Genomic DNA, 57140 nt, shown 5'->3' with positions numbered 1-57140 from the left:
CTGCCTTCAGGCCCACAATTCCTATTCTCTCTCTTTAAAAAAATTTTTTTATCCTCCCCTAAAGACATTTCTTTCATTGCTTTCAGAGAGAAAGAGAGAGAGATCGAGACATAAATGTGAGAAAGATCAACTGTACGCACCCTGACTGGGGACTGAACATGCAACTGGGTTACCCTGACTGGGGATCAAACCCACAGCTTTTCGGTCCATGGGTTGATGCTCTGACCAACTGAGCCACACCAGCCAGGGCCCTATTCTTAAGATACTATGCTTCAGCTTTCAAGGAACTTAATGTAAACACTCATTTCAAGCACCACTGCCAAAGACACAGTGGTGGTATGAGGCAATCTGGTATATAGTGTAAAACACCCTCCACAGAACAGAACAACAGGATGACGCAAGTTTACCACCATAACGGGTCTGATCCACTGAAGCAGAGTGCTTTCTGGGCTTTGGGGTTCGGTTTTCCGCCGCTCAGCTGGGCAACCCTATCTGCCACTTGGCAAATTTTGGCTTTTCACAAACATGGGCACAACCTTCCCGTAGTCTCTATGGACCTTGCACTGTGAAGACGAACTAGGTCCCTAGTCAGAACAAGACCAAACACACATTACACAAACACAGAAGTCATTTTCATATTAACTGAGAATTATTATTAGCCCTCAAATATATCAGCGATATAGTTTTAATTTGGAAGACAAAACTGCTCATACGGAAGGAGAGAATTTCAAATGCAACTTTTAATTTGCTATACTACGTATTCTGAGAATTTCCACATTCAAGTGTCTCTAGAAAAGGAAGTGCCTTTTATTTCTAAGGAAGAGATACTGTTGATGTTTCTTCTCCTTTTGGTCACCCCCCCAAAGTGAAACAGGTGACAATAAATCAAAAGAAAAAAAATCTAAATATTATGAAATTAGTTTTTATTTTTACCTTAAAATAAATGCTTAACATTTTTCCAAAAACCAAAGCTAAGGATGAAAACTTAGAAGGGTGGAAGATTATTTTTTCCTTCCCTAGGGAAACCAGTAGGTCAGAAGTTCTATGTGGCTTAGCTCTTTCCCTCGGACTAGTCTAGACAAACCCCCCTCTAATGTTAGTTGTACCTACCAGGGTTACAGCTGGCAGGGAAAAAAATCCCCAAATAACCCACCCAAGACCAACCTGAACAATGGATTTGAAAAGCTGGGGAAAACTGTGTAACATGTGACCAAGTGTCCAAATCTCTCTAAGGAGGTTCAGTGAAGGCATGCCCTCGGAAGCCAGCCCAGCCGAGGCCTCTGCCTGGTCAGCCAGTGCAAAGCACACCAGGCATATTCATACCAGAGTCACTGGGCTGCGACTCAGCCACGCGTCAGTTCACCATAGAGATGTCTTGAAATTAAATTTCAGCTTCAGCAGATACTTCAGATTTACCTGAGCAGTGTCGTAGACAATGTACCTGGAGGGGAAGTGCGTCAAGGAGCAAATGGTTTCATGATGGAGAGTGCGCATGCGCCCCCAAACTTGGCAGAATGCTTGGCTGGTCACACCCTGTACACGGGGCCTGTCCCACAGAGGAGGGCATCAGGGTCTCACTCGGTGAAGGGAGAGACCAGTGAGGGGAACCACTCACCATGAGACCCATGAAAGGACACTCTCACCAGCCTGCCCAGGGTAAGCGGCTGCACAAGCGACCCGACCGACAGTCCCGGAACACGCCTCCGGCTCACAGGGCCCACTTGTGAAAGGATACTCATTGTACAGCAGGGAGGTGTCGCTGACACCGGACGGGACCCCACTCCCGAGAGGAACCTCTACCCCATCCAGAGCAATACTAGCTGAAGGGTCAGGGGTGGTCTTGCCCAAACCTGCAGAACAGAAGGCAGGAGTGAGATGAACTGTGAGAACAGGTGTTGAGAATGTTCCAGGGAGAGGAGATCCATTTATTTTGGGTTTATGTGTTCATTTTCAAGATGTACAAATTCTATACTCTTTCTTCCAGATAAAAAACTACATTAGAAATCAAGTTCCCAGGACACCAGCCTGAAGTGATTACTTCTGCTCAATAGAATTCCAAAGCAGTCACTTTAGCCAGGCAGTTGGGGCTCCTAACTCATCAGGTGCTACAGGCTCCACAACCCAAGATGCTCCAGGTGCCACTGGGTGCTGAGAGGCCCTCAGTGCAGGAGCTACGAGTCAGGCTGAAACACAGCGAGTCAGGTTGAAACACAGCGCCAGCGTACCCAGTTACTGGTGCTCAAACCAAGACTCTCCCACAGCATGTGTGGTGCTAGCTGCAGCCACAGAGAGTGTACAGAGAGTGAAACATTTTCCATGAATCCCCAGCTGTTTAACAGCTAGCCACAGGAATGCAGTCTTTGGGGGAAAGAAAGCTCCCTCCTGTGCCGTCCAGGGTGTCTGGGGACATACCAGCAACTTTGGAAACACATTACCTTTGACACTGTGCTTGCCCTTGGGCAACTTGTTGACATGCAAAGCATGCTTCAGTTCATACCTATTGAAGAGAGGACAGTCTCAGAAGAGCCCCGAGAGACACCAGGCTCTTCTGATTTGCAGAACAAGGTCAAGTGAGAGAAAGAGAAACTCCAGAGAACCTAGTCCAGCTTCACTGCTAGGAGCTCTCTCCCACGCTGGCCTCGGAAATTGAAACTGTGGTTCTTTCCTAATAGTTTTGTGCCGACGATCACCACTCTGGAAGTACTTTTAAGGGAAGTTTAGAGCCGTGGCCAACCATTCCGGAGGTTTTTGTCTAGTCCATGATCCCTGGAGCCCTGACCTATCACATAACCTGCTTTTGTGGGTTATACCTGATGGAACCAAAGTGGACCCAATCCAAGCTGGACCAATCAGATTTTCTCTATCAGAGTATTAAGAACCAGGACTGACTCCAGTTCCGTCTGAGTTGGTCTCTAAACATCAGCAAGGGGAGGGGGCTGTGGAGTGACCATCCTTCGTGCAAGTCAACTTCTCTGCTTCCCAGGCCCCAGGAAACAAAATGGACAGTGCTGGTTCCCAAGGTCTAGCTGTACTCTTGTCTTTCGGTTTGGTGAGGCCTTCCTCTGTCTCCCTCATTCATTTCACTTAGATTTTCCACCACCTACCACCTGCCTAACTGGTGGGTCCTGTTGTTGTGGAGGGGAATTTCCAGGGTCACCTCCCAGCCAAGGGGAGCTCTCCCAGAGCCACCCCCTCCACCCCATCAAGGGCCACCACCGGCCCCAAAGTCAGACATACTCACATATTTCCAAGGGCAACTTCTCCCAACAGGATTAAGCCTATTGGGTCTCCCTGAGATGTGTGGCAGTAGTTGGCACTCTTGGAGACCATGTCGGCAAAATAGATCCCTTTGCCAAACATGTAGCCTGTCTGGAAGGTTGGAAAAGAGACGGCTGAGAACCTTCCAAAGGGAAGTTAGTAGCACCACCCACTCCTGAGCACCAGTGAGCCACGCGACAAGCTGGGCGCTGCAACAGCCACTTCCAATTCTCCCAACACCCCCAGAGGGCACTTCCGAACTCCAGGACAGTCTGTCCAGGTCCCAGGTCTGCCAGGCACTGAGGGGCCGCAAGAAGTACTTAATCTCCTGGACCCCACTTTCTTTCTCTCTGAACCGGGGAAAAGAACCTCATGAGGCTGTTGTGAAAATTAAATGAGTTAACACGTAACAGTTAAACTGGAACCTGGCACATGTAAACACCCAATAAATGCTGGCTATTATTTTTAGTCCCTTTTGTAAGGGAAACAGGAGATTCAGAGAGGTTAGGTCACCCCACCAAATCACGTGCTACTGCATGGCACGAGCAAGGCGTTAACCCTCTTCCCTCCCCGCCTTTTATAACCCTCAAACAAGAGGCTTAGAAGACCACCTCTAAGTAACTGCAGTAACAACTGTCCAGCCGGTCACTCCTGCAGTCCAGCAAGTGACCTAATGATCCCTTGTTTCTGGGGAGTCAGGCAGGGCCTTACTCATTTACTACTATGTTCTCTCGAGGAAGACAATGGAGCTCATGGAGGTCATCTGGCCGGGAAGTGGTACAGGCAGGTGGAAACTCACCTTGGCCCACGGCCAAAGTCTGTTCTTTGCATGCCAACACCCCAATTAGTACGCACAGCAGGGCCTGAACACCTTACTTCTTTTGTTCCAGAAACTCTGCCTGATACACGCATGGTCGCCCTCGACAGAGTCTGGGCCGGGAGGATGTGGCGAAGCCGCTACCTGGGGCTGTGCTCAGGACCCGGAGAGGGGTGTGTGGCAGCAGCCACCCGCCAGCCACGGCCGAGCCAACACCCACCTCTTCAAACGAGGCCCCTGGTGTACTGGGGCGGGTGATGCATCACCTTAGTATCTATAAAGCTCTTTAGGGGACCAACTGCAGGGACAGGGGCTGCCCACACTCTCCAGGGCAGGCACATACCACAGGCGCTTCAGGGGGTGCTATCCGGAGACCCTGCGACAGTATCCCCGCGAAGTTGGTAGTTCTGGACCCGTGCCACAACAACCTCCGGTTATGCAGCTCCTTGAACGGCTTGTAGCGCTGGCTCTCCCCTTCACGCTCAATCCTGAAGATCTGGTTGGAGCATTAGGTAAAGGAGAGATGAAAGAAGCCATCTGTTACTCGGGTCAACTCAAGAACCTGACCAGATACAGGGGAGTCCAGCAGGTATCCCCAGAACACAAACGCCTCACAGGCCTTACAGTATGTAAGGTGCTCCAGTCAGGCTGGATGGAGCAGCCTGACCGGTCAAGGTCCCATCTAGCAGAGATGAGCGGCGAAAATAAGTAACAGGTGCAGCGGTGTAGACCCAAGGCACTTCATTTTGGATCTCTAATAATTTACAACTATAAGACCAGGTTTTAGGACAGAAATGTCTTTTAAAACAGAATAAAGCCACCCCCAAACTGTGAAACTACTAATTTTTTGGCTCAACAAATTAATGAGTCACTTCCTCTGGTTATTTCGAACAAAGCAAACTGCTCTTTTCCACCTAGGTCCAGGTTGGAGGAAGGAGCAGGAAGAGCCGGTGGAGGGAGGAGGGAGGAGGGAGGAGAGAGGAGGGAGAAGAGATTCTTACCTCCAGGACTTTCAGGTCATATGCGTTGTGCGTAGTTGCATGAGTATTCTTAACATACTTCCTGATGATCTTAGCTTCCTCGGAATCTTTGTCCACCACCTAGGGGAAAGATGTCTTGGAATCAGAGCAAGAAGGCCTCAGGAGAGCCCCATGGAGGCGGGGAGAATAGCCACAAGCTCAGCTGACACACAGGTTACACCGTGGCCCTCAGGAAAGCACAAATGGTACTGAGAGTCCGTGTCCAAGGCCCCACGGCCAGGAGATCCCAAACCAGTGGTCCCACAGAGAGCCTTCAGAACTAGGCACCAGCTCCCAGGTAACAGTCAAGTTCATGGAGCTAAGACACGTGGGCCAGGAGATGTCTCACAGCCAAGACTTGCAATCAAAAGCAGCAAGGACTCAACTACAAATTTTGAGGATGGGGATGGAGGCTCCACCTCAACTCCTCAGGGCCATACACGTTATGGCCCAGAACATCGGCCCACGACCTACCTGTCAATCAGTTAATGTAATCTGTGCATCCTGTTTTCATATTCTTATCCAAAGTTTGGAAAAATCTAGGAATTCTGCTCTTAATCAAAAGGCTTCAGAATTATAATTGGGGACAGTAACAACCCCTCCACAAATAACCGATCCCAGAGCATGCCCACCACAGAGGTGCCCATGGGGGCAAAACAAATGCCGTTAGTGTCTCAGCCTGCTTGGACCCACAGATCTATGCTTTGTCCTAAGAAAGGAACAAAGGTTCTTTTTCGTGACGTAAACAGCCCTGCAGGCTCACCAGATGCTGGTGACCTCACACCCTGCAGCGCTGCAGGGAAGGACACAGGCCCTTAGGAGAAGCACGTGGACGATGAGCCCAGGCCCAAGCTAGGGGCTGAGGCACAAAGTTCTCCTCCGGTCAGCCCAGGCAGGGTGGTTTCTGCCTGAGTCTCCAACGCAGAAGTTCAGGGACTCTGTGCATCAACACAGCCACTTCAACTGGGGAACACGAACGCAGGCTTTGAATCTTTATGACAGTTGCCATCAGGCATTGCCACTTCTGAAATGGGATACCAGCAGCAAACCTCCTGGAGTTCCTGCCACAAGTTTCCAAAAACAGCAATCCTCTCTAGATTAAGGAAAAAAGACCTTTCTGTAAGGCCCCCCCAAACCCAAACGGAGATGCAGCCCGCCTTGCAGACAAGATGCTTATTTGTAGGTGAGAGAGCTACTCTAAGGTTCTCGAAGAGCCGCCCATAGCAACTGGGACTGGACAGAAAGGCCGATCCTTGGACCCCAGTGGTCTGTTTCAGGAAGCTCTCCGCGAGACTCTGATGCACATTCAGGTCTGGGGACCACGGCTCTTGGAGTAAGTGGTTAGGACGCTTCAGAAAGGGTGGGCCCTCGTACCTTAATGTCAGTTTTGAGCTTCTCGTAGTTGACATCGATGGGGTCCTTGCTGCTATCATCAGACCCACCCTTGAGCAGACTGTAGGCCACCTCGATGTCCAGCAGGTTGTCCAGCATCTCCACTTTGGCCTAGAGGAACAATCAAGAACCCCAAGTTGGGCACCAAGGTGAGGGAGAAAGATTTCCCCAGTTTTGGGACAGAAAATCTACATGCAGACAGCGGCTCAGATGGGCAGCAAAGAGGGGAACCCCCGGCTGGTCAGGAACAGCCTGCCATCTGCTTACACTGAACACCACTGAGACTCTCTCGGAAGGCGAAGGAGGGTCCCTGTGGAAGGGGAGAGGGGAAGCCACAAACCTGCAGTAAGACCCATCTTCCCTCCTGCACACACTGGTGATGGGGGCCACTTATCACGGGCTCCCTGGTGAGGCAGGGAGGGAAACCAGGGAGGAGAATTCAAGAGGCTCTCCCATTCCCATGGCTCTTCCCCCCAGACTGATGAAGGGGAGCAAGGCAGGAAAAACCATCTGTGCTGCCTATGGTCTGGTCTCCACCCAAGTGAGCTGAAACCCCACTGCAAAATGACGACACAGAAGCAGCCCCCCCAGAATGGACCCCTGCCCTTAGGGGCCACAATGCAACAAGGAAGTAGCAGTACCACAGCCCAGCAGACCGGAGGGTCCCTCTCGGACCCCTGTGCTAACCTGCACACTGTCTGTGTTGTTCAGGAGCGGAGGCTTCTTCATCCCAAAGTCGTGGGGGATCAAGGTGTAGAAGCGATTTGAAAGGTCCAGGATCTGGGAGTCGCTGCTGCCCTGGGACAATGCCTTTACGGGAGGGGAGAGATGGACCACAGGCTGAGGCAGGTGCTCTGAGCTCCTAGCATGTGGCTGAGCTCTCTCCTCTAGAAAGTGGGTGCTGCTGTGCAGTGCCAAGGTGGCAGGGAATCTCCGAGATGGCCACCTTCCTGTTGCTGTCACACCACCCTGCAGTGGCAGGGTCCCCATTCTCAGACTGTGAGATGCCGCACACGATCAGCTCCCCGTGAAATTTCATTTGTACAAGGAGCTGTGGAGTTACAGACCTGCTATGCAAAACGTTAATTGCAGCATCCAGGTGGTGGGCTCATAGGGAGTGCTGTAAAATCCTTTCAACTTTTTGTACGTTTGAAAACTTTTCATGGTAGAATGTTAAAAGGAAAAAACTCACTGCTGTTAAAAACCAGTCTGGCCCCCTTCATCCACTGAACGTCATCTTTAAGGCAGGAAATTTATTTTCAGGAGCTCCAGCCGGCCAGGCACAGAAGGGCTAAGTCCCCCTTCCTGCCACAGTGGCAATCAGTGGTCTATCTGTAAAAGGTGTTCAACGAATGCACAAAGAGAGGGAGGGGCTGGACCCCAGAATACTGCATACTTGGCAGACACACTGGGTGGGCCAAGGATGGCAGAGGCAGCAGCTGGCACCCTGCAAGCTCGAAGCTGCACACCTGCTTCTCCGGGTCACAGTACTTCTGTCTGTTGCAGTTTGCTCTGTGCAAATGGGTAAGGACACTGTACCAGGCCATCCACCTGGGGATTCTGGGACAGGGAGAACTCAGGCTGAGGAAAGCCCTTCACATCTAGATGGGGGGTAGCACCAAGAGGCCAGTGCTCCAGACCAGCTCTCAGTGGATTAACTCCAACTCCAGCCAGAAAGGCCATTTCCCCGGCTCAACTTCAGCTTCCCGTGTGCTGTTCTTCTTTCACAAGCCAAGCCCCCCGCCCCATGCAAGTGGAGCCCCCTAGGGCACAGCTCGAATGCTCTGTGGATAGGGGGAACATGAATGAAAGTAAGACATTAACTTTCTAACTGATAACTTCTTAGCAACTGCAAAATAAATTCAGCCTAACTCTTAAGGGCACACAAAATAAAATAAGATTTTTATAAGGTGGGAGAACCAAATTCCTCATCAAATTTACAGGAAGTTTATTATGCATCTGATCACTGAAAACACTGATATGATCGTAAGTTTTGTGATCCTCTTTCACAAGTGGCAGCACTTGTCATACTTGTTGAACTGACAAAAATCTAAATCATCATGAATTATGTCCATTAACCTTGAGTAAACGTACTGCTGCACCCCTTAGACAAGGGGTCAGCCAGGAGACCCACTGGGCAGCTGAGACGGAGCAGGGGCTGGCGCCTCGCTTACCTGCTGGACCTCACTGAGGATCGAGTATGCAGCCTGGATCTGCCTTTTGCTCAGCTTCCCCAGGGGCATCTTCTGGAGGTCAATCTGAGGAGACAGGGGGTTCCCCGTTTGAAAGCAGGCACTGTGCAGCGTGGTGCGGGGAGAGGAGGGCGCTCGCCTTCTCAGGCCTCCTGGGGCCCTGGTGGGAGCAGTCAGAGCGCTGGCTGGTCTTCCTGGAAGATGCAGCCTTTGCGGCCTGACCCCCAGCGCAGGGGCCGGGAGTCTATGGGAAGAATCTTGCTACTTCATATAAGGCACGGATAAGCCAACCGGAGCTCCCCTACCCCTGCGTTATGATGTGAAACAGCCCAGCACTTTGGGAGACAACAGCATAATCCCCAAGTAACTTCGAAGTGAGATGTGCAGGGCCCTCTGAAGCTGTAGGCCGGGCTCTGGGTGTAGCGCACCGTGCGCCCCCCCCACCCCCCCGCCCAGGGCAGCGCTTGGCTCTGGGCTCAGGATTCACCTCTCAGGGAGTGCCAGGTCTCCTGCAGGGGACAAAGCTCCCAGAGTTACGGCATTTACTCTCTACCTGGCCACCCCAACCTCACGTGGAACCCATCAGACTAGGAGCGGGTGTCCCCCTCTGCCTCCAGCCTGTTCCGGGAGCAGGGCTCTAGACCTTTTCTAAGTGGGAAACTAGTTACTTGTCTGAGTGAAAAACAGCATTAAGATGTCATTTTACAGAGAGACTTGGGTCTGGTAAGAGTGGAGAACTTCTGAGTCGCAGAAAAACCAGAACACAGGAAGCTGGAAATGACATGTAGGATATTCTGCCCTGGGTAGGAGAGTGGGATGAATCGCCCACCAGCAACCCCACCCCACCCAGCCTGGGAACTAACTCCTTCCTAAGAACAGCTGGTGTGCACTTTATCTGATGAAGCAAGAGCCCGAAGGTCCCTGCATTCTTGTCAGTGGTGGTCACAGCAGTTCTTTTACTGGAAGTGGGCTGTGTCCTGGACTTGCCAGGGTAACTCCAGAGGGCCTGTTTGGTTTGGCCACAAAGAAGCTGCTACGGACCCTTCCATGGTAACAAGAGGAGAGAAGTGCAAGGGGGACCGGGAACCCAGCTCTCTCCGACACGCCCTACATTTCACTTCAAGTCCAATGACGCTTCCCAAGCGCTCTGAGCCTCAGCAACCTGCATATGTCTCAGGTTTAAGGACAGGTAGGGTGGTCGAATCCAACGAGAACAGCCACTGAGCCCGCTGCCCACTCAGCACTCTAATCTCGGACCCCAACAGATGTTCACAGATACAACAATAAAATGCACTGACCTCATATTCCACCATGGCTTTCTTCATACTTTCCACGTCAAAGATCATCTTAATGAGGTTCTGCACTGGCTTGGGGAGCTTGGACTTGGTACCAGGGTTTACTGTCAGCTTCTTCACTGCCTCTTCATCCTTTGGGGGAAAAGGTATGTTTTGAAGGATAGGAAAATCAGTAAGAGACCCAATTAAGCAATCCAAGGTGGTGGCAGTGTGTGGGCTGCTGACGGGGTGTCACTAGCAAAAGGGTTACATGTCAATCAACAGGGTTTGGGCAGCAGGCGCCAGGAGGAAAGTAGGTTTACAGAGGGACCGGACACTTCTGGTGCAGCCCCCGCCCCGTCCTCTTTGCTGCTCCAGATTCTTACTCCAGCCGCCACTGCAGTGCCTGGCCCTGTATAAGCTGCTCTGAAGGTACTCACACTCCCCCCCCTCCTCAGGTTGCTGGTGCCCTGCATGGGGACCTGCCCACTGCCCACTCGTGCCCAACTTGGAAGTGCTGGGCAGCTATGGGGGCAAACCTTGGATGAAGGGGACACTGGACAAATTCTCCCCTACTTCTCTTGCACTGCCTTATCCCAGGGCCGGCTAAGCTCATACAGCCTTTCCTACAGTCCCAAAGGATCAAGCAACCAGTCCCAGTTCCCGCCAGGTGGCTCGACAGTGTTAATGTGCATCCTACACTAGCCTCTCCTCCCTGCCACCTTGCTCTCCACCCCACACCCTCCTCCCTGGGACTGCACATCCTAATGGGCACAGCATGAGACTTAACCCCCACTGTCTGGACAATCTAGGCTAAGTTAAGACCATGCTGTGTGGAAAATGCCTTAATTCTTCTCACTTTTGAACCACGTGAGGACAGGGACTTCGCTGTCCATCAGTGTCCTTGGCAACTAATAGTGTTTGGTGTTTGCTTCCAGTGAAGGTAACTGGCGCTGGGCTTTGATCCTGGGATCTGCATGGCTGGACCAAACCGCAGAAAGGAACCTGTGCTGCGTCAGGGCTCAGGGCCGCCGCCGCCGCCAGTGTCACAGGGGACCTGCACACCAGAACGCTGAGCCTTAAATGCACCGATCTTTGGTTGTACTAATGTGTCAAACTGCTTACCTGTCACCAAGGACAAACTACTGACGTGTCAGAAACTCACTCACATGCACGTACTCTGCGAGCCAGGAGCTCCACCTCTAATGGAGACAACCACGAGGCACAGGTACTTATGGGGGGTCTATCAGTGTTGTTCTATCAAGTACCTGCAACTAAATGCCTAAGTGGAAGGGAACCCATGTAGCGTTGTTGAATTATGAATTATGACTACCCACAGGATGGAATCCTACACAGCCCTAAGAAACGATCCTCTAGATCAATCAATTACAGCAGCCACTGGTTTTGAAATACAGCCAGTCTAAACTGAGATGTCCCGTATGGGTTAAAAATACACTAGATTCTGAGGGAAAAAAGAATTTTGTTTTTATCAATCACATGTTGAAACAGCATTTTTAATATACTGGGTTAAAGAAATTATTAGTGTTGACCTCACTGCTTCCTTGGCTTTTAAAAATGTAGCTACTACTAGAGTATTTGATACTGTGTAAGTGGTCACAACACAGTATGTAAGAAAAAACCCCAATTTTATGGTGTGGAAAGTACCTGTGAAGTAAAAGATGACTGAAAAGACATATACTGAGTCTTTTAAATTGTGGTTAATTCTGGGCAATTTTTTTTTTGACCCTCTGCTTTTCTTTAAAAAAATTAAAGCTTTTTTGAAATGAGAACCCAGTAGGGGGTGCTGTTGAGCCAGACCATGTCTGCTGCACTCTGAAGCCCAAGGTCTCAATGGCAACACTGCACAAGTGTTACATTCTGTGTTTAGTGGTAAGAGCTTACGAAACTGTAAACTCTCCCTTCGAGACATTCTAGCCTTCAAAGATCTGGAATTAAAATCTGTACCTACTGACAAATTTCGTTCCTTCTGCAAAATAAACACATACCACTCCCATTACAAAATAAACAGGTCGTCTGCCCTGACTGGCGTAGCCCAGTTGGTTAAGCCCCGTCCTGTACGGTGAAAGGGCTCCAGCTCAAATCCCAGTCGGGGCACCTGCCTGGGCTGCAGGTTCAGTTCCTCGTCGGGGCACATACAAGAGGCAACCGATTTATGCTTCTCTCTCATATTGGTGTTTCTCTCCCTCCCTTTTCTCCTTCCCTTCCCCATCTCTAAAATAAAAACTAAAGTTGTAAAAAAAAAAAGTAATAGATTTTTCGTATGGTGATTGCGGGGGACAGGGGTAGAAGTGGTAATGGGAAAAAATATGCAGTAAATAAATAAATACAATAAAAAGAAGGTTAGCATTTTGTCAAAACAAACGGCTATAAAAATATCAGCCCAAATGCTGTCTGGTGACACACAGAGGGAGATGGCCAGGCTTCAAACATAGATAGTACAGGTTTCAGGAAATTNTTTTCGTATGGTGATTGCGGGGGGCCGGGGTAGAAGTGGTAATGGGAAAAAATATGCAGTAAATAAATAAATACAATAAAAAGAAGGTTAGCATTTTGTCAAAACAAACGGCTATAAAAATATCAGCCCAAATGCTGTCTGGTGACACACAGAGGGAGATGGCCAGGCTTCAAACATAGATAGTACAGGTTTCAGGAAATTATCAGGAAACAGTCTGGGACTAAAAGCTGTGACCTATCTGCACAGCAAAGAAACCAACAACACAATGAAAGGCAATATAACAAATGGAAGAAAATACTGGCAAGTATACATCCGATAAAGAGCGAATAACCAAAATATTTAAAGAATTCATACAACTAAACAGCAAAAACAAACACCTAATTAAACAATGTAACTAAAAAATGTGCAGAGGGCCTGATTAGTCATTTTTCCAAAGACACACAGACGGCCAACAGGTACATGAAAAGAGGCTCAGCAAGACTCGTCACTAGGGAAACGCAGACCAAAACTGCAGTGAGGCACCATCGCACACCAGTCTGTTGGCGAGGACGTGGGGCAAAGGGAAGCCCGGTGCACTGTGGGTGGAGATGAGCGTGGGGCAGCCACTGCAGTACACAGCAGGAAGGTCCCTCAAAAAACTAAAAAAATACGACTACCTTATGACCCAGCAATTCTACTTCTGGGCATTTATCTGAAGAAAATGAGAGCACTAATTCAAAGAGACATACACACAAACACACATACCCCTCCACGTCCACTGAAGCATTACTTACATGGAGACAACCTAAGGGTCCACTGACAGATGAATGGATAAAGAAAATAGGGTTTATATACACAATGGAATATTATTCAGCCATAAAAAAGTCTTGCCATTTTCAACATTAAGGGTATGATGTTAAGTGAAACAACTCAGGGAAAGACTAATACTGCATAATCTAAAAATAAACAAACAAGCAAACAAACAAACAAATAAATAAAACCTCAAAACAAAAACAAAACCCCAAATAAGAAACACAGTACCAAGGGAAAAAACCCCCACACCCTCAAACAAGCCAACAGACACAGAGAAGAGACTGGCAGTTGCCGGAGCCAGGAAGTGGGGGGTGGGGTGGGCAAACTGGATGAAGCAGTTCAAAAGGTGTAAGATTCTACCTATAAAATAAAGAAGCCACGAAGAGTAATGTACATCACGGTGACGGCCGTTGATAACACAGTATTGTAAACCTGAAACTGTTGAGAGTGGATCTTAAAAATTCTCACCCAAGGAAAACCTCTTCTCTAACTACGTGTCAGATGATGGATGCTAACTGGACTTAAGGTGCTGATTACTGCAATATATACACATGTGAACCATGACACGGTACAGCTGAAACTGAGGTCACATACCAATTGTATCCCAATAAAATCAAACAAGAAAACCGTGACCTGGCAGAGTGTCACTAGGATTCTATTTTGATGATAAACCTGGTCACATGATCCAGGAGGAACACAGGTTCAGTTAAAAAAACCTTACCTGGAATCTCCCTGTTGTGTTTAAGGAAAACTTCAAAGACTTCCTCTTTGAGGGTCTTAAAGCTGCCAACACACCAAGTTTCCACCTCATACTTCATGGCAGGGACCTTAAACTGGATTTTATGAAATGCTGTTTCCTTGCCTCTTAGGGTGGTCACATGGCTTCTGTCCTTTATTCTATTCATGTTACATTACATGGATTGATTTTCGTATGCTGAACTACCCTTTCGTTCCTGGGATAAATTCCATGTAGTGATGGTGTATAACCCTTATGTGTTGCTATGTTCAGTTTGTTAGCATTTTTCATTCTTTTAGAAAGGAAGGGGGAGAGAGAAAGAAGGGAAGGGAGTGGTGAGGGAGGGAGGGAGGAAGAGGGGGAGGAGGAGAGGGCAGGGGGCGCACAGAGGAGAGGAGGAGAGAAGAGAAGATAGATGCTGCAACCAGGGATCGAACCCACAACCTGGGTATGCGCCCTGACCGGGAACTGAACTCATGACCTTTTCAGCCTACAGGGCAACACTTCAAGAATCAAACAGGTTGAGGCTTTCCTGTGATGTCTTTACCCATTCTGTTATTAGGGTGATTCTGGCCTCATACAATGAGCTGGGAGTGACTCTGCCTCCTCTGTTCTGTTTGAAGAGTTTGTGAAGGACTTGTATTAATTCTCCAAATATCTGGTAGCTTTCACCAGTGATGCCGTGTGATCTACGGCATGTTTTGAGAAGAATACGGTACCCCCTTTACTGTAACTAGATGATGTGGGAGCATTCAGTGATTACCTGGCCGTAGTCAATTTCCAGGGGGTAGAACTTTTTGGGATATTTTGTGAAGTTTTCGGAGTGCCAGGCATTCCCGGTTTTTTCTTCATATAATTTTGTAAAGTGCTCAATGGCATCCTCCTTGGACGGCATCTGCTCCAGTTTGTTACTGCCGATCACTGTGCCCACGCGGCCCCAGGACCTGAATATCCAGTACCTAGGGTGGGGGCAGGGGGGGAAAGGAGCATCAGGCACACGCTCGCAGGTTGGCTGGTTGTATTTCGGGAGGAGCTTCCCTTTCCTGTCATTCCACTTGGGTGAGAAAGATGGCAAACTCCCTCAAACGATGGCAACTGACACACAGGAACAAAGGAACTGACATTAAAATAAAAGACCTTTATTTTACTTTTACTGAATTAAGGGTTATTAAGTTTAGAGTAAATAAAGAATGAAATTTCAAAGAGACTGCACAAAGTGCCCAAGAATAGCTTAAGTTTGGACCCGGGAGCCAAGCTTGAGGACCAAGCCCTGGGGGCCTGCAGACCTTTCCATAAAAGCACCCAATCCTGCTCCCCAAAGAAAGTATCATTTGGAAGTCACGTGCATTTAAAGAGATGCACCCATTAACAACATACCCTAAAAAACAATGAAGAACTTTTGGTTCTGGTCAGAAGCTGAGACATGATGGAATGGGAAGGGGTGGGCCACTCTGGGACCCAGGCAAGCACTGTGTTGCCATCTCCACGGGGCACACTTCACGGGTGGCCTCTGGCTCCTGTGCTGCCTTGCTTTGGCTAATTTTTCTTAGTGGAACTACTGAGTAAGTGAAATTTTACATCCCCACAAGTGTAATATTAGAAACCCAAATACAAGACTTGATGCATTTTTAAGGTAAAACCAGAGTTCAGAGAAAATTTGGGGTTTCCTACTGCTTTCTTGGGCTCCTGCTCAAAGGCATATGAACTTACTGTTAGGTTGTTTCCCTGGAAATGTCTGTAAAAACACCACACCGACCCATCCCGAAAAACAGCTTCTGACCCTAAGAGCGCACACCGCTCTCTCACTCTGAAGACCAGCAAATCCAGGCTACCAGGAAAATGTACACAGCCAGTCACCACTGGAATTTCTTGCTAGTGGGGGGAATGTGCATTCTTGTTGCCTGTCACTTAACAGACCATGACACTCCGCACGTTTCTGCAAACACCCTATTCCTTCTCCTGCAGTGCAGTATGTACCTAGCTTTTGGAAGGTACATTTTACAAGAAATCATTTCTGACTTTCAAATCTCTGACAAGAGTAGGTCATAAACTAAATGACGCGTAAGGGTTATTTCTTCAGAAATTCCTAATAGCCAACCAAATACTCTGTACTCTCTGTGGTCACCTCGGATGCTCCCTCTCGAAAGGAGAGGTCTGACAAAAAGCTGAGGGGGACGGGAAGGACTTCAGCCTCGACGTTGCTAACAACCTGAGGCTGGCAGGGGCTGACCAGGGGCTGACCTGTCACCCCTCGGGCTACCGTTACCACAGGGGTTTGCCTTTCCACTGGTAAACCTTTTTGGATCTCCTGGAGTTCCAGAAAGTAAACGGTTTCCCAGTGCTAAGAAGCAAAAGTCAAGTTTAACATATGAAGGTGATTTTTTAAAATGCCTTTTCACCATTAGAATGGAGCAAGAGTTCCTTTCACACACCCTCCGACCTACACACAGCTCCCATTTCACGTTGGCTGCAACAAGGGACGGTCAACCAGTGGAGGTGTGGACGGTACAGGCCAGCCCAGCCCCTAACACCCCAGAACTGGCCCTCCCTAGCTCCACCAGGTTAAAAGAACAGTAACAAGAACAAAAAAGGCAAATCCAAAACATCTTTAAAGAGTTTGCACTAACATTAAAGTAAGTTCAGTCCTTGCCAAACTTTACTCAGAGGTTTAAGAGCATGTGGAAAGGTACCAGAAAATCTAGAATCTTCAAGTGGCTGCGAGAAAAGAGCTGGGAGACTGTGTGACACTCAATCTCCTGAGAAGACGGCCCTGCGGGACACAAGAGCAAGGCCGTCTGGCAGCGATGGCTCGTTCCTTGCTCACTAAAAGCCTCATTATTCGCCATTTTCTTTGTGAAGAGAAGGTTCCCCCCGGTACTGAGAAAACCGTGGATTTTGTGAGGCCGACAGCCCAGCAGAACAGGTGCACGCCGTTCAGGAGCACCGCCGCCTCTGCACGCTCCCACCCCCAGAACACACCTGCTGCCTTTGTCATCCTCCAGGAGCTGCAGCTTGTAATAGGAATTGGTTCCTTTTGCAATGTCCACCAGGCCGAGGGTGGCACTGAAGACCTTCCCGCCTTTCTCCAGGACGTGCGCAGAGTGCTCCAGACCTGTCGGGGAGGCAGGCTCCTACAGCTTCCTCCTGACAGGGGGCTGGCGGGCTCAGGGAGAGGGGTCTGTATGCAGAGGGCCCACACCAGCCTGGGCACTCTACCGCCACCTTCAGGTTTCCCAGGAGATGTGTGTATTCTCAGGGTAGGATGGGGGTCCCTCCTTAGGGTGGAGGACCCTAAGGAGGCACGACAGCAAAGGTAAGCCCCGCTCCACTCACACCACTCCCATTTGCTTACCAGAATCAGGATCAACAGCAGCTCCTCCTTTAAGAGTTAATTTCATTGTCTTCTCAGACTTGTTGATTCCTTGGAAGGGGACAGAGAAATGTGAACATTACATTAAAAATAAATTTTAAAGGGGAAGCTGGAAGGCAAGGCAGGTTATTTTCACTCGCATCACGTGCCAACACAGGGCCCTAGGGACGGCAGCTCAGGGCCTCACCTTCCTCCTTGACGGGGCCCTTGCTCTTTTTAGAGACCGCGGACCCCGACTTCCCGCTTGGAGCCACGACTGCAACAGGCTCCGCCTTCACCTCGGCACCCCAGGGGGACAAGACATGGGCTGAGACCAACTCCTGAAGGCTCTTGGTCGAGGCGGCGATGTCCTGGAGGAAATCCTCAGACACAACTCGAATGTTGCCTTCTTTTACTTCCTCCATCTTTTTATTCATCTTTTCCACTTCCTCTGTTCAAATCGGGAAGAAAAAAGAAAAGCTAAACAAATAAGTTTAAAGCTCATCTCAAATCACTAGAGTCATATTTGCTGATTACTTCCGAACCCTCACCACCCACAGCTCTCCTTCCCTCCCAAACCCGGTGCTCTTAGGGTGTTTTCGCAGCTGTCTCACCAGCCACATCCCCTTTCTCCGAGGTATGGTTAATGCCACCTTCTCTAGGCCATTCCACAGAAGGACGCTAAGGTCAAGTACATTCGGAAACTGCTGTGTATTATTTCCCTGGTCTTGGAGACTTATTATGATGATTGCTAGTATAATAATGGTGCAGAGAAACCTACTTACCTTTGTTTAACTGCACTTCCCAAATATACTTAAATTGGAACTTTTGTTTTGGCAGCAAACCTACCAACGCCTTGTGGCAGAGAGCCAGGGATGGGAATAGGAGCCTGCACTGAGCGGCAGCACAAGGCGGACACGCTGGCTGCCCCCCAGACCCAGAGCAACGGCGCCGCTGGGAGACCCCGTGGCACTCAGCCCCAGCTAACGCTCATCACAGCCGCACAAGGCAGAGAGCGTCATCTCGGGTTCGCCAGGAAGGTGAGACTCACTTCTGGTGCTAACGCACAGGGAGGCCTTGTTGGCAGTCCCCGTCAACCTGCCCCCGAGTTTCTCAACCGTGGCCTTCACTTCATCCTTGTTCCGAGAGAGTTTGCCAAGCGTCAGGATCTTCATGTTGGACAACGGCTTATCTAGGATGGGGGAACGGAAGTGTGAAGTGGGTCAGCTCCCAGGAAGAGTGGCGGGCAGGGGCAGCGGGGGCCGGAAACTAGGCAGCAAGCTTCCGGGGGAAAGCCCGGACAGCCTGCAGGGCACCCGGTCAGCCTCAGCACCCCTCTCTAATGAGAGCTTCTCCAGAGGGAAGTCTGTGAAAATGGAAGAAAAGGGATAGTGGGGAAGCAGAGGCCAGGGTAGCAAAGTGTCGCTTGAGAACTTGCACTCATCCCTGGGCACAGATAGGCTGTATTTGGGGATCGGGGATCAGGAGGCTGGCAGCGGATGGGAAGCAGAGAGGTAGATCACGTTAACTCCCAATTACTTTTATTATTATTCTCCTCCCACCCCTCACCGAAAGACTAAGTGCAATTTCTTACACAATGCTTAGTAAACAAAATTATACTTGACAGTCACTGAAAGCTTTGATCACAATGACCTGAGACGACCCATTCCAGGCAAAGAGGAAACCCCAACGTTCCAAGAGTCCAGCGGTGGACCCAGGCCAGGGTGTGCCATGGTTACGGCTGACGGGACGCAGTGCTGGTGCGACATTCAGAGAACAAAGGCCGCCATAGAGACAAGTCCTGCAAGTCCTCCACCTGTCCCTGAGTAAAAAAGGCCGTGGGTCTCTTTTCCTGACAAAAACCCAAACTGGTCTGTCTCTGTTGGTGTGGAGAGCAACAATGGATCAGTAACTTCCTCTGCTGGCAAGATACACAGCAGCTCTCTGTATGCAAGAGACCCCAGCACCACATCAAGGTCAGGATGACTGATGGGTGCAGGGCTGTCCCGAGGCAGGTAAGCGAGACCCAGAAAGATGCTCTGTAGCACAGTTAGGCTGGGCACACTGCCATTCCAGGTAAGGCCACCTCCCTGGAGTTTCTCAGCAGCCTCCCTCCCAACCTCCCATCTCCCGCTGGGGTAGTGGGACAGGGCTTCCTCACGGGATCAGCAGCAGCGAACCCAGAAAGACATCCCGTTCCCTCAAGGAACAGGACCCCAGCTCACCCCCACCCTGGTGCCCCTGCGGCTCTACCTGGAGGGGCAGAGGAGTTCACAGTAGCGGGTGCTGAGGCTGTAGAAGGCGGTGGTGCCGCCACCACTGGGGCACTGGTCTCCGGTGGGAATATACGGTCCTGCTTTTTGACCTTCAATTTCTTGAGGTATGAGATTTCCTGGAATTCCTAAAGAATTTAAGTTTTTGTTAAAAAACCAGTTCTCCCTTGAAGTAACTTCTTGATAGAGCAAAGAGGATTTTTCTTGTCCAAATTAAAGAATCTGTTTTTCCTTTTCATAATAAAGAATAACATAAGAAAATATGAGCCATACAGTATTATTACAGACATGGTACTTATTTCTAACGCTTCTGCATTTAAGGTAGAACTGGTACTGTGGATGTTTAAAAAATATATATTGCTTAAGCACTTCCGCCAAGATGGAGGCATAGGTGGAAACACCGTGCCTTCTCCCACAACCAAGTTTGAATACAACAAAGGTTTAGTAAACAAAGATGCAGCCAAAGAACAGAAAATTGAACTATACGGAAGTATAGTTGAGTTCAACTATACAGAAGTAAAATTGAACTATATGGACAACACCGAACCGTTCATCTGGGACCGGTAGGAGGGGTGGAGCCAGCAGCGGAGCAGGGTCGGGCAGGAAGGATCCCCTGACCCAGGCTCGTAGGCAGCCGGAGTAGCAGCGCAGACCCAGTGAGGGTGCGGGGCAGGCTGACCACGGTCACACATTCGCACGCAGATAAACCAGCAGAGGAGTGAGCAGTGAGACGGACCGCGCAGGCCCCAGCGGGCAAACCCAGTGGTGGAGGGCTGACTGCAGTTGCACATTCCCGCGCAGTGGGACCCCGGCATCAGTGGCAGCTGCGGTGGGGGAGGCGGCAGATGGGACCACCATTGTTCCTCTTTGACCCCGCCACCACGTACTGCGTCACAACCCAGCAGCTGAGTTGCCCTGCTCTGGTGAACACCTAGGGCTCCGCTCCTCATAGGTAACAGGCATAAACAGTCCAAAATATGGCTCAAGAAGAACTCAAAGCCCCAGAGCTGATAACTCTAAGCGAAAAAGAAATAGTGAACCTCAGATGCACAGTTCAAAATACTGGTGATCAGGATGCTCACAGAACTGGTTGATTAGTCACAAATTAGAGGAACATATGAAGGCTAAACTAATTGAAATGAAGGGAAATGGACAGGAAACCAATAGTGATGGAAAGGAAACTGGGACTCAAATCAATGGAATGGACCAGAAGGAAGAATGAAACATCTAACCAGAAAAGAATGAAGAAACCAGAATTCAAAAAAATGAGGAGAGGCTTAGGAACCTCCAGGACATCTTTAAACGTTCCAACATCCAAATTATAGGGGTACCAGAAGGGTAAAAGGAACAGCCACAAGTGGAAAACTTATTTGAACAAATAATAAAGGAGAACTTCCCCCATCTGGCAAAGGAAATAAGACTTCCAGGAAATCCAGGAAGCTCAGAGAGTCCCCAAGAAGTTGGATCCAAGAAGGAACACACCAAGGCACACCATAATTACATTAGCCAAGATTAAAATGAAGGAGAGAATCCTAGAAACATCAAGAGATAAGGGGACAGTCACCTACAAAGGAGTTCCCATCAGACTGTCAGCAGATTTCTCAAAAGAGACCTTACAGGCAAGAAGGGGCTGGAAAGAAGTATTCCAAGTCATGAAATCCAAAGACCTATAGCCAAGATTGCTTTATCCAGTAAAACTTTCATTTAGAATGAAAGGGCAGATAAAGTGCTTTTCAGATAAGATCAAATTCAAGGAGTTCATCATCACCAAGCCCTTATTCTATGAAATGCTAAAGGGACTTATCTAAGAAAAAGAAAATAAAAATATTAACAGTAAAAGGACAGCAAACTCACAGTTATTAACAACCACACCTAAAACAAAAGCAAACTAAGCAGACAGCTAGATCAGGAGTGGAACCATAGAAATGGAGATCACATGGAGGGTTAGCAACAGGAGTGGGAGGAGAAGGGGGGAGAAGGTACAGTAAATAGCATAGACAGTAGGTAGAAAATAGATAGGGGGGAGGGCAAGAATAGTAGGGAAAATGTAGAATCTAAAGAACTTGAGACACATGGTTATAAACTAAAGGGGGGATGGTGGGGGAGGGGGTGTGCAGGGTAGAGGGGAATGAAGGGGGGAATAGAACAACTGTAATGGTACAATCAATAAAATATATATATACATTAAAATATATACTGCTTAAAGAAAAATCAGTTTACAGCCTGAGGACTACTGCTGAAACCTGGCTACCACCCCCAGGCCTCGTTCTCGAGTTGTTCCCCTCTTGTGCCCACCTCATTACCAAAAGCCCCCAGGACTGCACAGACTGGGAAACAGATCATCACTCAGCTGGAAATCCTACCCTTCTCACTTGGAAACACAGCTGCAGAGGCCAAGAACAATCAGTATACAATACAAATTATGCCATGAACACAGCTTGCCCCACCCCACCCCCTGGGGTTTCTGAGCGCCCCAGCCAGGGCAGTGGGCAGTTCTTAGACACGCAGAACCAATAACATGACTTCATACTCTGATCGAGCGTGCACGAGATGAGAAGAAGTCCCAGGCACACTGCCCTGCAATCACAGCAACCTAGAGGGTGGGGGTCATGTTTTTCTGCCCACAGATCCCAGAGTCCTCCCCACTTACCTTTGGGGTCACCCACTCCTTCCGGTTGGGTGTCTGTGTCTTAACCATGCACTTGGTCCAGGCAGTGACATCCCCAGTACAGTAATAAGCATCGCTCTTGAAGACCAGCTGGCCTGAGCACTCCTCGCAGGGAAGGAGGGCACCGAACACCATGCCATCGGCTACACGGTCCAAGACCTGAGGCCAGTGAAGAGACACGTCAGAAAGAAAAGGAGCAGCTACAGGAGATGACGCTAGCAATGTGGGATGAAGGATCTGCCCAGGCCCCACTCACCGACACAGAAGAGAGGGCTTGTCTGAGACTCACTGACACCCCCTGGCCAGCGGGTTTACAGGGGGCACTTTGATTTTTTGTACTCTAATCCCACGCATGTTCCTGCAGTTTCCACTTCCCTCATAGACTGAGAGAGCACCCACTACTTCTGCACAAGGGACAGAGCTAACCCCTCCCCCAGAGAGAAAGGGCGGGGCCTGCTGGGGAAACCGGTCTCCCTAGGCAGTCTCGAGTCCCCGCCGCCCCCACCCCCACGGCCTTGGGCAGTTTGGGCACAGGGTAGCAGAGACGGCTCCTCAGGCCAGTGTGGCATGAATACACAAGGCAAATGTAAGGCCCACCTCAGCCCTCACCAACGTTCTAAACCGAGGGCTACCTTGCGGAGGATGCCTGGAAGGGCCTGGAGAACTGCCCCTTCGTGCCACTGGGAAATGGTGACCACGATGGCAATGACCATGCAACACAACTACGTGGAGTTGTCACTCCTCCCAATTAATACCAGCAGGTGTGCGATCGGAGGGCCTCCCACGCGTCTCACTTAACACAAAGGCAGCTCACCGCCGACTCCCCGGAGGGCACTTGCTGCTTGTTGAAGATGAGCATCTCTTTCAGGTCGTTCGTTGAGCACACCTTCTTTAGCTCGTCCTTGATGTTCCAGATCAGGTCGTTCTGGGCCTGTGGACAAGACCCAGCTGCTGAGAAACCCGCTCTTTCCAAAGAAAGAAACCCCACGATCAGAGACCCCAGTGCTCTTGCCTGTCTCCCACCACTCACTGTGCTGAGCTGCCCTCCAGGGCCAGCCTCCTCAACAGGGAAGGGCACGCCCAGCCCCACCCCTGGGGACCCCAGAGCAGACCCAGAGTGAGGTCTCTCAGGGGACACCGTGGAAGGTGGGGAGGAGACCACTGAGGGATGTGTGGAGGGCTGCAGTCCAGCAACAAGGGTCCCAGGGATCAAGCCCACAGGAAAAAAACCCCAGGGAACACAGGAAAGAGCTCGGAAGCACCCAGGTTATTGGCTGACACCTGGCACCCAAGGGAGGTGGGCATGGCTGCCCTCCACCAATCTGAGAGCATGCAGGGGGGATGCCCAAGCACCCATTTCCTCAGTTCAAAACAGCACCCCAGCTCTATGGCAGCCAGATTTGGACCATAACAGACTCGTTTTTTTATAAAGGGCAACCACACCAAATTTGTCATTCTTATCAAACCTGAACCACCAGAAGCTGCTTCAAATTTTTATACCGCTGGGCGAAACTGAATACTCACATAAGAGAGCCAAGCAGATGGCTCACAGAAATCAAGTTCCCAAAAGAAAGTAAATGTTCTCCCCCAGCTGTCCAAACACCTAGCCTTTCTGATTAATAATTTGTAATTTTCTTCGATGCACGTGTAATGAGAGTGATGAATCTCTGGTTAATGACTACTGATTAATAGGTAGTTTTCCCTTCTTCACTATATTGTCTCCTATTCCTTTTTTCTTCTTCTAAAACTAGAGACCTTCATGTAAAAAAATACGAAACTGTCTCTTCAAGGTATTTGTCTATGCTAAGAACCTTTCGCATCCTTAAATTTAATAGTTTCCCATGTTTGCAAGCCACCCTGCAGGTCCAGGTACACGGCGACATGCTATGTGTCAGCAGCAGGAACCCGCCACCTCAGTGGGGACCTGGTGGGTGGGGACCGAACTCTCGGCTCCTGCCTGAGCCTGGCTGCTGGTCTGGCACCTGGAGTCTAATGTGGGTTCTCCTCCAAATAAGAACTGTTTCTTTGGGAGGAGGGAAGAAAACCACCCGGGGAGAAAGCCATGCTTTTAAACAATAGCTATCAATTTGGGAATTCTTAAAGGTCCGGGTAAGTGAGACAAGAACACCTTCTTGACCTTTCTTCCCAGAATAAGGGAAGAGAACCGAGACAGATTGGTGGCAGGACACACACAGCTCAGAACTCACCTTGAGGGCCTTTTCAAGCTTACTATCCTTGTCTTTCTCTTTTTTAGANAATAAGAACTGTTTCTTTGGGAGGAGGGAAGAAAACCACCCGGGGAAAAAGCCATGCTTTTAAACAATAGCTATCAATTTGGGAATTCTTAAAGGTCCGGGTAAGTGGGACAGGAACACCTTCTTGACCTTTCTTCCCAGAATAAGGGAAGAGAACCGAGACAGATTGGTGGCAGGACACACACAGCTCAGAACTCACCTTGAGGGCCTTTTCAAGCTTACTATCCTTGTCTTTCTCTTTTTTAGATTTCTTCTTGGGCACTCGGTCTATTCCATCTACCTCATCACCTTTCCTCTTTCTGAAAGAGACACAGGGTACAGAAGAAAGAACCAGAGCCATGAAAACTCTGAAATCCAGGGGCTTGGGCGCCACAGTATCTCATCTCAACTCTTCTCTGCAGGCCCTGCCTGCTGCCGGCTCAGGCAGCGTCCCACGGACTCCACCGACTTCGGAGCACACTCTGCTGCCAAGGAGGGGGCCTGGCGCTGCTCCAGGGCCTTGGAACAGCACGGCACAGGATCCAAGGCTCAGGCTCCACCTGATGCCAAAAACCCCGTGCACCTCCTGCCACTAACGAGACAGCATGGAAGGTTCCTGGTAGGAAGAAAGCCCGCAGCCAAGGGGCAGAAAGGCAAAGCAGAAGGGTCAGGGGCCCAGCCTTTCCAGCTAAAACACAGGGCCGCTCCAAAGGCCAGGAGGCTGTTCTGAGGTCAACTGCACTGCCATTAAAAGCCCAAGTGAGCGACAGTCTAGGCACTGCTGACCAGTCTGCCTCAGCTGGGCCGGCAAACCTGGCCGACCAAGTCCAGCAGTGTCATCCACACCTCAAGGAGAGCACTGAGGGTCATCGCAGCCCTTAAACAAACAGGGCAGGAGAGCCACAGTGGTCGAGACTCCACTTCAGCTAAGCTCCAAACCTCAGCCAAATGCATTTTTTCCTTATCCTTGAAAACAGAGACAATACCATCTACCCCCCAGGGCTGTGGGGACGATTAAATGGAACATCCCACCGAAAGCGTTTTACACAGCACCCTGCATACTGAAAGCGCCCCAGCAGTTCTGATGGCTGGTCCAGCACACATGGGCGCTCACGCTCCCTACAACTGTATCACGTGCCGCAGTGCCCGGACCATTAATCCACGGCCCAGTTTCCCAGTTTTCTCAGAGGCCCAAGCCACATGTGCTGTGCAATGAACTCGTGTGCTATGAACTCAAATAATGCAGGATAGCTGCTTGGTGATGTCAGGGACACCCTGACCCTAACACGGAGCAGTCACCGGCCCAGGGGCACGGTGCACATCACGGCGCTGCCACATCTCCCTTGGTGTGCTTGTCTGGACCAGCAGAAGAAAAACTCCAGATAAGTCACCAGTAGGGCTTCCCATCCTAAACTGTATGAAATCCGTATCAGCCTCAACTCTAAACCAGGGACTGTCTTATCGACTGCTCCCCCACCCCATTTAAAAACTGTTGTGATCTTCCCAAGCACCGTTCCTCAGCGATAGCCAATCACAAAGGAACACACCCACACAGGAGGAGGTCATGAGGATGGGGAGGTGGGTTGTGCAGGGGTCACAGGTCAGACCACTAGGAGCACCCTGCAGTCCTCTGCTACCACGGCTAGGAAAGGGCAGGGAGCTCAACTTCTACTGCCCCCGCCCCGCCCCCGCCCGGCATCCCTGGCTTTCTCAAGGTCAGGAAGGAGGAAACACAGGAGTGGTATGAAGTCTACAGGGTCTCTAGAACTCCATCAAGCCCCTCACTGAGCTCCCCTTGCAACCCACACAACCTCCACCCACCCTTCGCTCTTGACTCCGGGGAGCTGCTTCTTCAGGTCTTCCTTATCCTCGGGAGCAAGCAGGTTGAAGCCCTTGAGCTGGCTCGCGCTGTACTCAGGGCGAAAGTTCAGCTCCTCCCTGTTCTCGACAAAGCAGCGAGGGTGGTACCAGCGATCAATCATGCCCAGCTGGGGCTTCTCAGGGTCCAGCATCTTTTTGGAGAGGCGCACCTGGCCCTGTAGGAGAGAGAGAAGAAAGGATGGTGACACTGAAGGCCCAGTGGTGACCAAGCCAACCTGTCCAGAGAGGGACCTCAGGTCCACCCCAAGGGCACTGTAAGGACTGCTGGGAGATTTTGGCTTTTTGATTCTGACCAATCAGGACAGTGCCTTTTGGATCAAACTGTGAGAATTTGGAGTCTTCATTTGCATGAGGATGGAACAATCATAGAGCAAGGGTGGGGATTTCTGTCCATATAAGCCCCCTCTGGCTGGGAGACCACTGAAGATGGAATGCACCACTGAAGATAGTGCCCCCAGCACTATGGTGCTATTTTCACCGAATAACGTTTCCTTCTTCACTGCACCCCAATCTGGGATTCCTACTGGTGTTGAACTGGCACCAAAGACCACTGGTTAACATAAGGCACTCCTGAGGATGTTCTGCTGACCTGGAACAGGCGTTAAGAACACTAACACAGTAGGCTGGGGCAGAGCTGCGTCCTTGAACTGCACTGGGAGGCCCCCCCTCCCAGCAGGGATTTTTCTGCCCCACCCCCCACTGTTTCATTGACGAAGTCCTGCCATCCCACCCAGGCCCACAGTTCCAGACCTGACATTCCTAGCAGAGCTCCATGCCTGCGAGCCCTAGGCCTGGACAACTCCGCACGAGGGGTGCCAACGCTACACAAAACCCTGTTTCCGGCCAACAACAGCTCACAGCTTCTGACACTCCCCTGGGAACCTAAACCTTTGCCCTAAATTTACAGTGGCTGAAGGCAGCTGAAGAAGACTCAGCAATGTCATGATTTTTCTTTCTACACCCCACAGGGCCCGCCTCCCCCCCCACTTCTGGTCCCATACTCCAAGGAGGCAGGAACCTCCGACCAGGATCAGAGGAGACTGACGAGGCTGGAGGGCACAGGCCCATCCTGCCACCCTTGTCCCCCTGCTACTCGGACAGCACCCAAGCCCCCAGCCGGCTGTCATCAGGACAACAACTGGTAGGAAAGAGTGGTTAAGGACACTCCTCTGGTGAAGGGGAGGAAACCCGAGGCTTCCTCCAGGGAAGGAACTCACCCCTGAAACGTCACCTGCTGTGAAACCCAGACCAATAGCCCCCTCTCCATCGCTGCCAAGCCCATAAGAGACCTTCACGTAAACGCTTTCCAACCCCATCTCCCCAACCCCGCGTCCTAAGAGTGAATGCAACTTAAAGTCACGAGGCCTGAACCACAAGTAATTAGGGCCAGACCTGCCTGGAAGAAAAGTCATGGTCACCTCCTGCCTCCTCTAAGACCTTCCCTTTACTGTTAACCACTAGTGTTGAGCTTGCACTTAAAACCCGTTTTTCTTTTCTTCTGAGAGGCCCAGTGGCATCCAATGTGAGAAATCCAGAGTCAGATCTTCGTGCTGAGCTCTCACCTTATCTATCTTCTCCAGGCAGCCCTTGCACGTGCTTCTGTTGGACTTGGCGTACTCTACTGCAAAGTCACCCAGCGTCTTCTCCGTCTTGCTCCCAACTCCACCTTGGCCTTTGCCTGGAGAACCAGACACATCGATGCTCATCTCAACAGCATCAGTGCAGGTGCAGTGTCCCTGCCCTCCCCGGCTTCTTCCTCCCTGGGGTTCTTCTACCAGGACACTATACGTTCTGGGGGATCACACTGGCTCATCTTATCTACGCCATTTCTAACCTTGTGGTGGGTTAACAGAGCTTCTTTTTTGGCAATAAAATAAAAACTTTTCTTAGAAAGGCTCTTTGAAACAAGATAGTATCCGGTAGTCTCCCTTTCCACCTCTCTCCTCTTCCTCTGGAGCCCGCTCCCTCACTGCAGAAAGTACTTAAATAAGTTCCAAGGCTGACTGCTTCTCCTCTGGTCAGGAATAAGACAATGCTGTACTCTGCTGAAGGATGCCGATGGCGGGGGAGGCTATGCTTCTGTGCGGGCAGGGTGTATAAGGGAACTCTCTTCACTGTCTGCTTAATTTTGCGGTGAACCCAAAACTGCTCAAAAAAAAAAAAAAACAGTCTATGAAAACAACAACTTTAAAGGCCACATTTCAGGCATCTTAAAAAATAAAATATCCTGCAACAGGACGGAGCTGGACCGATGGGGTACGACTGAAGTAGCAGGGGCCCTTTCTTCTCTGGAGAACTTTCTCTGCTTTCTTGGAAAAGGTTCCCTGTAAGCCCTGGGGTTGGCAGCAACACCCGCTGCCTCCCTGCTGTGTACGCACCTGTCACTCCTCCGGCCTCCGCAGTCTTTTTAACTTTCTGTTGGTCATCCCACCGGAGCTCAGAGAACCCGTCCACCTCGACATCAGGCTGCCAGATGGTGTGGCCGACCTTCCAGAAGCAGGAGAAGTGGTACCAGTGCGGCACTTTGCCGTCGAACATGGGTGACTAGAAGGATGAGAATCAGAGGGAGGTAAACGAACACCAGGTTCATCTCCGAGGCAGCCTGAAGCCCAGCCCGCCACAGCAAACCAGCCCTTGTTTCCTTCTCCGTGAAAACGAGGGCAGCTTGCCTGTGCCCCCACCCGGCCTGGGAAAAGCTGCAAACCGACGAGAAACAGCAGCCCCTGCCCCACATTTCTCTCCATGGTCTTTCCCAACAGCTAAGAAAGCTGCTGCCTGCTAAAGCCCACTCTCTCAGGACACGGGACACCCCTGGGAACGGTGGCATTTTTGAACAGGACTCTGCCTGCGCTCCTTTTTAAGCACATGCCTCTACATTTCAGTGACAGGCTTTACCTCTGAGCATAGTACATGCACACGGGATGCCCGTCCCGTGTCCTGACTCTGCTGTGTCTGCCTGGGAGAGGCAGGTCTGGACTCAGAGGGCCTGCGCAGCCCCGAGAGGGCCCTGGAAGTTAGGATAATGAGGAGCTAGTCCCAGATAATGAGCAAGGCCAAGAAAATGTGTCAGACAAGTGGCAGGCATGCAGCAGCCACACAGATGTGGATGGAATAAATTTACTTCAGAGAGAGAGAGAGAGAGAGAACGAACACGGGTCAGGGAAGCAGGCCAGCTAGAGCAGACAACAGAGGTCTGGAGTCGGTCACCAGCCTGCCAACCTGCCCCCAGGCCCTCAGGAAGTGCCACTTCCTGCTGCAGGTCCTGGGGAGTTGGGCCACGTGGCAAATCGGTCACCTCCCGTGGCAGCCTTTCTGTTCTGTGAAGTTTTGCGTTAGGGTTGGTACCGACTGGACAGTATCAGGCCTTTCACTGTCATAGTGCCAGGCACTCCCAGGCTTTACAGAGTGGAGGTGACAGTGACTGGCAAGGTGGGATGAACAGTGGCATTTATTTGGTCCTTGGCACCCACGACTGCTTTTGGGTGGGAACCAACACCTCAGTTCTTTCCACTACGCTGCTGGGAAGAGCTACTTAAAAATACACAAATGGTTCTGACCAAAGCAAGGGAGGCCTTGAACACCTGCTTTTACACAATAGAAAGCCAGATGTTACCCACATGAAACAAAAATATTAAAACATTGTTAAAAGTAAATAGCACACAGAACTTTTAGGACGAGTTGTGGGGACAGGGGAAATAGCGTGAAAAAGCAATGACAAGGTCTCCAACCTTGCCCACTCTGTGAGTAGCCTCTTTCTAGATTTAGTAGATTAAAATGGAAGGTCAAGGCCGGGCATTTCAAGGACTCCTCCGCATCAGGCAGCCTGGTTTACAGCAGCATCCCTCAGCCCAGAACTCTCCCAGTCCTAGTCAGAGCAAGCAGCACTGTCCCCTAAGGCCCCTCTCACAGTTCCCAGGTAAGAATGATCCATCTGGGTGATTATTTAATCAATGCCCATCTTGCTGGCACCTGGCAAAGCCTGCTCTCGGTGGACAACTCAGGGTATTTGTAGAATGCCTTATGTCTGGAGGGAAGGGGAAAGGAAGGGGGGGTCCCTACTGTGGAAAAGAGATCCCCAAACCAGACAACACATGGCATCCCAAAGCAGACTTGTGTTCTGGTCCTTACACTTTCACCAAAGCAGCAGACACATCCTTAAGCACCAGGCCATCTTGTAAGACATCTGCAGTGGCCTCCGCCTGGCTCTTCTGCCTTGGTACCCTGTCTACCCCTCCTCTGCCGAGTTCTGGTTATGCTCACGCACAGGAGGACACGCAGCTCGGTGGCTTTGCCCCCACTCTGCGACTCATGACTGTGCCGTAACTTCCTGGCTCCGTCAGGGCCTCACACCTGCCCCTCAACCTTGGTCTGGGTGCTGTGCTCCCATGCATGGGTGACTGGGGCCCCATCCTCCTCAAGAGGAAGAACCTCTGACCAAAGCAAGGCTTTACAGTGGACCTTAGGACTGAGAACGATGTGACAAGAAGGGAACTAGATCAAGGTTGCAAGACTATGGCTATTGCTCGGCAGACACAGGGCTCTGGTAGCGGCAGAATCTTCGTGTACTGAGCACCCACCTCATTGCAGGGTCCTCACCCAGCCACTCCACTGCCCGCCCACGGCAGGAAAGGGATGAGCGTATCGCAGCCTCTCTGAAGACTCCCTGTGCCCCAACCCTCAAGACTGGAGAGGCAGGCTGCCACAACCTGGCCCAGTTCATCCCCTCAAGGCTGCTCCAGGGCGTATCAGCTTAAGTTTCAGGGATTGGATACAGCCAGAACAATCCTCCCATACAAATGTAAAAGAAGGTTTTTAACATCCAAGTGAAAGAACGGCTTCTTTTTTGCAGCCTTCACCCGCAGTCTAGAAGACCAATTGTATATTCTGAATTAAAACTCCACTCCCTAATTACTATTACAGGCAACCACACTTACTTTTAATAATAAAGACTCTCCCTCACCATCAAGTTTGCCAAAAGAGCACCCTGAATGTTAGAATTTAGTACGTCTGGGAACTGGTTCCTCAGTGGAGCCACCCCACACTCCCCCAGACCCACCCACCCTTCGTCTTTATCCTCAGAGTCCTTGCTCATCACCCCGGCTACCCTTAGGTTTTCACTTAGGTTTTCGGTTTTCAATAGAACAGGATCCTCTTTGGCTGCCTTGTGAAGCCTACAGACGACCCCTTCTCTGAATTACATTTAAAAATGCAGGACAAAAGACAAAGGCTCACAAAGGGAACCAACTATATAGATGTAGTTAACAAAACACTTAAAAAGCTTACTGGACTACAGTAACCCATGAGCTAACTACAGTAATCTTGAAGCAGTGATGAGCGCAAATGATATGTAGGAAAATTCCCAACACATGTAAGGTGATATGAAAATACCTGTAATTACCAATGGTGACAAAAACCACAAGTACTGCTAATACGCCTTTGGGGCTTATGCTCGTAACTGAAGGAAATGACTTCTATCTGGAGCTTAGTTCTCATCTACCCTCAGGGACCTGCTACCTACACCCCACAGACCCCAGGTTCAGAGGCCTTGCAGGGGGACAGAGCTTCGTAAGATCAGCCTGCCCATACATTCCAGGTAAGGTTCCAAGACCAGGGGGTGGGGGCGGGTGGGGGGGGTGGGATGTGGCTCTTTGGGCGGCAGATCTGCCAATCCACCCTCAACTTCCTGCCACTTGGTGAACAAGGACTCCAGATGAAGCTCCCATCCTGGGCACACAATGCTTAAGGCACAGCTCCAGCAGGTGGCATCCCCCCCCCCCCCCCGCAATGTTTACCTGTCACCTACCTTTTAAAACCAAAGTGCAGCTTCCAAGGGCAGTCTCTCTTTGTGCCCCTACAAGCCAACACAGGGCCTAGGTGCTCAGGAAGTGTGTACGGAGCACCTAGGCTCAGTAAATACTGTGTCAGGTACCGAGCTAGGTAAGTCCTGAGGATACCCAGATAACAGCCCCACTCCCTGCTGGGTCAGGAATGGGATGACCTAAGTACTTATACTCACTCCTCTCTACCCTAAGAGTATTGAAAACCCAGTAAGGGCTCTCTGGTCATTTCCAAAATTCTTTAGTGCCTCCCTGCAAGGAAGGAAAATCAAGTTACCCTGACCAGGAGCATCCAGCCTGGATAACAGATGGCTTTACGTCCAGGGGTGGGGAGAGAGGGCAGGTGAGAACCCAGACCCCACAGGAGCAAAATGGAAGCTGGAGGAGGCAGGAACCCCCTTGGCAGGGTCCTTCAGGCACCCCACCCCACAGACCACTCCAACAGTTACAGGCATCTCTGAAGTCTAAGGAACGTAGAAGGGGGATCCCCAATCTGTCAACAAGTCCCCGCGAGGAACCCCCCAAAGCCACTCTTACTTAAACCCTACGGCAGCAAATTACATCAGGAGAACTTGACTATGAATCTGAAAAGTTTGGGGAAATGTTACTTTAAACCACAAATCAGGCCAAAAGGGAATGCACAGTACAAAAAAACGACACTGACGTGCAGTTTTGCATAATTAAAAAAATGAAACTCAGCGGGTGTTGAAATAATAGCCAAAAATAGGTTTAAAACAAAATCCTCTCATGCCAGCCATCACCATCAATGGAGAACAAAAAGATCTTCTAGAACAAAGTAAACAAAAAAATCAGATGAGCCTCAAAAGACCACGCACACATTCCGCACCGCGCCCCCCTCCCCCGGGGCGAATGTTAACAGAAACGGTTCCTCATTTTTACAAAGCAAAAAACACCCCCAGCCCCCAACTCTATTTCCAGGGCTTTCCGTTCAAGATCAGTAAAGCCTTCCAGAAGGTCCGGAGCAGCAGCACCCACAGGCCCCGAGTGGGCTCCGCGGGGCCGGCTCGTCCCGCTCCTCCAGGCGAGCCCTCCCCCCACACTTCCCGGACACGAAGCTCCGCCGAGCACAAAGCGGCCCTCTCGCTCGCACCTGCACCATGATGGCCATCCGGAGCGAGTCCTTGGGGATGCTCTCGCTGCATTTCTTGCAAGAGGCGCGCCCGCTCTTCGCGTACTCGACCCGGTAGAGCTTGTCCGAGGACTCCGCCATCCTCCCACTCGTCCCGCTGCAGCTCCGCAAGCCGACGCCACCACCTGAACACACGCTGCCACTGTCTCACCGCCCCTCGCGTGCGTGCGTCGTCCGTCAGCCCGCCCCCCTCTGCAGCCGCAGCACGTAGCGTCGACCACCCGCAGCTCCCGGATAGATTGTTGCTGCCTGGCGGCGGGAACGCCTCCGGCGCACGCGTTTAAGGGGCGGGGCCTCCGGCGCGCGCGCGGGAGGCCGGCGGCAGGGTCGGTTCTTCCGCGGTGCCTGCGGCTGCTTGAGTCTGGGCTGCTGCTGCATTTGCTGCCGCTGCTGCCTGTGGAGCCTGGGCTTGCCCTGATTCTGTAGCTCCTAGGCGAATTCGGCACCACCCCTTTAACCTTTCTGTTCCCTGGAAGGCTTCTTTGCTCTCCCAATTAATTCTACCCTNGCCTCCGGCGCGCGCGCGGGAGGCCGGCGGCAGGGTCGGTTCTTCCGCGGTGCCTGCGGCTGCTTGAGTCTGGGCTGCTGCTGCATTTGCTGCCGCTGCTGCCTGCGGAGCCTGGGCTTGCCCTGATTCTGTAGCTCCTAGGCGAATTCGGCACCACCCCTTTAACCTTTCTGTTCCCTGGAAGGCTTCTTTGCTCTCCCAATTAATTCTACCCTCACTCCCTTTTAACAAGCATGTCCTCTGTCCTCCGAGGGCGCCAGATTTGGAAGGCGCAGGCCGGCTCGGGAATGTGGTTGATGGGCCCAGGAGAGGTCAACCGCGGCTGGCCCTCGGCGGAGTCCTAACTGCAGTCCGTAGACCGTCGGGACCAAATACTGAAATCTAGCATCGCCTTTATTGTGAATTTAAATGCATGAATACAAACCCCAGGAGTATGAGAACAGTACCTGTCTGTGACTTTGGCAGCCAGTCATCCCAGATGTGTTCATATCACTTCCCAGGTGTGGGAGGCAACTCAGTATTTATTGTTAAGCTTATCACTACTTGGAAGTTGCAGTAGTTAAAAGACGTGCTGCTATTAGATATTGTTACTTAACGTATAACTATTTTTATAACGTTTCTTTTTCAATCCTATGCATTTTATTTGTTGAAAACATTATGACAGCGTGTGCTGTGTTGAGAATATTCAACTCTGCTATAGAAGACGAGAAGTAAATAGGGTGAATGGAACTCATAAACCTTGCTAAAGCATAGAGAGGAAGAAGGCTAGTCTCTTAAGAGACATAGATGTTGAGTAGGCAAGCAGATTATGAGACATAGGCAAGAATCCAAAATTAGTGCCCCTTAAACATGTTGACGGTAAATAGAAAAAGTGGATTATATCATGGAACACAGAATTTACTTGGAGAGTAGCCAAATCAGGCATGATCATCTGGCCTCTGGGTTGCCCACTTTTTGTCATCCCTAAATGGCCACTTGGTGATAACATTCTGGCTCCGATATACTCTGTCCAAAAGTTGCAGGTAAAACCTAATGTCTGTTTCACAGGCTGATTGGCGAGCTCCATCTGTGGCCAGCATACTTGGTCCTGTGTCCGATGGTGACTCTGAGTTGGCTCCAGGTATTACTCTTAGTGACTTGGCTGATCTTGTCTTAGTCCTTTTTCTTTTCTTTTTTTTAACATATAAAAGAATAAAGGGAAGAAAATAAAGCTACAGATAGCTCACCAGTTCAGGAGGGAAATTGCGTCACCTAGCCACAGTGCCACGATGATCCAGCTGAGCATCTTGGTGTTAGTGACACAGAGGGGCTTTGTAAACTGTTACATAATTCTAATCAGAGTGCAGATTTACTAACCATATTCCCAGAGAGGAACTTTTCAACTGTTATGATTTAGTTTTCAAAAATTCTTTTTTTTAAAAGAAAGATAGCATCACTTTTCTGTGTTCCTCTCTTCTCTACAATTTTAGAGGGCAGGAAATTTTGTTACAACTAAATATACGCAATTTATCATTTTCAGATTTGATTTTTTGAATGACACTAGAACCCTATTATGCGGTGATTTGATATTTGACTTCTTGAGAAATAATGGAGTTGAATTTAATTCCCTGGAATATAATAACATGCCGCAAAAACTCCAGACTTTTTAAAGGGGAAGAGATCTTGGAGCTGTGTCCTGGATTTACAGCTGGGGCCTGAGGTAATGAGATTTTCTGAAGGTCACACAGCTGCCGAGTTGCAGAGTGGGACAGTGCGAGGGTGGCCTCGTCCATGCCTTCCCCACGCTGTCCCTATAGGAGCATAATTACTTTTATGTGAGTTCAGGGCTAATGTTCTGGAAAGAGGCATTCTCTCATTGAAGATGAAGGCATGGGCAGGGGTGTAGGGAAGTGGCAGTGAGTAGGTCTGTGATGATTCAGACTCAAGAGAGGCAGATTTCGGTCACCTGGATTAACCATGGATGGGGCATGGAGGGCAGGGCCCTCTCCACAACCAGGGACTGAACCCTGGGATCATAACCGAAGAAGCCTTCTCTCAAAGCTGCCCAGAGACTAGTCTAGCCCCATGGATTCTCCTCAGCAATATGCCGAATCCTACATTATAATAATCTACTCACATAGCTGGTTTATCCATCTAACCTGGGTATACTTGAGGTCAAAGGCCATCTGGCTCATTGCTGAAACTCTCTACTTAGCACAGTGATAGGCAGGGTGCCTGTAGGCTGTAAATCTCCTTTGCCACATCGACCTAATTGTGGGGTCAAGGATAATCTTTAATTTTAAAATCTTGCCCTGTACTACTAAGCTTGGGGAGTTCATTCATAGCTTGGAAAAAAGTTGCCCTACTGTCCACTAGATGGCGTCCAACACACACACACCCTGTACATGCATCACAGGACCGGCGCCACGCTCATCGTGAGGTTAATGAAAGAGAGCCACCAAGTCTGGTTCATCCCATTCGGTTGTCTTGTTTTGTTCTCTGGCAGCATGCTCTAAGAGAGATTTGGGAGCCGGCAGGAGAGGAGGAGGAAGAGGTGCCTTTAGACAATCCCCCTGTAACCCTGTTGCAAGACTGCAGGCAGAGAAAACCAGGGAACCATCCCGGTAAGAAGGGATGCTGGTCTGGACCAGGGCTGCAGGCAATGAGGATGGAGTGAAGTGGATGGATTCAGGGGGCAGGAAAGACAGACCTTGATGATGGAGGGATATCTTGAATCCACTGGTTTTAACCTCTCCCTTTACAAGTTGTCAACCCCAAGAGGGCAGTGGTGTTGGCTCATCGGTGTTGACTGTTCCAGTGCTGCTCAGAGTAGATATTCAACGTGTACTTTTTGGATAATAATAAATAAGGAGTTAACATTTACTGAATGCTTATGTGAGCCCTTCTAAGCACTTGACATATATTAATTTCTTTTATTTCCAACATCCTCCCCGCAAGACCCCCACAAACAAACCGTATATCTCAAGGCCTATTCCTGCCCAGATCAAACTCTCTGGGACAGATGGGCCTGAGCCACTGTATTTTGAAAACAAAACAAAACAAAACAAAACAAAACAAAACAAAACACAGGCAGATCCTTGACCACATCCACCCTGGTGGGATAAGCACTGAGGTCTAAGCGGGCTTGTCCTGTGAGGGGCACCGGGCCCCATGCTGGTCATTCAGGGTTTCCCAGTGGCCTCTGGCAGTGTTTCTCTTCCACAATGACCTTCTGATCACTTGCACTGATCACCCACCAGTGAGCTGTCTTTTCTCCTACCCCGCTTTCTTCTTCAAGAATGTCCCCAGGCCCTGCTCAGTCCCTTTCCTTGCCCTTTATCCCTTCTGTGAATTGTGCGCAGGCCCGAAGCACATCTGTGGGGTCAGCCTGGTCCCCTTATGCAAGAAGCCCTGTCCACTAGGTGCCTTCCAGAGAGGCTGTCCTTGCAGACCCCTGGCTCCTGGCCCTCCTTATGGGGGGGGGGCATCTGCATTGCCCTTCACCCTGCCTGTAAGCCTCACAGCCCTCCTCATTCCTTCTTGCTGTTGGCTTTCTTCAAGGCCTCACAGCTGCCCCAGCTTCAGAAACCTCCTCAGCTGCCCCATCTTCTTCTCACTGGTGCTTGGAGTGAACACAGGTCCTGAGAGCAGGAGGATGCAGGACTTGGGCCCATGGAGGCCTGAGTATGTGGCCACCTGGAAAGCCCTGATTTTGCTGCTCCCTCCCCAACGAAAGTGAGACCCATAATTGTATTTAGTTCAACAACCGTTCACTGAGTACTTACTGTGTACTGGGTGCCGTGCTAGACCTGGGGTCACCCAGGTGAGTGAGACACCCTCCTTGAACCCAAGGGCCTCCCCTCTGTTTGCAGATGCAGCCATGTCCACACTGTTACCCGACACCTGGTAGAGAAAAGGGGCAGCATGCCGTGGGCACAGGGGAAAAGGGGGTGTTCATGGAGGCCGGGAGGGACCAAGAAAGCATCAGGGGAATCCCAGTGCCCCTTAAAGCTTGGCTCCTGTGTCCCGTCCTACCGGAAAACCGCAAGCCCCCTTGGGAAGACCTTGGTTGATTTCACAGCCCTGCCTCTGGGCTCCCAGGACCCCCATGGCACGTCTCGCACTGTCTGTGATTCCCAGGGTCCCTCTGCTTGTGAGCAGCTTCAAGCAGAAAGCATGTCTCCACTTCCTGCTCCAGAAACCTGGGCCAAGTGCACAGTAGGTGTGATGCATTTGCTTGTTGAACGGATAGGAGGTGCCGTCCAAACTTGGAAGGATTTAGACGGTGAGGATGATGGTTCAGGCACAGGGGAGGGGAGGGGAGGCAATCAGGAAGAAGGGAGACAAAATCAAGGGGCCCGGGCTGCTTTGGCGCCCCTCTGGGGTGTCTGAGCAGCCGGAGTCCCCACTGTATCTCCAGAACCACGGAACTGGGCAGGACCACTTTTAGAGCCAAGTGCATTTACTGGCCCCTTGTTCTCTGGCATCGAACACTCGCATGGCCTTAAAGGGGAGATGAGGGGTGGGCCTGACACTCCTTTGGCTCAGGGTGCACCCAACTTTTCTCTCCCTCCCCACTCCCTGGGTGAACTCATCTCTAGGTGAACTTTAGAATCACCAAGGATGCTTTTTAAAAAGTCCTGATGCTTTTTTTAATTGGATTGGGCTGGGCCTCGGGGAGCATTCGTTTTGAAAACTCCCCTGGTGTTTCTAAGGCACAGCAGCACGGGCAGAGCCCTGCCTCCCACCTGGCCTCTCCCCAGCCTGCTTTGATCTGCTCTAAGCCTCCTCCATGGCTTTTTTCTTCTTTTAATCTCAAACAGCACATCCCAGAGCCCTCTCAACACTGAATTATACACATCCCAGTGGACTGCTGGCGCGTGAGTTACTGAGGCCAGAGCTGCAGAGACAGCTCCTGGCAAATAAATTAGAACGTTCAATCATGCACGCAAGAGCCAAGGCAGAGACTCTCAGGCCCCGGAGAGAAGATGGGGGTGGGTATTTGGGGAGGTGTGAGTGAGTGAGCACAGGGTGAGGGAGAGATGGATAGACCTAGAGACCGAGAGGGTCACACAAGCTTGTAAGGGCTGTCTGTGCAAGAGACGTCTCTGGGGCAGAGAGAGGAAGGATGTGTACAGGGGGCACGCGCAACAACAAGCGAAGACAGCCTCCCACCCGGGAGCCCCTCCTTGGAAGGCTGGGACAGAAGACACCTGGTATGGAGGCTAGAGGTGGGTAGGGAGGCCACAGGCAGGTAGCCCCCTGAGGTTACCACTTGGAGTTGGGTTGATGGGCGTAGAGACCTCTCACTCAGGTGGGCAGGGTGCCCTTAGGTAAAAGTGGGGTGCTTGAGTGCCCCCTCCTGTGTCAGCCCTTCAGGGCTTGAGGCAGAATTTTCTGTCCTTTGGCTGTGCGGGACGATGCCCAACCAACTGAGCTACATCAGTCAGGGCTGGAATTTTCTGTCCCGAGGATCAAATATCCCAGCCTTGAGGATATAGACAATGGGGACCTCTGCAGGCAGGGGCTCCTGGGAGCTTTTCGCCCTTCTGCTTTTGTGCATAGCCCAAGTGTGCCTGCAACAGCAGCCCTGGCTTTGGGCAGAGGATGGGACCCGGAGGGGAGGCCTTGGCCCCTCGGCCAGGGGCCCAAGCTGCAGTCCCTGGCTGGGGGCTCGTCACTTCTGTCTTGACCCTCATGGGGTCACAGCTCATGTCAGAGGAGTGGGGGGGGGTCCCTGTGGGTCCAGGGGAGAGCAGGGAGTGTTTGCTGTCACTGGAACCCACCTTGAAAGCTGACTCTTTCTTCATCAGCAGGTATCTGGGCCTTTGTCCAGGAACTGCCAGTGGGGACACCAGCTAGGACCACAGATTCCTCCCACGTGGCTGTCCTGTCCATGGGGTCTCGCAGGTAGTGTGGTGGAAGAGCTGGTTAGGGGTGGTGACGGTGACCCGGGCCTGGGGACCGCTGCCTAGGGTGTGCTCAGCTCTTCAGCACTACAGATGGTGCCTGGGGTTCCAGTTCATCGTCTGTGCCTTGGGCTGGGGCCTCAGGCAGCCTGTTCCCACTTCCCAGACAGTCAGATACACAAACACAGAGCCCCAAGCCAGGAGCATCATCCTAACTCCCCAGGGGCGCCCCCTTTTGGGGTCCCCAGTTCTGGTTCCGGGTAGCTCTGGGAGGGCAGAGGTTATCCCAACACGAACCAGAACCGCCTCTTGGCGGGGGGATTTCCACGATGCCCCTAATAAAACAACTGCTTGGCTAGATAGCCCTTGCTTGATAGGCTTAAAATTTTACAGCTCACATGCCGAAAATTTGGATTGGCTCACCGTTAAACTGAGTCACTCCTCTGATTGGGCCATAGTTAAAAGGTTTTTTGTGTTGTTGTCAATGTTTAAATGAGTCAAAAAATAAATCCACCTATTATGAGGAAAGGGGCTGTGCAGTCGTCTCGTTAAGAGTTTAGTGCTGCCTTGTACACCCTGGGCTGGTACGGGGGACAGTGGGGCCTGGAGTGAGAGCTGGGCTACTCCCTTTTGGGACACTTGCACCCCCTGAGGGAGTATCCATGGGTCCACCAGAAGGGTGGCTGGAGAGATGGACATGGTGTCTCTCAGGGCAGGTTGCAGGACCAGGGGAGCGCAGCCTGGGGTGAGGCCCCGGGCCCTCGGACTGCTGGAGAAGCTTGTTTACCCCTTACCCGGAGGCCGGCATCAATTTCCAATTAGCTGGAGGCTTGGCAGGCAGCGGTTGGCTCCAGACTCCACTGTATTAATGGAGGCACCGTCCCTGCTGGAGACAGTGCTGAACCAGAAAGCAAGTCAAATTAGGTTATCCCAGGGAGGGACACGTTGGCTTACCTCTGGCAGGGCCAGGCATTCCTCTTGGCTGGGCTACTGGGGATGGGAGACTTTTTACTCTTGGAGCGGAGCATCATGGCTCTGCGTTTTCCTTCTAGAAGGGCAAACAGGAGCTGAGATCAGAGTAGGTGGGGGGGGGAGCGCGTTTTCTATCATTTTGGGCTTGTAGCAGAGAGAAACACTGGGGTCCGAGAGCCTGCGAGGGCACCGGGCAGGGGGCTGCGTTGTCTACTCTCCTGTGGATGGGGCTGGGGGTGGGGCAGAGTGGGAGCTAGGAATGGCTGGCCCTTCGGAGTCATGAATGCGGCCCAGACTCCTTGGTGGAAACCTTCCTTACCAAGCCTCAGGCCCTGGCTTTGTAGACAGAACTGAGAAAGGAGGGGCTGGGAACACCCATCTCTCTGGTCACAGCACCGAGTGCCACCACCCTGCTCCTGGACAGTTGCCGAGGAGTCCTGGGGAGCAGCCCACCCTCCCTTCTCCTGCGGCAAAGCCCCCCTGGGGAGTGTCAGCCTTCCTATCACTCTGCCCTGCCCTCTCAGATGGGAACAGGCTTGCATGAAACTCCAGGAGATGCCTGAGGACAAAATAACTTAATGGGGAAAAGTGTCCTCTGGGGGAGCCCCCACGCTTGTTCTTCCCTGCTTCCTCTCCTTTGGCTGCTCAGAGGGTTCTGAGTATGGAGGGAGTCGAGTTCACCCTCGTGGCTGCCCAAGGGTCAGGACCAGCCCTTTGTCTTGTTGCCTGGACCCTCGGGAAGATGGAGATCAGTAGCAGCCTTGACAGGCCAGGCACCCAGGCCATGATGGACCCTGTTTGCTGAGTGTGTCCACCTCTGGGCAAGGAGACCTGGGAGGAAGGGGAGAATGGAAATAACTCTGGAAAAGTGGAGCCTTGAGGCTGAAGGGCTGAGGCCCTGGGCTGCATTGCAGGATGGGGTGGCCTGAGGGGTCAGGTCTCACTGGCTCGGCATGAAAGTCCCGAGAGGGGCTGGGTCTGTCTGCAGACACAATCCCGTCTGGTCCTGGCTTGGTAACCTGGCCAGCCGCCGCAGCCAACCACAGACGGGGAAGGGTGCCTCCCAGGGAAGTCCACGGCAGCGGCAGTGTGGGGACGTGGGAGGCCGGTTGCAGCACCACGCCCCGTGCTTTCTGCGCCCAGTGTCTGATGGCAGGGCTTCTCCATCTTTAGGTTCTAGAAGAATCTTGAGGATGAGGTGTAAAATTAGAGATTCCTGGGTCTCACTCCCATAATTCTGATTATGGAAGTCTGGGATGGGGTCCTTCTTAGTAATTTTATGGATTTGTGCTTTTGTAAGGACGAGTAAGGGGATAGTGGAGCAGGTGTGGGGTCTCGGTGCCTGCCTCTTTTCTGGAGGGTGGGGTCTCAGCCTGGAAGACCCTGCCCTGCCCCAGGACCTCTGTTGCCAGCCTTCCTTGCACAGGTCTGGGTGGAGATGGGGACAGTTAGGGTCTGGCAGGTATCCCCCAGGGTCTTGGGGCAGGGCATGGTGGTAGCTGTCCCCTCCACAGGATGACAGTGCCCCCTGGTGTCTGGAAGCTGCAGGATGGCGGTGCCTAGCCTCTTACCCACTCCCACCCCCTGGGTACCAATCTGTCCCTTTGTTCCAGGGCTTACCCCTCTGCTGTGGGTTGTGGCAGTTGGTGTGTGAGAACCAGAGATGGCTGTCTTGTCTTTTCCAGAGCTGACTTCCTGGCCTCCAGGAGGTTCTAGCTCCCTGACTTAAATGAACACACCTTTTCCTCCAAGTGCCATTGAATTTTCACTGAATAAAGCAGCTATAAACATTCATGGACAGCCTCAACTGGTGTGGCTCAGTGGACTGGGTGTTGTCCTACACACTAAAAGGTCACTGGTTCGATTCCCAGTCAGGGCCCATGCCTGGGTTTTGGGCCAAGTTCCTGGTTAGGGGCAGGTGAGAGGCAACCCACTGATGTTTCTCCAGCACATCAATGCTTCTCTCCATCTCTTTCTCCCTCCTTTTCCCTTTCCCTAAAAATAAATAAATAACATCTTAAAAAGCATTCATGCACAAATAAGTCTCTCTGTGTTCATATGTTTTCATTTCTTTTGGGTAAATACCAAGAAGTAGAATTTCTGAGCTACACACCACATGCATGTTTGACTTGATAAGAAACTAGTCAGTTGCTTTCCAAAGTGGGTATCGTTTCACACTCCCACCAACAAAGTGTAAGAGTGCTAAGGGCTTTACATTTCCACCAACACTTTGGACTGTTTTTTTAAGTTTTAACCATTCTAGTGACTATATAGTGATAGCTAATCACAGACTTAATTTGCATTTCCCTGATGATTGATGACGTTGGGCATCTTTTCATGGGTTTGGCCATTTGTAAAGTGTCTTTTCAAATCTGTTTCCTGTTTTTTTATTGAGTTATTTTTCTTCTTCATATTGAGTTACAAGAGTTCTTTATATATTTCTCCATGAGGATTTCATTTGCATTCTTTTTGTTTTTTGAAAAAGGTTTTATTTAGTTAGTTCTAGAGAGAGGGGAAGGGAGGAAAAAGAGAGGGAGAGAAACATCAGTGTGTGGTTGCCTTGAGTGCACCCTACTAGGTGCCTGGCCCGCAACCCAGGCATGTGCCCTGACTGGGAATCAAACCGGCAGTCCTTTGGTCTGTAGGCCTGCACTCAATCCACTGAGCTATACCAGCCAGGGCTGAATTTGCATTCTTTTGTGATATGTGAGGTTGCGTATCTTTTATCTGCTTAAAAGCCATTCGTACTGTCTTTTTCTGTGAAATGTTTATTAATATTTGCCTGTTTCTCTTATGAGTTGTGTCTTTGTTTTATTGATTTTAGGAGGTCTTTATACATTAGGGAGATTAACCCTCTGTCTGAGATAGGAATTGCAATGACTTCCCCTCACTGGTACGTTTGAATTTGCCAATATTTTCTTCTGTGACTTCTGGATTTTGTTAGAAGACACTTACTCATCCAAGATTACAAAGGAAGTCTACCAGGCTTCCTTCTCTCCTGTCTTAGCCCAGATGACCTTTCTTTCTCTTTTTCTAAGAACCTCCTCTCTGACCGGCCAAACTCCTCTCCCTTCACTGTGGGAAGGTACGGGCAAGGGCCCACATCAGATTTGCCCTGGAACCCGCCTTTGCTATCTGTGCATCAGGTGTGAACCAATAACTTGGCCTACTAAGTGTCCATCACAAAGATGCTATTTTTTCCAGCCGGAGTGTGAGTTGGTGACCTCGGGGGGAGATGGCAGGAGGCTGAGAGAAGAAAGCTCGGGAGGACTAACTCCTGGAGTTAGTCCTGCCCTCTAGGGCTGCACAGCAAGTCAACTATTAGTCCCCAAGGCCACCGTTCACCCGTGCCCTCTCTCTGTCTTCTCTTTTCCAGGCCAGATGCTGTGGTGGAATCAGGGAAAGCTCTCTGACTGAAGTTCATGGACAGTGTCTCATTTAGTCCTTGAAGAAATGAAACAGAAGTCCCTTCCCAGAACTGGCTCATGTATACCTTTGGGCTGCTTTTGTTTTCCCCTGTTCCCCAGTTTGAGTCTATCGTACAGCATTTTTAAGGTATTTGGGGGGATATTAATAGCTTATGATTTTGTGCTTCAAAGAAAGGAAGGTGGAAGCAGCCGTCCCTGGGAAGGCTGAGGCAGGGATCCAGGAGACTGAGAGATGAGGCTCTGTGCCTTGGGGGCTGGCTTTGGCCAGTTTTTAAGAATGCTGTAACTCTTATTTTCTCCCCTCCCCACTCCCCCCGCTGCCCTGTCCCACTCCACACAGAGCGGCAGCACCCCACCCCAGGCCTGGAGACGCCCACCCCACCCACCAGCCCTGCATCTGCCATTTGGGGAGCTGCTGGTAGGCTGGTGTGACAGTCTCACCCACATGGCCCAGCTCTCTTACGTAAAACTCTCCAGCTCTCTTACGTAAAACTCTCCAGCTCTCCCCAGCACTAGCCTTATTATCTCACCTTTCCCTCCTTTTCTCTTTCTCTTGGCTGATGAATGGGAGGACATAGAGTTTGTGAGTTAGGTCACTAGAATTTGGTAGTGAGGGTCCTGGTTCTACCTGCATTGGTTTGGAGTCTAATCAAATCACTTTGCTAAAGGAGATGAGCATATTACCCTTTGCCCTAGGATACCAAACAAACACACCCGTCTCTCCCAATATTCCTCAAATGAGGGAACGCTTCAATCCGGCTGCCCATGGCTGCAAGGAATAAGAAACACAGCTTGATTCACTTAAACCATAAAGACAGCTACAGTCCTGCATATTCAAGTCCTAGGATGGGTGCCCATCTGGGTGGACGTCATCCAGAGCCTCTGGCTATTTCTCTCACTCAGCCCCTTTTTTTGGGTACCAGCTTTATCTTCAGGCAGGTGCAAGTTGGCAACCCAAATTCAGCTTCGTGGTCAAGTAGGAGAATGTTTGCAAGAAGAATGTCAGGCGAGTTTCCAGAAGCTGTGCACCTCATTGGCGTAAGTCAGGTCATGTGCCCTTTTTGGAACCAATCACTTCAAAGGACATGAGAGTTACTTGACACTAACCAGACCTACTCCTAATGCTGGCAGAAACTTGACTTCCTCTGAAGCACATGATACCAGAGCTAAATTGGAGTTCTGTTGAAGGGAGGAGAAAGGGATGCTGGGTAGACAACTAGGAGATGTCCACCAGAGATGAGTTCCACCTCCTTCTTACTCTTGGTTACCCATTTCTGAGGCTTTTGTTGAAATTGGCCTTGACTGATGAGAACAACTTCAGTATGCAAAGGAGGTGAGAAGGGAACTGGTATGTGAACGTGTAAGGATTTCTTAAGAAGTCTGTGGCTGCCTGTTGGAGAGGGTGCTTTGACCTGTGGACATGACCATCTGACCACTGGACAAGCGTGAGCCATCTGGTTATTCCAGCTTGATGAAAATAAAGAATGTGGCTATCCAAGACCATTCACCTTGTTTTGTAGTTGCCCAGTGACCTTCTCAATTCAATTTCTCAAGATTTTTTTTTTTTTACCAGGAAGACCATGTTCGAAGTGGACAACGTAAGTTCTCCGTTCTTCCTGTCAATTAAATACTAAATGCCATATTTCTCATTCAAGTTAATATATATATAAATAGTCATTCTGGTTTTCTGAGTCATTTCTTCGGGATTTCAGGTAAATCAATTGGCCAAGGCCTGATCACCCCTGGTGAATTCAGGGTGTTTGGACCTGCTGAACTGAGTAAACAGGCCACATGTTAAAATACCCAGAGAAGTATAAACATGTAATATTAGTATGTTCACCATTGTGACTGCTGGTGTTAGGTTCTAGGAGACAGTGGCGGAGTGATAACAAGCTGGGTTGAACCATTCTACAAACGATTTCCTTTTTTCAACCTGACTACACAAAGGGGGTGGGAGGCAAGGCCAAGGTGGCAACTGATAAGTGAACAGGTAGTAAGACTGTCCAGGAGATCACTGGGCACTTTCTAGGCACACACTTCAAAAGTGGCGTTGGAGCTGTGGTGACCTGGAGACGACGAAGGGTAGAAGAACTTTACCTACTACATAGCATCCTTAATTAGTGACTCACTGCACACTTATTAGTCACTGGCTCTGTGAACACCGAAGGAGACAGGAAAATAAAAGCACACACACACAACCATATTATCAGAACTTCTGGAAACCAAACAGTCTTGTAAATACAAACCTTATTTGCTCACACCACAGGGTTGCTGTCGCTTCAGGCACAGCTAGATCCCACTGCTCACACCAGGTTCTCAGGGTCTCTCTCTCTTTCCCTCTGGCCTCGCTCAGCCCTGCTGGTTGCCCTGGCTCCCATCCTCCTGACTGGGCCACTCCAGAGGAAGGAGATTCCCTCCCAGTGAATCTCAGAGGAGCCTATGTTTGGCCGCAATTTGGTCACATGTCCATTTGTAAACCAATCCCGATGGCAGGAGGATAAAGTACAATGATTGGCCCCTTCTAGGCCAGCTTTACCGAGACCGTGTGGGATTCTGGCAGCAGACATGGGCTTCCACTATCGTCCAGAGCCCTTTGGCATCCCCGTGCGGTTGTTTGTCATGCTAGGGATGCAGGAGCCAGAGAAACATGGTCCCCACATGCCAGATGTTTACACGCTCTGGCTCCGTCTGGGAGAAAATGATTAGGGTCTGGGTTTTACTCCCCGCTCACTAAGGGGCTTGTTGGGAAGGGGCAGTTTGAGAAGAACTAGGAGAAACAGAACTGCCCTTGGAATTTTGGTTCTGTTCTGAGGGAGACCAGGGGACATTCACATAGAAGGTACGAATTATGCCTCAGAACCAACCCACGAGGGCTGCCTGCGTCCTAATGAATGCCGCCTCATCCTACGTGCGTTCACATATCTGGCTGGCTAATTTGCATGGCCTCGGATCTGCAACCAGATGGGTGGGAGTGACAGAGCCAGCAAGTCCAGCTATCAGATCTGGGATCACTGTAGCTGAGGTGGCTGTGTCGCACGTAGTCCATAGTCCCTGTGGAAGTCTCCACACCGGAGCCAACACACAGGCTAGCCTGGGCCGCTGCTAGGGAGAGAGGCTATTTGCTTTGCAAGGTGACTAAGAAACTGTCCTAAACACCCACTTAGAAGATAAGTAAGGCACAAGTGGCCTTTTACTCTGTGTCCAAAGGAATGTATGTATTTTAAATAAGAAGAGTTAGTTTAGATGATTTAGTCTTGGATAATCTTTTTTGAGTTTAACGATCTTGTAACAATTGTAAGTAATTTGAAAGGCTGCCTCTGGTTGGTTCCCATGAGTTCCACCAAGGTGGGTGACTCACCAGAGTTCCTGGAGGCTGACCCTCCACCAGACCCACCCCACTTTGAATCAGTGGGGGCCCCACCTCATGCCCACTTGGCAGAGTGAGGGTGTGAAGGGAGAATCTCTGAACTTGAGTGGCACTCCCTAGAGAGAACAACGGCCCGCTCACTGCTGGTGCCCCTGCTCCCTGCCCAGGAGGCACCACGGCATGAAGGCCAGGGTCACCTCCTCCAGTTTCCCTGTGGGGCTGAGGGCGGAGTTCTGACTCCCACGCCTGCTTCTGCACAACTGGCTGAGGACAGGCTATAAACCCAACTGCTTTTTAAATGGCTTTTTGCAGATGTCGCTTAGGAGAGCTGGCGGCACTTAGAACCCCTGTCCTAGGTCTGAGAGGAGGTGGGGAGGGGCTGTCATGTCAGATCAGAGGCACTGAGGGTGGGGTCTGGGCCGAGGTCCCACATCAGGCCTGCAGGCAGTGGCTGAATGGGACCATGGAGCCCTCCAAGGCTCTGACAAGCAGGGAGAGAGAAGTTCTATCTGCAGCCGGCAGCCTTCTGCAGACAGATCTCAGGAGTCGAGGGAAGGACCTGAAAAGCAGCAGGTAGCCTCCTGGCCTTGGCCTGTCCTGCTCTCAGCACAGGCCCCCGGGTGAGGGTGTTGCTGGAGCCCATTACAGCCCTTCCCGGCACTGGAGCCCTGAGTTCACACATCCTTGCAGACGATGAATTACAGACTGCAAATTGCAGAGGGAAGTACGGAGATTCCAGCTCTGTAGAGTTGCCTTTTCTGTTTCCCACGGTACGAGGACTTCAGGAAGAGGACGGCACCCTTTAAGGCTTATCGGATTGGCTGTTTTTACTTCTCCCTTGTCAGCTTTTAGGCCTGCAGGGCACTTTACCTTAATAATAGTAATAATTGTCCCAATGCCAGCAGCTTGCCTGTGCTGGGTGCTTTTCTTTTTGGCAGCCTCCACCCATCATCTCATTTGAACAATCCTGGTGACCCTCTCGGGGGCCTCTGTGGGATCAGAGCCAGCACTTCTGCAGCACTTTGAGGCCCAGGAACCTGGGGGTGGGGTCGGGTCGGGGCGGGTATGGAGTTGGCCGAGGGCAGGATCTTCCCTGGATCTCTCATCTCCAGCCCCAGCAGGCCCTTCTGGCTGACCGATGGCCCCTTAATGAGCCAAGAGGTGTCATTCTTCGGATGCCCGGACCTCCTTCAGGGCCAGGGTGGGACGGTTTCTGCCCCACACACCATTAGATGTTATCTGTTCTGGGCGTCAGAGTGCCCGTTCGCACGTGAGGGTGGCTGTGTGGTGCCCACTGAGACAGTGTCTCGGACAGGATTCCCCAGTGGATGGGAAAGAGAGGGGTCAGGGTAGGACTGCCCACCTGCCACCAATCTCCACTGTGGAATATTGATAAGGAAGGCCTTGGCCAGGCCCTGACTCCGGGCCCATCGGGCTCTTAAGGAAAAGTCAAATAAGTTCAATTAAAAGGAGTAGAGCAAATTGATGGAAATAAACCGGGGATTCTTTCAGTGCAGTTTTAGAAGCAGGTGAGTGTAGGTGGCTAGGGAGGCGACTGAGCAGGAGATAGTGACAGGTTCAACTCAGGCTGCCGGGCCCCAGGGGAACGGTCGGAAGGCGTGCTCAGCAATCACAAAAGGAGCTCTCAGGCACGTGGGACGAAACGAGCTTTTCCTGGGACGGAGGAAGAACAAGATTCCAGGATGGGTGGGAAGAAATAGAAGTGACTCTCAAAGGCTGCACGGAAATATGCCAGTCCTATGCCAATCGGGTGCAGATGAACTTGAGACCTCACTTTGCATGTGTCTTTGACCCTGGGGAGACAGGGCGGTTAGGGGGTGGCGTGCCTCTGTGTCTTCCCAGGGGCCTCTGGAGGTTCCAGCAGCCGGCTCTGTGAGCTGCAACAGGACTGTCCGCTGGGCGGAGGTTTCCCAGAAAGCGCCACGGCTGGGTCGTAGCTGGGTTCTGCTCTGGTTCCCCACTTGACAGAGCTACCCTGCAGGTGGGGAGGCAGGACCCCAGCAGGCCTGGCCATAGGATGGTCTGTTATTAACAGTGCAGCCCGGTAGCTACAGCTCCGGTGTCCTAATTGTCAGGCCACGCTGGATGGCGCAGAAGGCACTCGCTCAGGAATTCAATATGTGGGCCAACGCCCCAGCTTGTCACTTCTGAGCCTGGGAACCCAGCTGGTCCCCGGCTCCGAGCCTGGGCGACTCAGGTAGAGGTGGAGAACATTGAGTCCTTCCCTCCTCTCCCTGCCAATGTCTTGAAGGGACAGGGACTGAAAATGCCTCCCTGCCCACTTTTCTCCCCTGCTCCCCCCAGCCATTAGAGCTTTGGAAAAGGCGTAAGGTAGCTGAAATTTCTTGGAAAGCTGTTATTACAAGTTATTTCCTTTGCGAAGCACATGTCTGCTGAGCACATTAAAATAGTAATAAAGACGGCAGTAATCACTTGCATTTACAGAGGGTTTTTGCTTGTAGGGCACTTCTACGCCTATCATCTCATTTTAAACAGCCATATAATCCCACTAAAACAACAGCATGTGTTTGTGGGGGAGGGAGCCCGCTGCTCCGGAGCTTTGCTGGGCCCCAGGTGCTGTGCTGGCTCACCACCTGGGCTCCCATTTCATCTTCCCTGCCTCACACGCGGTCACCTGGCCACCTGGACGCTTGGCATCAGGAGCCCAATTTGTCAGATGAGGAAAATGAGATTCAGAGAGATTAGGATTTGCTTCACCTCGGGTTATTATTTTTTTTTCAAAGAGGCAGACATAAATTAATTAATACTAAATAAAAGCCACTTACCCAAGGCAACCCTGCGGAAACCTCGACCCCCATAGTTCTGACCTGGAGCTAGGCCGCATCTGGAAAAGCACTTACGAAAACAGGGAGTAAATAATTGAAGAGCAGTTGTACCCTGTACTGAAATCTCTCAAAGGGCAAATCTGCCGTATAATTTCTGGCTGTGTCTCTAGAGCCCCCTTCCCTGCCCCCTAATTCCGTTTCTGGCGTTCTCCCAAGAGCCGGTTCACCGGCCCCTCTCAGACCTCTGCCCGTTGGCCCAGCTGGCTTGGTACCTTCTTCTTCCCTCTCTTTGGCATTCTTCCTGTCACTTTGACGTTCCTGTTTTACACTTGTTGAGAGAGGCCTTTCGGACTTAGATTTATGTCACGTGTCATTCTGTACATGCCTCAGAAGGAAATGCACAGAATGCTCAGCGAGGAAATGGGTGAAGGCCAACGACAACTCTATCATTACTGCTGACAGCAATTTTGAGACCTTTCTGAGCGCAGGGTTGTTGAATGCCCAGGCTCCCCCCTTGTCCCCCGCCACCTGGCGTAAGAAGCAGAATAATCCCCAATGCTGTTGGAGGGGCCTGTTCTCCTGTGTGACCCCATCTTTGTCCTTCCTGCCCTGGAAGTAGCCATTTTTCTGCATTTTGTGTTTTGCCCAATGGGTATGCTACACAATACATGGTTTGGTCCTGTTTTGGGATTTCTCCATCCAGGGAACTACCCTGACCCTTGAACATGGGTTTGAACTGCAGGGGTCCACTTGTACATAGATTTATTTTTCTTGATTGGATGTGGGGGTCTCAGGTACAGTCCCCCCGATTCGGCACAATGGGGGGCTGCGTTACCTGAGGTCGGGTGTGACTGTGTAAAACCATAATGCCCAAAACACAGGGGCTCAACAGAGTTTCTTTCTCTCTTATTGCCAAATCAGGCCTGAGTCAGGCAGCCCGGGGTGGGGGTTGGGGGCAGGATGCACTTGTTAAACTCTAGTCCAAGGCTGCAGGAAAAAGAAAGGGGTGGAGAGAGGTGCGTGGCTCCTTTAAGTGATGCGCTAGACGTCTTACCCACCACTCTCCTCACTGGTCAAGGACCAGGATGTGGCAGCAGGCCACACCCAGCTGTAGGAGACTCTGGCGATGGAGCATTCAGCTGGGAGCATGGCTAGAAACCCAAAATAAAATCAGGATTTCGTTACCGTGGAGAAGAGGAGAGTGGATATTAGGGTAGCAGGACTTGCCAGAAGGAATTGGGTACGTTTTTCAAGGAGTGTAAAGTTTCCACTACTAAACCCTGGGATTTTACAGAGGAATCCAAAGACCAAAGCTGTAAGCCAAAAAAGAGAGCTCTCGGAGATAACTGGGGAGGAGGAAGAGGAGAAAGTAAGGCGTTTCAGTTCCTGAACTCGCCTTTACAAGTTGTTTTCCCCCCACCAGCCTCAGGCCACGATCAGATGAACATCTCCTGTGAGTGGCCCATCCCTAACACCAACCCTAACACCAGTCATAGCTTTAACACTGACCCTGAATTTAACCTTCAGTCTACTTGATCCCTGTTCTAAAGTTAATCCTAACTCTAACCCAAACAGGAACCCTAATGTCAACTCAACCCTGATTCTTACCTGGACTTCAACATGCACTCAAACCCTCGCTCTATCCGCTACCTGTACTTCAACCTCAACACCAACCCGAACCTCAGCTCCAACCCTAATTTGTGCCCTTCCTCTAATTTTAACCCCAATCCCAGCCCTAACTGTAATCCCTGCCCTGACCCTGAATGCATTCACAACCCCCACCATGCACTAGTTGGGTTCTTCAGAGAAACAGAACCAACCAGATGTGTGTACATAAAGAAAGATGCATGTTGAGGCATTGGCTCACAGGGCAACGGAAGCTGGCGGGGGCAGTGCCGGCAGGATGAGGTGTCCAGCTGGGATGGAGGGTGGGAGAGGGTGGACTAGACCTCCCTAGACCTCCCCTCCTCCTGCTGGCTCAGGCTGGCTCACGAGGGCTGACAGTATGCTTCTTTTCCAACTCCAGCCTCAAGTTGGTAGTTTGAAATCTCTCAAGGTGTTGTGTTTACACCACGGAAATGGGCAGAGGTACATATCAGGATATTTTTCTTACAGAGCTGTCGGATAAACATCCGCTAGCACCTCGCCAGCCTGTTCTCTCACCTTCTCTTTCGGCCCACGGCAATTGTACTCTCTGTGAGTTACTTACCAACGAGGCTGTTATTTAAAATTTCATTATGACATGTTTTTACTTACAAATCCATACCCTGCATTTCATCTACTGCAAGGCATCATCGGTTGATAGAAGCCTTGATTGACAGACATTATGTCCCACAGAGAAAGACAAAATCTTACCAACATACACCAGGGCACGTGGTATTCTTTTCTCATCACATTGATTGAGATACATCCCAATGCCAGAGAGATTATATTCTTAAAATGTGTGCTTTGGAAGTCACAAGATAAGGTACACGGCAGGCATACACAGTAGTAGAGGAAGCAGGGGTGGCTGGATACAGGCAACGGCCTACATGAGCATCATAGAATGTGTACCTGCACGCCTACCACCGGGGCAGCTGTGGCCTCCATGAGTCCCTCCCCCTCCCCCTACGGTGGCCGCTGCCTTGTGTTTTGTACATGTGGTACAACATACATAACATGAAACACACCATCACAACCACCTTTAACTGTACAGTTCGGGGGGCCTTAAGTACATTCGCATTGGTGTGCCCCATCCCCACCATCCACCTCCGGAACATTGTCATCATCCCAAATTGAAGCTAATAAGCCGAGTTAAATAATAACGCTTTATTCCTCTCTCCCCCCAACCCCCAGGAGCCCGTGTTCTACTTCCTGACTCTGAATTTGACTCCTCTGGGCCTCATGGATTCGTATCCGATGCCCCTCTGTGTCTGGCTTGTTTTACTCAGCATAATGTCTTCCAGGTTCATCCGTGGTGGAGCCTGGGTCAAAATTTCCTTCCTTTCCAAGGCTCAGTGACATTCAATAATACGCACACACCCCGTGTTGGTCGTCCATTCATCTGCTTGTAGACATTTGGGCAGCTTCTACCTCCTGGTGATTGTGAATATGACGCTGTGGCCACCGGTGTGCAAATATCTCAGTTCCTGCTTCCAGTTCTTCTGTGCAAATACATACCTGGAAGAAGAACTTCCGGATCACATGTAATTTTATGTGTAACATTTTGAGGAACTGCTGTCTGTTTTTCCACAGTGGCTGCGTCATTTCACACGCCCACCAGCAACGCACGGGAGCCCCAGTCCCCCAACACCCTCCCCAGCACTCGCTCTCTCCCGTCTGTTTTTCTGGGTTCCCTAACCCCCATCCTAATGTATGTGGTCACTGTCCTGCTTTCGAGGGCCCAAGTCTTTTGCCTTTCCTTGTGGTTTACTAATTACGCATACCTCTAAAGAATGCACTATTTTGCGAGTTTTAAAACTTCATTTCAAGAAATCAGTGACTCATCGAGCATCGACTGGACGCAGGCCCCCTGCTGGGTACTGGGGGAATGACAGGGAATGGGGTGGGCGGGGCCTCGTCCCCTGGGGCTGGCGGCCTCACGGGTGCCATATTTTCCTGGTGGGGAATCGTGCGATGATGCTCGCTCCAAAAGGGACCCGTGGGAGAGGACTTTTGCAGAGTCCACCCCCCCCCCCCCCAGTTCCTGGGGGAAGGGAGGCCTTCTGAGGAAATAACTGAGGGAATTTGATAATAAGGAAGAGGGTCTATGGAGGGGAAGCAGACCAAGAGGTCTTTGTTCTGGGAAAGAGAGATCCTCCCCCAAAGAGAGAGCAAGGAGAGAGGGGCAGGTGGAAGATGCCAGGCCCGCATGCTGCGTGGTTCCGGTGGAGGGAGGTGGGTTGGGATGGAAGTCACTAAACACGTGGCCTTTGGTGACAGGGATGCCTGCCTTTCTGCTGGCCCCTTGGGGGAGTCACCCTGAGACTGGAGCCTGCTGCCTGGGATTCCCAGATGGAGGTATGAAGGCATAAGCTTCATTGTGCTCGTTGGCCCGGCAGCCTCACTCCCAGAGGCCTTTGCAGGATGTCTGGGAAGAGGGAAAAGGCAGATTGTGAATGAAGAAGCTCAGTTCAAGTGGGCTGGGGGGACGGAGGGGACGGGGGAGCGATGGTGCCCACAGCAGCCGAGTCTCTCACCGCCACCCAAAGCACGACTGGGGAGCCGCTCCGCCCACCCCTGCAATCTGCCGCCTGGTCACCCTTCTGCCTCGTTCTATTGATAGGCTCAGGCAGCGTGTTCCACCTCAGCACAGAAACGAGTCTATTAAAAATCTTCTGCAAACAGTGAGCCTGGGCGGGGTTGCGGGGCAACAAGGGTTCAAGCCTGGGGGTGCTCCTGCCCCTTTCCTGTGACCTCTTCCCCTCCACGTCCAGTCTGTGAAGAGTTCCGTGCCGAGGGGCCCAGACCCCTTTCCACTGTGCTCCAGAGCCTGTGCGGTGGGGCTGGAAGTGAAGGTCAAAGGCATCTTGCCGCCGAAGAACCTGGGACACCTGGGATGGCCAGGACCTCCTAGGGAAAGGTACACATGGCGGGGACGCCCAGTGGAGTGAGGCATAAGTTCAAGTGCTGGAGTGAGAGCTGAGTGACTTGTGGGAACTTAGTTAACTCCTCTCTGAGCCTTGCTTGCCTGACTGCAGAGTGGAGATCACAATTCATCTCGGTGAATGGATCTGAGGATTAAGAGATATGCCAGTGTCTGGCATCTAGGAAGCACTTAATGAGAAGTTACTGTGTTTATGTGATGGAATAACCATTCAGCAACAAAAAGGAGTGAACTACTGATACAAGTGGCAATGTGGATGAATCTCAAAGTTATTCCCAATGGAAGAGGCCAGACCAAAAAAAAAAAAAAACCAAACCCATACTGTTAAGGTTTCATTTATATAAAACTCTGGAAAATGCAAACCAACCTCTGGTGACAGTAAGATCAGCGGTCACCAATGGGTGGGGGGCTGGCGGGGACCCCATTACCAAGGGCCACAGAACTTCTGCCTCTGGCTGCAGGGCAGAGCGTGCAGGTCTGAGGGGACCAGGTAAAATCCATACATGCCTTTGTTTTTGTTCTAATTGCATTAGTCAGCAATATGGGAAAATCGGGAGATTTCAAACAGAAATCAGGCTCCCAGCTTCTTGGACGGAACCCACCTCACTGCAGGACAAGTCATGGTGGCTCCTCCAACAATACTAAGTGTGACAGGAGCTGACACTCAGGGAGCGCTGATGTGTGCCGAGGCGAGTTCTACACTCACTTTGCCTATTTAGGGCCTTGCTCGGAGGCCTGAGGCTCTAGTGTGTAAGCCCTGCTCCGCAGGAGGCTGAAGGGCCGGGACCCTGTCTGCTGCTGCCTGGGGCTGATGAAAAAAACATATCTCGCCGCCCTGCTGGCTGCTTTCCAGATCCCTTTAAATCTCTGCACTTCTGTTCCTTGGCCGCAGCCAGCGCATTCACCCTCGGCCTCCTCCCACTGCCCCCTGCCCCTTCCCGACACCACTGGCTTTTTCCATCTGGCTCTCAGGGGGCAGAAGGCCCAGGGCCAGGCCCACCTGCCGGTAGGAGGGCTCCTGTTGGTTTGTTGCCTGGGAGGACCCTGGGAGGCAGAGCCTTGATGAAACCTCGTGTTGAAACGCAGCCTTGCTCTTGGCACAGTGTTTGATGCAATGTCTCCCGTCCTTTCAGCCAAGCTGAAGAAAAGTGGGCCAGCTGATAGCAGGGCTACGCGGGTTGGTTTTTAACTCCTGGAAACACTGTAGCCAGACCATAGCAGACCATAGTGGTTACGGATGTGCATCGGTATGGACTGTTGATGGGGCCCATGCTGGCCAGAAAGAAAACAGAAAATGTGTCTGTCACGTGGTGAGAGGCTGCACCCCACAGCACAGAGGGGAAGAACCTTGGTCCTAGGAACAAGCAGGCACTGGTTCAAATACTGGCTTTCCGCTCAGGGGCTGTGTGGCCGCGGGCAGGTTGTTTGTGTCTCCTAGAGGTTTGGTTTCCTCTTCACAAAGCAGGGATAATAGCAACACTACCTTCTAGGTTGTTTACGAGGGTGAAATGGTCTACTGCTCAGGAGATGCTCTGTAAACGTCGCTCTGATGGCGGTCAAGTTCATCATCATGTATTGATGTGGGGAAACCGAGGCAGCACAAAGGCCTAATTCCACACCCCCCACCCCCGTGCCCTGTTTAAAGTAGGTGTGTGCCTGCCTCGCTTCTGCAAACTCTGGACTCTGTTGTCCACAGCCCAAAGGGAGACGGCCGATGAAGGGCCGCAGAGTCTCGCTCCGGCTTGGACATTCAGGGACACAGCTAAAGCTAAGAAGCGATTGGAATGAAGAAAAAAAAAGTCACAGTTAGAGTAGAAAGAGGGCAGAGAAAGGGGAGGGTGAGAAAAGGAGGAAACCCAGAGGGTTTTTCTAGTTTTGCCCTTTCGTGGGGAGAAGCCTTACAGTTTGACAGATGGGGACCTCCGGGAGGGCTGGCCGTGTCCCAGAAGGGGCTGAGGAGGGTCTGAAGGAGTGAGGAAGCACACAGCTGCCCGGGGCTGCCCCTCAGACCCCCTGGAGGGCAGGGCCTTCACACCAAACAAATACCACCCCCCCACCCCCCTCAGAATTCGGATGTACGCACTTCCCTCTCTCAGTGGCTCTGGTATCCGGCAAGGGGGCCAAAAGCCCATTTCCCCCCTGAGAACCCAGGAGAAACTGTGTTCACATTTGGTCTTATATATATTAAGTGGGACAAGTGGGATATTTTGCCCAAAGTGAAAAGTGTTATTTTTCTC

The 57140-nt window shown here is 51.0% G+C and overlaps 1 protein-coding gene across 1 annotated transcript; it reads right to left on the bottom strand.

The window, feature by feature from the left end:
• Positions 1–906: 906 nt before the first annotated feature.
• On the bottom strand, positions 907–33588 carry PARP1 (poly(ADP-ribose) polymerase 1). The gene is made up of 23 exons (XM_037069383.1): positions 33310–33588; positions 28740–28905; positions 27924–28039; positions 26302–26516; positions 24701–24800; positions 23061–23177; positions 22229–22405; positions 19559–19706; positions 18357–18497; positions 17514–17756; positions 17309–17377; positions 16936–17068; positions 14720–14915; positions 9977–10105; positions 8661–8744; positions 7174–7296; positions 6469–6597; positions 5077–5175; positions 4419–4571; positions 3242–3369; positions 2436–2497; positions 1736–1850; positions 907–1441 (listed from the first exon to the last, which is right to left on the bottom strand). The coding sequence occupies exons 1-23, from the start codon at positions 33427–33429 to the stop codon at positions 1360–1362; spliced, it is 3045 nt and encodes a 1014-aa protein (XP_036925278.1). The 5' UTR covers positions 33430–33588; the 3' UTR covers positions 907–1359.
• Between the last annotated feature and the right edge of the window lie 23552 nt (positions 33589–57140).

Source organism: Sturnira hondurensis, unplaced genomic scaffold, assembly GCF_014824575.4.
Source record: "Sturnira hondurensis isolate 20B ecotype Veracruz unplaced genomic scaffold, ASM1482457v3 Scaffold0018525, whole genome shotgun sequence".
Lineage (NCBI taxonomy): Eukaryota > Metazoa > Chordata > Mammalia > Chiroptera > Phyllostomidae > Sturnira > Sturnira hondurensis.
The sequence above is the reverse complement of the archived record's forward strand: the minus strand, read 5'-3'. Positions and strand labels throughout refer to the sequence as shown.

Coding starts and splice junctions, on each gene's coding strand:
- PARP1 (XM_037069383.1), bottom strand. CDS start 33,429: ATGGCGGAGTCCTCGGACAAGCTCTACCGGGTCGAGTACGCGAAGAGC. Junction 8,745..9,976: donor AAGCCATGGTGGAATATGAG/GTCAGTGCATTT, acceptor CTGTCTCCTCAG/ATTGACCTCCAGAAGATGCC. Junction 1,442..1,735: donor ACCTCCCTGCTGTACAATGA/GTATCCTTTCAC, acceptor CTTCCCCTCCAG/GTACATTGTCTACGACACTG.